Source organism: Olea europaea, unplaced genomic scaffold (assembly GCF_002742605.1).
Source record: "Olea europaea var. sylvestris unplaced genomic scaffold, O_europaea_v1 scaffold2018, whole genome shotgun sequence".
NCBI lineage: Eukaryota > Viridiplantae > Streptophyta > Magnoliopsida > Lamiales > Oleaceae > Olea > Olea europaea.
This window is the reverse complement of record NW_019238071.1, coordinates 27945-100033: the sequence shown is the minus strand read 5'-3', so window position 1 is coordinate 100033 and position 72089 is coordinate 27945. Positions and strand designations below refer to the sequence as shown.

The window sequence follows — 72089 nt, the reverse complement described above, 5'->3', positions numbered from 1 at the left end:
AGCAAATTTAAAAGGTACGAAATGAACCCTAATCCTTCTTACAGGCTATTACGCCTCTTGTGGTGAAGCTGCTAGTTATCAAACACAGGCCACACTTCGATGTGCGAAATGCACTAAGCGCCTAATGCCAACATAAAGTGCGTAAGGCAGAATTCGAGATGGATAGGGTCTATTTGAAATGGAGGCAACAACTTCGAGCCGCATGCGGAAGGTGCAAGCATACTTCGAGCCACAACGCCTAGAAGCCTCAGCAAAAAATACGGATCTTTTGGGTAAGGATATATCCAAAATAAAATCTTATAGATGATGGATTTGGTGTCTTTGCAGCAAACACGTTTTATTAATGATGGATTTGACGTCTCTACAGCAGACACCAATGTATTAACTCCAATTTAGAAAAATTAAATAATACCGGCCCACCTCTGGAGTGACAGATGGACACCTAGCAAAAGACACTTTGGATCAGCAGATGAATCCACATATTCTATATCCAATGGTTCTACTTCCACCCTTCTCTCTATAAGTACCTAATATCTAAAATTTTAAATGGTAACTTTACAATCCAAGTCTTTTTTCTCTTTCCCCTTTTTAGATAAATAAGCCAAACGATCTTTGTTACCTGAACCAGTTGTGCAGATTATCATCAACTAACTTGATCGTTGGAGTGTATGTGGCTGCAACCACCTTCACTGGAAATGGCCACATACTTCTAACTATTTGTGCCAAGTGCGTAGGAAGGAGTATGCGTGGAATTGCTCTCTGTTGGCCACGTGGAAGGTCCATTTCTTGGGTCAACAAATTGGTACCATCGGTGAAAAATTGCGATCACCACATCATCACTCTATTACTATTGATAAAGCTTACCGAAAGGGACCACTTTTCCCTTGAAGAAAGGGTGTGTTCTTGAATAAAGAACAGGTGAAAGTTGGCCAAAATCCAGTTAATCTTTTGGATTGTTGAAAGTAGAAATACAACGGTCTATCAACGTGTTCGACAGAATAGGACAGAGTCCAATGAGTAGGACCAATCCACGCGACAAATGGCTCAGCAGGTATGTAAAGGCAGAACCAGCGAAAAGAGCCTCCCCACGTAGGAATAGGCAGGAGAGATGAAACTTAGGGAATTAGGAAAATCGAGAAGAGACATCCCAATCGCAACCTTAACACGAAGTAGATGTGGACAACTCTAAGGGGCCATGCCAATCATATGAACTTAATGATGAGGATGACATTCCTTTCTCTCGAGAACTCGCAATTTTTCAGTGCCTTCAGAGTGTACTTGGCTTTTACCACCTTCACTGGAAATGGTCACATACTGCTAATTGTTTGAGCCAAGTTTGTATGGAGAAATGTGTAGAATTGCTCTCTGTTGGCCACATGGAAGGTCCATTTCCCGGGGCCAACATAGGCGAAACACCTTCAATCTCAATCGATGGATCAGTTCAAAATTGATCACGACCATTCAACACCTCATCCAGTTCTAGTCATTGAATGCCAAGTGGCATCGAACTGTTTTGATAAAGAAACCAGTTTAAATGTGATTTACACATTCACCAGGAGTCAAATGCCTTATTCGTTCAATCATTATAATTACCTCAAGCTATCATTTCAACTATGGAACCATGCAATATCATGATTATCTATATGCACTCCTTCACTTCATGTCACTTGTTACCTCTTCGGTTTACCACAGACATATTGACCATTGAATCCCACTTCAGTCACTACGTACGCTTGTGCCAAGCCACCTTGAAGTAGGACCATTACACAAGACACCATGTCATGGGGCTTTACTGTAAAGGTAATACATAACCTATCTATTCTATCTTCATTTTCAAAGTTTAATGCCTTGCATAAATATTTACGCTTGGACTTGGAGATCTATTGTGGCATTTTGGCTCCATTGTAGCCTCAACTCAAGTATATATAAAAGAAGTTTCCTCACTTCGTCGACCCGTGCAATAGGCCTCTGCAATAGGGTCTAAACATGCAATTTTGAAATCATATATCTTTGAAGCGCCACACCTCATATGAATAATCAGATCTTGGACTTGGGAGATTATTTCATACCTCCGACTATGTGATAAGCCTCGTGGCTTCCAAGTACGCATAACACCATGCCAGTACCTACTCTTCAAGGTAAGTAGCAACCAAAGTATCTTCGTTTCTGCATTCATGTTCAAAGCGATGGGACCATCTACCATCACATTGACCATATTCATCTTCTAGCTATCAACGCCTCACCGACAACAACATCTGAGATAGCATAACTCCGTGTAGAATTTTTTTCTCTCCTTTCTAAGACAATTAGCGGGGACCGAACCTTAGCCATATTGGATGGACTCCAAAATTCGAGACAATTGCTAATTGTTAATTCTCAATTTACAAATCAAACTCGACTCCCTTTGTTATCTGTCTTTAGTGTTTTTCCCAAATTAAATTATCTTGTCCATTTATTGACTTGAGCATTAGAGTGTGTATGATTGCAACATTCTCCGCTTTTATATCACATTGACCATATTCATCTTCTAGCTATCAACGCCTCACCGACAACAACATCTGAGATAGCATAACTCCGTGTAGAATTTTTCTCTCCTTTCTAAGACAATTAGCGGGGACCGAACCTTAGCCATATTGGATGGACTCCAAAATTCGAGACAATTGCTAATTGTTAATTCTCAATTTACAAATCAAACTCGACTCCCTTTGTTGTCTGTCTTTAGTGTTTTTCCCAAATTAAATTATCTTGTCCATTTATTGACTTGAGCATCAGAGTGTGTATGATTGCAACATTCTCCGCTTTTATTTGGAGAGATCTTTGTTGACACCTCTAACATATTTTTTCAGATGTACAAGTAGCATACACATGGAGCAGAGAGAAGACGAAATTTGTTGGTGTTCAAGGTCCCAACTAGATTCGGAGGTCAAGACTAGATTCAAAGCTTATTTATTTATCATGTCTAAAAGATTTTAGAAAATTTGAGACTTAATGATCTAAATTAAGCTATATTTGTAATTTTTTGATTGGTGAAAATTTTGGATCTTTCCATCTGTTTTCGTTTTTTATTTTATTTTTATTTTATGTCAAAATAAAACATTTTCATGTATATGTTCTTTTCAGTTTAATTTTTTGAGTGAGCTAGTTTTGTAACATAAAAATAAAGTTTTAACCTTTCAAAATTTAAACCATTTAATTTTCTTTTTTTGATTTAATAATTATTTTAAATAAAAATTAAAAGCATCATAATTCATATTATAACTTATACTTTAACGGTCTAATTGTGGGGGGTTGATATTCACGTATAAAAGGTGGTTATATCTTACTAAAAAATAGAACTAGAATACAACAACTTGAAGTATTATTCTTTATATAATTTTATATTATACTATTTTGCCAACTCGATGAGAGGCTCATCCGTTTATCTCTCTATGGTTGTGCCCATAGAAGGTGAACCAGCTGTGAGTAATATAGATTTTATCTTGGAGCCGTATAGTGCTGAAAGTACCTGCATGAAAGGCAGACAATACGATTTTAGGACAACCAAGGCCAGCCTTGAGGCCAAGCCACCTAGGCAACCGCCTAAGGCCTAAAAAAGTGACTTGGGCCCAGGGCCTCACAATTCATAGTAGATACTAGCAGTTCAGCACTGTAGAAGAAGGAAGCCACCGGCATTACTCTCTAATATGTTGCTGCCTACTGTAATATATATATGTGTACATGAGATGAGTGAAGAAATAAAGAGTGTGTGAGTGTGAAAAGAAGTGTGGTGTGGCTGTGAGCAGAAAGTTGAAAGTGGGAAAATAAAGTAGTAAGAAAAGTGAATAGATAAGAGATATACTGGGGCAAAGAGAGAGAGGGTCTTGTGTGAGAGAATGATAGGAGAAAAAATTGGTTGCTGTGAGTTGAGTGGAAAGTCAGAGAAAATAAAATTGAGTATTCCACTTCCATTGCTAAATAATATTATAATTTGTTAGCAATTTTGCTCTGTCCAAAATTTGTAAGTTTATTGCAATCAATAAAAATCATTTTCTTTTGGTATTTAAATTCAACAATTTGATATCAAATCTCAACATTACATCTTTTTGCACTATGAAAACACGTTTTTGGAGAGTTGTCTATGAAATTTGTTAAGTTTATTTCATCTATAAAAATTAATTTCTTTTGATATTTAAATTCAACAACTTGATTTCAGAGTTCAACATTATATCCATTTGTACCATGAAAACACACTTTTGGAGAGTTGTCTTTCATCATCAATGCAGACATAATATGACATAGACTCTCTCTGGCAATGATCATTTTCTATCTCTACATTCCATATCATTTTCGTGTTGTAAGTGATATTTTATTTTGCAATTCTATCTTTTAGACTGTACAAAGTTTTTATATAAATATAGATATATTTTTTGATTTAAATAGTGTTACACGCGTGTAAGGCCTCAAAAAAATTTGTCACCTAAGGCCTCCAAATTCTTAGGGCCGGCCCTGAGGACAACGTCCCCAAGACTTGCATTTATAAATATTCTCTTTTTTATGTTCATATTATTGTTAAATTATGTTTGTATGTTATATAAATTGATTATGTTAATTGTAAATATCTACAGACAAATCATCCATTTTTTCGAACAATCTAAGTCGTGTTGTGTGATTTGTATGAAAATAAACTATTCCTAAATACTATGCAGTTTGTTTATGAAAGATCAAACGTTCTTTAAAACTTCGTTGTTAATGAAATAAAACAAACCTTTAAAAAAATGCCATGAATTGAGAATCTATTCAAAATGATGAAATAGACATTACGCTAAAAGAGGCTGATAATTAGTAAAAAGCAGCTTATTGAGGGTAGTGGATAATGAAGTTCATGAAGGTATAAATTTCATGCCAAAGTGTCATCTCCGTTAATTAAGATGGATCATTTTACGTCAAGTGTCCGTTCATACGGGTGAATGGGTGATGTAATTTTGAAACAGAAACTTAAAAGACATTAGACCATTATTAACATGACATGTGATAGTTACTAAGTAGTAACGACTCAATTGCTTTTGATAGCTCGAATGATCTAGCAAAGAGGAGCGAAGAAATGTTTAATTTTGTTATAGTTATTTTTTCCCCTGGAGATATTAAGGTATTTGGTAGTGTTGGATGAGATTGATTTATTTTAGTTTGTTATCAATAGATATATGATCTCATTTTGTCAATTTTGTTAGCTGAAGTATCTATTGTTGAAGTGCTCTCGTTCTATATTTTTTTTTTCAAAACGAAAACTTTTTGTTCATCTTTTAACAAAGAAATTGATGAGGTCATCAGATTCTGTTGCCATAGTGTTGAACGAGTGTGTAGAAATATTTCTATGACCAAGAAAATGGAAAAGATCCAGCTCAAGGATCCTTTTCGTGGATCTTTTCCGTTCTAATGATCTAGACTTGGTTGGTCGGTATTCTATTTCAATTGATTATTCTAATTAATCAATGATAGAGTTAGAAGTTTAGAGAGAATAAACTTCCTTAGTCAATAATAAATAATAATGTATTTAGTTTTTGGATTCTGAAGATAGGGATTATAATCTGGCTCGCCTGTTCGAGCCACCTGTGGCTCGATTCGAAAAAAGTCTGAGTGGCCTGATGTGAGGCTGGGCCGAGCCCCATTTTGGGGAGTCAGCTCAAGCCGAGCTAGCCCATAAAAAAGGAGTAAAAATCTATTGCCTACTAAACAACAGCTAATCTGCTACCAACAGGCAGCTATTTTAGGGAAAAAAATTCAAGAAAAATGAGCTCGGCTCGGCTCGGGTGCTGAAAGCTTGAGTCGAGCCTTATTTTTTTAGTCAAGCTTTTGCTCAGCTTAGCTCGAGCCAAAAAAAGCCTACCTTAAAAAACGCTCAGCTCATTGATACTCCTATCCGAAGAATATGTGCAATATACTTGCCTAGCCATGAGCTAAAACATATTAAGACAATAATTTGTTACCTGATAAATGCAATAACTAAAAACTTTAATTATTGAGAAACATAAAATTATCATGGGCCCAATTTACCAGAATTTTTGTAGCTGAATTATAAATATTATAATTCAGAAATTTTATTAATATTATCTAATGCAATCAGGTTTATTTTGGAATTTGGTTCTTCTTATTTTGTGGCACACATATGTGCTATGAAGTTACTTTACTCCTATTTATCTATATGCTTAGGCTTCATGTTTCTATATTTCTTAATTTTTAAGGCAACCAAATGACGCGGAAAATTAAAAGGACCAATAGTTTAACTAGTTATAAAATGTGATATAGTTCATGTCAATTATTGGTGATGGGTTTTGTAAATTAATATTATTAAATTTAGTAACATAAAATTATATAATATTATTTTGAAATTTGCAGTTACAAAAATTGTGACGCCTTCTCTTGTACAATTCATTCTCTCTTTATAGTTATTAAATCTTAATGTTAATTAACCGTGTTATCATCCTAATGATAATTTCATAATGGAAAAGAAGATCCAAAAGTCAAGTGTTCCTAAAAATTTTGATATATGTGTGCTAAATATTCATGACCATTAGCATCAACTTGATAACTACGATGATAGTAATTAATAATTTAATATAGCCATTCACATATGTGATGTGTAGTAAAAGTGAATACCTAGCTGGCATGATTTGTAGACTATTGCGTCAGCCCAAAGGTTTACTCAGTGCGCACCCAAAGGGTAACGGCTGCAGGTTCTCTTGAGTTTACATGGATTTTTATGTGGTGTCAAAATTGGTTTTGAATAATTTCAAAACGAAAATGTAGGGAAGGATGTGGCGAATTTTAAAGGAAAAATTCACAATGCGCTAGCAAATAATTACAAAGAATTTTATTCTATTTATTTAGACATATTGGTGATTATATATGTTGTAAGAAAGAAAATGAGGTATATTAACTCATGATAGAACTACATAGCAAATGAATTATTTGAGATATGAGGGTGTTTAAAATTTTAGATATATACAACTTGGAGTATTATTCTCTCTAAAATTTTATACTATACTGTTTTCGCAACACGATATGAGGCTCATTTATTATCTCCTTATGGTCATACCCATAGAAAGAGAACCAGTTGTGAGCAACATGATTTTTATTTCAGAGCCGTACAGCGTCGAAAGAATCTATATGAAGGAAAAGCAATACGACTTTAAGATAGCATCCTTGATGTAACTTCCTTAGGCTTACATTTCTAACTCTTCTCTTTTTGTGTTCATATTATAGTTGAATTATGTTTGTATGTTATATAAATTGATTATATTAATTGATAAATATCTACACACAAATCACCAATTTTTCCCAACAGGTAGGACATAGCCTCTAGTAACACATATGTGTGGTCCATTTTATTTCGCCTTGTTTAATGAAATATGATAAGAACATATTCAGTAGATTTTTTATTAGCTTCATTTTCTTTAATGCACAGAGTCAATCTTTTTCATTTAGTTTTCACAAGTTTTTTAGAGTCAAACTCATTCTTTTTATTGTACTTGCTTGTAACTCTCAACACACATCATTTGTTCAATAGCTAAAAACTTATGCACACATGTATCCCTTGTTTGAACCCCATTTTGGGGGGGAGTAAAATGCATTTTGAAATAGTATTTTATTAGAAAATGTATGGTTAAAAAGTAAGGAAATTTTTTTGAATTTGTGTGTAAAATTATTTTATAGAAGAATGTGTGGTTAAAAATAAGTATTGAAAAATAAGTTTTTTGAAAAAATAGGACCAAACATTGGCGTAATTTTGTAATAGTTATGACCATTCCTTAATCAGTCGTTAGTTTTTGAATTTTAGAACTTCAGCATTTAGATGCCTCTATAGAGTTGAAGACATAAAAAAATAAAATAAAATAAAATAACAATGGATTGGATCGATTTAAATCACTAGCCCAATTAAATTTAAGTCTACTAAAGTCCATAAAACCCAAAAGCCCATATCACATTTTAAAATAAACAAACAAAAAAATAAAATCACGATTACTCATTTATTCATTTTAATTAAATACAATTGAGTAATTACCAAAATTAGCACAAATTCTCTCCTATAAATAGGACCAATAGTCCATGAGACAGGGATAGAAGAGGAGGTGAAAGCTGAAACAAGAAAGAAAGTAGAGAACGCAATCACGAAGTGCTGAAGAAATTTCAAGGTCGGGGGAAGGGAAGAAAGTCTCTCAGACCTAAACTCGGTGAACTCCAAGAAGGTCCAAATCTTCTTCGAATTAAACAGGTTCATGCCAAGTCCAAGAAGATCAAAATTTTCTTCAAATCAAATCAAATTCAAGTTCAAACCTCGAAATTCAAGTACCGAAGAAGTGAAGTCTCAATAAAGCAAATTTTCAACAAATTCTCGAAGATCAGGATTAAGCCACGTGGCCCCTCGACTTCAAATATTTAGATAATTAATCAGAGAATTTTTGCAATTTTATAATTACCGAAAATTGCAATAGAAAAGAAATAAGAGAGGTTTGGCCTCAATGAGAAAAGAAAATGGAGCAAGAAGGTCAACATCACTTGTATTTTATCAAAATACAATTTGTAACGATTTTTGTATTTTAATACATGAAATTTCGTCCTACAAATTTCTTGGCACGCCCAGTGGGACCTTCTTATCCTCTTATCTTTCGGTCTCAAAATCTTCAAGTTTCAACTACTACATCAGCAATGTCAGGCGAAAAGGCGAAACAAACTATGACTCATCTTGAAGAAACACTTGCCGAACTCTTCCACGCAACCAGGGCCCAAACAAAAATTGGGAAAAACTCAACTGGTCACACCACTGAAGAAGTTCTCCAACAAAGGCAAAATGAAAATTGCCTTCAAGAAGCCAAACTCTCATTCGACAGAAAAGACCATGAGTTTAGCGAAAATTTCTCATTCGGACTCCATCACCAGTGGAAGATTTTTGTCTATATCCCCTCATGCCACTTCTCAGCAAAAGTGGGAAGATGATACTTCATCTGAAGAATCACTTGAGCCAGTGATGGTCACAGAAGCAGCATCGGGCTCAGATGATTGAATTCAACAAATGGCTTTAGCCATTGAAAAATTAACAAAGTCGTTGGAAGACAAAGATGCACAGATTGTTGCACTCATACACATGCTAGAGTTGCAAAATCCACCGATTAAAGAAAATCAAGAAAATCCAGGATCTTCTAAGGCCAAAGAGTTAGAAGTCCAAGAGTACCAACAAAAGTAAGATATGCACGATCAGGCAGTTGTTCAAAACATGTTGCATGACACCACTCAACTCTCCGTTCGCTCCCTATCCGTCCAACAACTTCAACAAATGATTGTGGACACCATTCGTGCCCAGTATGGTGGTTCGTTGCAATCTTCATTGGTGTATGCCAAGCTCTATAGTCGTCGAATCGATAAAATAAAGATGCCACTCGATTATCAACCTTCGAAATTTCAGTGTTTTGATGGAAAAGGCAATCCAAAGCAACATGTTACTCATTTTATTGAGACTTGTAACAATGAAGGTACTTGCAATAACACTATGGTGAAGCAGTTCATACGCTCACTCAAAGGTTCTGCATTTGAATGGTACACAGACTTACCGGTAGGGTCAATTGATAATTGGGATCAGCTCGAGCGAGAGTTCCTAACACGTTTCTATAGCACCCGACAAACTGTCAGTCTTCCAAAACTTGCTTGAACAAAGCAGAGTAAAGAAGAGCCTATTGTGGAGTACATTGAACGCTGGAGGAACCTCGTGCTTAATTGCAAAGAACGAATAAGCGAAGCATCTTCCATCGACATGTGTGTACAAGGTATGCATTGGGGATTAGTCTATAATCTCCAAGCAAATATGCCTCACTCATTTGAAAAATTGGCGACACGTGCTCGTGACCTGGAGCTCCACATTGCAAGGCATGGGAGTTACTTACCAAATAATCCACGTAACAAGAAAAATCCTAAGAAGGAGATAAAGAAGGACACCAAGGCAAGTAAATCCAAAGAAGCTATGGCGATTTCTCCTGTTCTTGTAAAGATAGCATTCTAGGGATCGAGCTCGAACCCAGAACCGAAGCCAAAGTTTAGACCTAACAAAAAACAAGTCCAAAGTAGAGTTCATGAGATTCTAAAAGAACTTAAAGGAAAGAAGTACACATTCTCAGATTCTGAAGTTTCTGAAAATCTGGATCAACTCCTTGAACAAAAGATAATCGAACTTTCAGTACCAAAAAGACCCGAGGAAGCTGGTAAGATTGATCATCCTAAATACAGTAAACTTCACAAAATCATTAGCCATCCAGTGGAAAAGTGCTTCGTCTTGAAAGATCTTATTATTTGTCTGGACAAAGAAAATAAGATCAAACTTGAAACCGGAGATGATCCAACAGCTGCTTGCTCGATGGTTTCGTTTGGATCATTTGATCCAATTCCCATTGCAGAGAAGAAACAAACATTTTTGAATGTACACAATGCCTGTAAATCCTTAGTCGAGGAGTTTGAACCTCAACTTTCAAAAGGAGCCATCCCTGTGGAATTTGAGGTAGACGGAGAAGTTACTATCAGTTATGTCTATCCAGGGATGGACTGATCAAATGGACCAAATTGTCCAACTTTTTATGAAATTATGACAGGTGACTTGGATGTTTGGGATTCTGACTCAGAATCTGAAGACGAGATCGATGACGACTGGTCCACTTTCATAAAAAAGAAAGAAAACTACCAAATGCCAAAAAAAGGTAAAATATTACCTTCTACGCCTCTTGTCGGAACAGAGTTGAAGGAATTGGGAACAAAAATTCAATCCAATAAAGAGGAAACACTAGAAGAAGATCAGAGGGCATGGACCTTTGTGAAAAGACGTCATTGAAAGGCTCCACAACTCCCAAGTTCTAGTATTTATGATAAGAAATCAAGAACAAGGAACAACCAAAGAAGAAGGTCTAAAGCCAAATCAAGCGGATTCACTAAATCAATGGGGGTAGAAGCTGCTTCCTGCGTTCCTCCCAGACTGTCAACCTTGGGTGATTATTTTTTCAAGTGTTTTTTTGATAAGGAATGTTTTACCTCCAATGTTATCAATGTGGAGAAGAAAAATGAGATGAAAAATACATCTGAACAGACTTCAAAACAGAAGAAAACTATCTCACGGCTCCATAATATTCCTGCCAATACGAGTCTAACAGAGTCTCTTAATCTTCCTTTCGATGATCGAATGGCTTTGGTCGCAGGGTTTATTGATCCGAAAGAATACGAAGGCAAAGTTTTAGAACACATTGGATCCACAACTTCTCAAGACTATATGGCCACCATAACATTTGACGATGAAGATTTACAGTTGCCACTGTATGTCAGCGATTATATTCGAGGATACAAGATAAATCGCATAATGATCAATTGTAGATCAGTTGTAAATATTATGCCGGTCAAAATAATGAAGGAGGTTGGAATTAATGTTGGTGATCTGTCCAGAAGAAAAATCATGATTCAAGGATTCAATCAGAAAGGTCAGCAAGCCATTGGCATGATTTGCTTGAAGCTACAAATAGGAGAGTTAATTTCCTTAGCTCTCTTCCATGTCATTGTTGCTAAAAAATCATACGAGTTACTCCTTGGACGTGTTTGGCTACATGAAACTGGAGTGGTACCTTCCACTTAGCACCAATGCTTCAAATATAGTCGAGATGGAGAAGTTAAATGTGTGATAGCCTAGTCTAAGTCATTCCTTAAAGAAAAATCCCATTTTGCTGATGCCAATTTTTACATGGATGATGAAGAGTGCAATTACCATGTCTGGATTTAAAATCAAAGAAGATGTAAATGATCACGATACGTCTAGTGCTACTCAATCTCATCAACTGATTAAAGGCAAGTCAAAATTTACATCCTAAGGATTCTCATAAGGCAAAAAACCACAAAGAGAATCAACCGATATTGAGGTATTGAGAAAATGAGTTAACTCTTCCAATATCTAGTATTCCTAAATTGCTTCTGCCCCATCAAGTTATGGCAGTTCGAGAGAAATGTAAACCTACATCAGAGGCTTCGACATCCATTCCAGACATATTAAAGTTTTGTATTTCTAGCTCGTCCAAATAAGAAAAAGCTGCTGAATCAAAATAGACTTTCAAAGGACGTCACAATCCTCAAGTCAAAAAGTTGTTTAAAAATGCAGGGTTTGAAAAAGGAGAGCCTCGAAAATTAGGTGATCTTGATGCTGTCCTTTCAGAAAGGCGTGTCTTTTCTAAATTTGATGGAGCCTTAGTGTCCCGACCCAGGTATGGTTTAGGATATGATCTTAATCCACCGAGGAAGATTAAGGTCAAGAAGGTTTCCTTAAATCCCATCATGGTTTAAATTTATGAAGTTGTAGAAAAGAAATCAGAACAGTCGAGACGTTCAGTGTTCGATCGAATTGAAAATGAGAATACAAGAGTTTCGATGTTTAAAAGGTTGAAAGAAGATCCCTCCCCAATGGTCGACGTAAAAGGTAAAGTCTATGTCTTCCAAAGATTTTTCTATCCATATTGATAGGAATGCACAGGCTCCCTAGATGTCATCACAAAGATAATCTGCATTTTCTCGACTTAAAAGTAAAACTTCTGATCCAAGTCCGAATCCAAAATGGTCAAGAAGAAGACAAAGATATCAAAAAGTTCATCCGTCTCTACAAGGTAATGAAGATAAGGAAGAAGTCTCTGTTAATCACATAGCCTTTGAAGAAGCTCCCGACTCAATCTTCGAATTCGAAAGTTCTGTCGCAACTGATGAACCTGAACCAGCCCCACCTACATTTGAAGTAAAGGGACAAGCTACTGTGGATGACTTGAAACAATTGAACTTGGGAATCGAAGAAGACTCGAAATTAGTATTTGTAAGTGCCCTCCTCAGTAAAAGAGAAGAATTCGAGTACATTAATTTGTTTCAGGAATATAAAGACGTGTTCACGAGGTCTTAGAAAGAAATGCCAGGGTTAGATCCTAAGGTTGTAGTGCATCATCTTGCAGTAAGACATGGAGTTCGACCGATTAAACAACCTCAAAGAAGATTTCAACCAGAACTAGTCCCTCAAATTGAAGTGGAAGTCAATATACTTATCGAAGCTGGATTCATACACGAAGTGAAATACCTAACGTGGATTGCAAAATGAGCAATTAAGAATTTGCGTTGACTTTCAAGATTTGAATTAAGCACGTCCGAAAGATGATTTTCCACTTCCGATAATAAAATTGATGGTGGATGCGACTACCGGGTATGGAGTATTATCATTCATGGACGAATTTTCAGGATACAAACAGATACGGATGAACCCGAAAGATGAAGAGCTCACATCATATCGTACTCTTAAAGACATATATTGTCACAAAGTTATGCCTTTTGGATTGAAAAATGTGGGAGCAACCTACCAGTGAGCAATACAGAGGATTTTCAATGACATGCTGCATAAAAATGTAGAATGCTATGTGGATGATCTTGTTGTCAAAACAAAAAGACGTGACAATCATTTACAAGATTTACGAGATGTTTTCAAAAGATTTCGAAGACATCAATTGAAGATGAATCCGTTGAAATGTGCATTTGGCATCACCTCTGGAAAATTTCTTGACTTCGTTGTTCGACACTGGGCATTGAAATGTACGTGAGTTGAAAAGTCTTCAAGGAAAACTTGCATACATTCGACAATTTATCTCTAACCTTGTCGAACGATGTCATCCATTCAACAAATTGGTGAAAAAAGATGTACCATTTAAATGGGATGACGCTTGTCAAAATGCTTTCCTAAGCATTAAGCAATATTTATCTCGTCCACCGGTACTCACAACTCTAGTCCCAGGGAAGCGACTGACTCTTTATGTTGGAGCACAAGAATATTCTCTAGGAGCACTTCTTGTCCAAGTCAATGATGAAGGAAAAGAGAATGCACTCTCTTACTTAAGCCAGACACTGGTAGGGGCTGAAATAGAGTATTCAAATATTGAAAAAATGTGTCTTGTGTTAGTCTTTGCAGCTAAAAATTTAAAACATTATTTACTATCACACACAACCAATTTTATTTCAAAGATTGATCCATTAAAGCACATAATGTCTAGGCCGATTCTCTCTGGAAGGATTGAAAAATGGGCCCTACTATTGTCTGAGTTCGATATCAAATTCATTCCACAAAAGGTCATTAAAGGACAAGCTTTGGCAAATTTCCTTTCTAACCACCCAATTCCAACGGAATGAGAATTTCAAGAAGACCTTCCCGATGAAGAAATACTATTTACCGAAGTCATACCATCATTAAGGTTATACATTGATGGGCAGCCCGAAGTTATGGTGCCGGAGCAAGAGTAGTCTTTGTCACTCTCCATGATCTCATCATGCCCTACTCTTTTGCCTTCACAGAGAAATGTTCAAATAACGTGGTGGAACATCAAGCCCTTAGCCTTGGCTGAGAAGCAGCGTTAGATATGGATATCCACTAGCTGGAAGTCTTTAGAGATTCTAAATTGATAATCAACCAACATTTAGTTGAGAATGAAGTCCGTAATTTAGATCTGAAGCCATATCATGAATATACATCAATGCTTATGAGATGATTTAATTCGATAAAAATCAAATTTGTCCCGAGAAGTGAAAATAGGGAAACTGATGCCTTAGCTGATTTGGTCGTTGTTTTAGCTACGTCAGATGGAGACTTCTTTCACTCTATATAAATTACTCAAAGATGGGTGCTTCCGTCATTGCTACCCAGTAATTTGGAAGAAAATAATAGTGTCGAAGTAGTCAAAGATAAGGAAAAAGAATATTGGAGACAACCGATGATCAATTTCCTTTAACATCAAAAGCTACTAGATAATCCACGGCGAAAAACTAAAATCATGAAGCGTACCTCTTGCTTTATCTTTTATAAGGGAACACTTTATCGACGATCATTTGATGGAGTTTTCCTTCGATGACTAAGTAATGATGAAGCAACACAGGTCGTGGAAGAAGCTCACTCTGGAAATTGTGGTGCCCATCAGTCTGGACCTAAACTCCATTTTTGAATAAAGAGGATGGGGTATTGCTGGCCAACTATGGTACAAGACTCCATGGATTATGCAAGAAAATGCAAAGCTTGCCAAGTCGATGCGAATTTCATCCATCATCATCCGAAACCATTATATCCAATGATGGCTTCATGGTCGTTTGATGCATGGGGTCTTGATATAATGGGACCTACAACTCCAAAGTCTTTAGCAGGGCAGCATACATCCTTGCTGGGACCAACTACTTCTCTAAGTGGGCTAAAGTCGTACCATTGAAGGAAGTAAAGAAATAAAATGTCGCAAATTTCATTCATATCCAAATCATTTATCGATATGGCATCCCGTGGCGCATCATAACTGATAATGGCAAACCATTCTGCAATAGCCACATAAACAATTTATGTGCAAAGTTTGGATTCAAACAGTACAACTCATCCATCTTCAATGTGGTAGCTAACGGATTGGTAGAGGCGTTCAACAAAATATTATGCGGTTTGCTAAAAAGGGTTGTCCCCAAATCAAAAAGAGATTGGCATGAGAAAATTGGTGAAGTCTTATGGGCTTATCAAACTACTTATCGGACTCCAACGCAAGCCATTCCTTACGCCTTAGTATATGGGTAGAAGTTGTACTTCCTCTGGAGTATCAAATCCCATTATTTAGAATTGCCATTCAAGAAGGTTTGAAAACTGAAAAAAATACCCGTCTTCGATTGGAAAAGTTAGAAACTTTGGATGAGAAGAGGTTAGAAGCACAAATATACCTGGAATGCTGTCAAGCTCAAATGATAAAGTCCTTCAACAAGAAGGTGCAACCAAGATCATTTCAAGTTGGAGATCTGGTGCTTTCCATTCGTAGGCCAATCATAATCACAAGAAAAATAGGGGAAAAGTCCTAGCCTAAATGGGGTGTTCCATTTCTTCTTATTCATGCATTTACTAACGCAGCATTCAAGATCGTCGACAAAGATGGACTGCAAATCGGACCTATCAACTGAAAATTTTTAAAGTATTTTTACGCATGAAATTTTTTCTTTTAAATTTTTCATTGTAAAAAAAAATTGTGTTCTTATAATGAACTACGTTAGACTTGATCCCATTTGGATACGTAGGCAACTTGAATAAATTATAAATTTAAATTCAGTCAAAACTAATAAATTCATTGAATTTGTTTACTATTTGCTGTAGTAAAAAATATATATATAGATATATATGAAAAATAAAAGTTCATCCAAATAAAAATAGCATGTCAAAATTCATACAATATGGTCTTAAAAAAAGGGGATAAAAAATTCTTGACTTCATCAGGATCACTCACCATTGATCACTCGCAGAAAACTATCTTCAATGGTCTTCCTTTTCTGATCAATGGATGCTATACTAGTGACATCTCTTGTCTGTGATTCTTCCAATGCTGCCTTCTTAGTTCCAATCATGCTCTTTTGTTCCCGTTGGGCTTGAAGTTCATTACGGAGTCTATCTAGCTCAAAGAATTTTGCCTTTTAGCGAAGAACGCGTGGAATACATTACTTCCATCTGAATGTTCAAAAGTTTCAGCTGCTTAGCATTTTCTTCAACGGTTAGACTATCCAAATGTTGCTTTCTTTCAGATAAGTAAGAGTCAATTTCTTTCAGAAACACATCCATGCACTTCATTAAAGGCGCTGGGTTTGCATGGAATGAGTTGGTAATCATATTTTAAAAAATTAAATTATTTTCATCCACCAAGATCGAATGTTGGAGAATCCATACATCAAGACGTCTTTAAAACACTTTTGAAGGTAATTAGTCATGACTTCTTGCAGAACAGCCTTTGGATAAGTAGACTCTTGGGCAATTCCAGGCGGAGGACCAGACATGAAAGGACAGATTGGTGTAGCACGATGATTATTTGTCTGTGAAGGCGGGATACCGACTAAAGCCGACAAAGATGGAACGACAGAGACTCCTTGATTGATCTTTGAAATGTTAGCTCTCACAGTCCCTGAATTCACTTAGTCTTCAATATTAAAATTACCCAAGATAAGCACCGAAGTATCTCCATTGATAATGCTAGGATATTTGCAAGGAGGGTCTTAAGAATCATGAATATCATCTATTCTTTAAAGTGCATCGATTCGCCCGTCATTCTTACCAGTCTGATCTTGTAAAAAGTTTGGATTCATGGAGAAATTTAGTTCTTCAGGGATACTCGAAAAACCTATAAAAATGAAGTATGATTTAAAAAAAGGTAATAAAAAAAAAAAAGATTGTAGGAAACGAAAGTAGAGATTATACCAACATTTCGTGTCCTAGGCGACATGTCTAAAAATCCACCATCCGATGGTGTATTTGAGAGGCTGATGTTAATATGAGAAGCTCCAACTTCACCTTTTGAAGGACTCGAAATAGCTTGAAGCGCTTTCGTTTCTATCGATCGTTTGATTTTGTATATTCGAGAAAGAGGAGCCTAAAATCGAAGATTCTAACACGAAATCAAATACAAGCAATATGTTTAAAAAAAGAGAGAAAAAAAGGAACTATACATGATCTCTAAAACTTTCATCTTCGGGAGTCAAAGTCTTCCCGGTGCTTGTGATGCTCGATCTCCAAGACTACTGTGATCTAGAATCAAAATCACATCTGGCACCTTATCAGGAGGCTCAGAGGTGGCAGTAATCTTTGTTGAGGGAATTATAATTTTAATTCTCTTAATATATTTTTTATTTTGCTGGTTTGGATCCTTTTTTCGAGAAGCCTCTTCAAGAGCAATATTTGGAAGGTTTAACCCTCTATCTATGACCTTGTTCGAAGTCGGGCCAAGAACAAAGTCACAGCTCTCACTAGAAAATAAAACTTGTACCTGGACCATGTCAAGAGTGACAACATTTCGCTATTTCATCAAGCCTGGTATTCAACATCAATGTTTTGATGTATATCTATCACATACTATGGAATATGAAATACAGACCCACTTTTCGTCTGAGTCAAAGACAATCAAACTCGATATATGTCGCCTACACTAGGGACAATATTTAACTTTCTTGGTGAATCGAGAAGGTTCTGTCTAAATCCAAATTGTCATGCAAACCTGTAAAGATTATACGTCTAAAAAATGAAAGATGAATTTCCTCAACGATAAGAAACAAATCCAGATCGAATACTCATCATGAATTCTAAAGTATCTGCAGACCTCTGTTGATCATCAACACGTATATCAGGATGAGGCAATGAAGATAATGAATTCCAGCAAAAGTCATTGGTGTCCATCATTCCACGGATAAGTTCTCAACAATCAACAACGTTTTTCTCCCAAGACTAGAAAGCCTTCAAAGTGTCAGCATATCTATGAATTATAGGGTGAGAATAACTCTTATCCACGTGAGCATAAACACCTCAGACAAAATAAGTTGTCGCCCAAGCATAAAGAAAATATCCAGAAAATGAATGTGAAATTGAGCCAAGGTCCGGGTTTATCTGAAAGTTAGATGTTCATGTAAGTCCCCTGTAAATGCTCGCTAATATGGGAAGAACTAGGCTATAAGTGTACCCGAAAATTAATCCATTCTTCGTGAGTAACTCTGTCAGATTCACGCATGGGCAATCAATGCGATAACATTAAAGATGTACAAAAAAGACTTGAGAAGATAATACGTCAACTCTGAAAGACTTGGGACTACTTCGTCATAGTAATGACCCATGATCGAAAGTCCACTTATCTCGTGAATGTCCTAAAGAGAAATGCCAATTTTATCATTGGCAGTCACAAAAGGTGTTGGTCTTTGGACACCAAACCTCACAAAGATGGACGATGGTAATCTTTTGTAGCAGAACCGACTGCAAAACCTTACTCGCGAAGATTCCTCTAGAGTAAAAGTTTTTGGACCCATAAACAACACTCCCAAAATTTTGGAAGAAAAGAAATCTTTCCTCGACTGACCAGTGCGCTTCCCCATCGTATTTCTCTATTATCAATCCTCTCACGAATTACAGCCTTTCAGATGCACTCCATACTCTGGAAATGATGATGCGAAAGACACAAAAAGGGAAGACGACTGCTAGAGCGATTGAATTTGCCAGTATTCAAACTATCGTGACATTCACTAATGGTGGGCATATGCAACTTTGACAATGGCTCTAAAAGATCAGGCAAGGGATCTGTCGTTGGCTTATGGACACTAAATTTAAGTTCACCTCGTACGCCAGTCTGGGCATGATAGTTCACATTAGTATCTTTGAAACGCAGATAATTTTTGCCTTGATTTTTAAATTCAACAATTTCATGTATGTCCGAGTATGTTTTTATCATTAGAACTTGTTCTAGCCATGCCTGAAAAAAAAAGTCAGCCAAAAAAAAGGGGGCAGTAAATCCCTTAAATTGTTTTATCATCGAAAATCACGAGTCTCCCAAATATGTAAGCAGTCTATACAGAAAGTGCCTTGGACAGTCGAATGAGCCAGTCCTTGGTTTTCAATACAAAGTGTCTTGGACAGTTGAAGGAACATGTCCTTGGTCTTCAATGCAAAGTGTCTTGAACAGTTGAAAGAACAGGTACTTAGTCCTTAACACAAAATACCTTGGACAGTCGAAGGAACATGTCTTTGTCCTCAACACAAAGTTTCTTAAACAGTTGAAAGAACATGTCCTTGGTCCTTAACACAAAATGTCTTGGACGATTGAAGGAGCCAGTCCTTGGTCCTCAACACAAAGTGTCTTGGACAGTTGAATGAACATGTCATTGGTCCTTAACACAAAATGCATTGGACAGTCAAAGGAACAGGTCTTTGGTCCCCAACAAAAGTGCATTGCATGGTGAAAAGTGACAGTCATTGGTTCTCAAAGTGTATGAAGGTTTGCAATTTTGAATTTGTTCATAAGCATATATTTCTTGAACTTATAATATAATTGCAACATGAAGATTTAACCTCTATACGAAAAAAAATCTCAAACCTCAAAATCCTTGATTTGCTCAAAAAATTGAATCCCTACATAAAAAAATAAAAAAAAAAATGTTAGTTTTAACTTTGTTAAAACCAAAACACAAATAAAAATAATAACAATAACAATAATCAACAAAAAAGGGGGGTCAAAATATAGGAGCAGTAAAAAAAAATAAATAAATAAAATAAATAAGAAGAAGAAACAAAACAAAACAAAAAGGTTTAAGACGTGGAGAGTAACGTTAGAAAAAAATGGGCACGGCAAAAAAAAAAAAAAACAAAACAAAACAAAAAGAAAAAGAATTGGTTTGGTTTGGTTTCTACAATTGTACCAAAAAATTGGAATTGGTAAAAACCAATTACCGATTCCAAATAGAATTGGGTCTTCATCCGTCAGCAGAAATTCAAAGAATAAAGAAAGAAAAAGATTAAAAAAAAACAAAAATTGACGTTAAAAAAATAATAATAAAAAAATGGGAAAAATGATTTTTGCTGACAGCCAATTCCATGGTTCCAAATCAAAATTGTGGAAAAATCCCGTGAATTGGAATTGGTCTCTTGCTTTGTGAAAATCAATCTTTTTTTTTTTTTTTTTTTTCCAATTTTCGCTGGAAACAGTTAAAATAAACAAATAATAATAAAACAAAAAAGGAAAAAAAAAGATTTGAAAACAAATTTGTTTCCTAGCATTGACAGAAAGAAAAGAAATAAAAACTTATGCATAAAATAATTTCTTTGGTCTCGTTTTTGTCACCAGCAACGGCGGAACCAAAACAAGTAAATAAGCTCATAAATAAACAAACAAAAATAAAATTGCAAAGTTTTGGTTTCTACCAATTGGCAGAAACCGAAAAAGAGAGAGAGGAAGTAAATAAAATAAAATAAAAAAGAAATGAAAAAGAGAATTCTTTACCTTTGTTTGTAAAATCTAATCAACTTTTTCCCAAATCTTATAATTGCTTCATATAAATAGATGGGCATCGAACTTCATTTAAGCCCAACTTACCATAAAACACAACAAGCTTGTTCAAATCAAATTTCTTATGAGTCATATAAATAAATAAATAAATAATCGAAATTCGATCAAAAAAAATTCTTATTCCCAAATTTGAAGGATAAGAATTTTATTTTCAAATTTTTCATCTGTATTAATTGACTAACGGGAAGTTTAAGTTCAAATCAAATCCTAAAATAAAATAATAAAAAAATCAAGAAATTCGAAATCAAAATTTATTAATTTATTTATTTCATAATAAATAAATAAATAAATATTGAGAGGGCATTTGTAGACAATAAAAAAATTAAATAAAATAATAATGGACCAGATTGATTTAAATCATTAGCCCAATTAAATTTTAAGTCCACTAAAGTCCATAAAACCCAAAAACTCATATCACATTTCAAAATAAACATACAAACAAACAAACAAATAAATAAAATCATGATTACTTGATTATTCATTTTAATTAAATATAATTGAGTAATTACCAAAATTAGGACGAATTCTCCCCTATAAATAGGACCAATGGTCCATGAGACGGGTAGAAGATGAAGTGAAAGCTGAAACGAGAAAGAAAGCAGAGAACGCAATCACGAAGTGCTGAAAAAAATCCAAGGCCGGAAGGAGGAAAGATATCCTCTCAAATCTATACTCGGTGAACACCAAAAAAATTAAAATCTTCTTCGAATCAAACAGGTTCACGCCAAATCCAAGAAGATCAAAGTCTTCTTCAAATCAAATCAAATTCAAGTTCAAATTCAAACCTCAAAATTCAAGTACCGAACAAGTCAAGTCTCAACAAATTCTCGGAAATCATGATTCAAGCTAAGTGGCCACTCGTCTTCAAATATTCAGATAATTAATTAGAGAATTTTTTCAATTTTACAATTACAAGGTCATCATCACTTATATTTTATTAAAATACAATTTGTAACGATTTCTGTATTTTAATACATGAAATTTCGTCGTACAAGAGTTTTAAATTGGGTAAGCTTGTTCTTCTTTCGAAGTTTGCATTTTTCTATTTTCTCAACATATGAAATAGGTGGAGTTAAATATGTAAGTATAATTAATAAGGCGAAAAGTCAATAGTAAAATAGTTTGACAATAGGTAGATATTTTTTGTGTGGATATTTATGAAATTTAAACTTTACAATATTTACATAATTGTCAAGATCTCAACATCAAATCACAAAGAAAATTTATTAATGCGGAATGTACATTGATCCATAGATTTGTATCTCGAATGATGAATTTTAAATTATAATCATTAAATCTTATCTTCGGGATTCTTGATTCTTGGTTATGGATTCTTGAATTCTTCTTTTTGATTTTTGAATGTAAATTGTTTGTTCATGATTGTGGGTTTTTTGAATCTTTCTCTTCAATGTTTGATCTCTAAATTCTTGTATTAATAGGATGACACAAAAAATGAGAAGTTACATATGAATTGAGGGCCATAACCCTATATATAGTTTTCACGTGTATTTCGCCCTTATGAGATACAATTCTAAAGGAACCGATCTCTACACATATGATTCGACTCGAACTCTATTTAGATACCCTAAACCCAATTACTTAAGTCTTCATTAGATCGCTTTAGTTTTGAGCTTAACTTTAAAATAATATTTATGCACAATTAATTACATATGTCGGCCCATATGATAAATTAATAATTTTCCAACAATCTCCCACTTGGACCACATATATTACCTTATAAATGTGTATAATTTTATGAGCTCAATATTTTTGCTATCATAACCAAAAGGCATCTCGTCCATTAAATATGTTAATATAGGATCAAAGCGGTATTCATTACAAATACCATAACTAAACCCATCAATGGTCACATATGTCAACACAATCAAATAATATAGATCAAGTATGGATGTATAACACGGAAATTACATGCAATGTGATCTAAACATGTATAGTTCCAACTGCTCCTACTTTATTCTTTAATGAGATCAACCATAAACTTTAATCACAGTGAAAACTGAACTGAATATTTTATTACTGAAATAAACTTTATTGTGCACAACCAAAATGCTTTTGATCTCCGGAAAGATCTAGCAAAGAGTTGCGAAGAATAGTCAATTGCAATAGAAGAAAAAAATCAAAATTCTTTATTGCAATATAGTCATACAAAGTCATGTAAACCTTCTGAATTGATTAAAAAAAAAAGGAAAAAAAATCAAACTTACTTTTATTTGGAATAAGAAATTTGAAAAATTATTCGAGCCAATTGAATTTACAATTCTTTTAAGACAAATTTTCTTCTTCTACTGCTCAAGGTTACGAGCAATTATATTTTAAGATAGAATGATTTTTTGTTCCTACATAAGAAATACCCCAATCATATAGGAACCCAAGAACAGCAATTCTGCCTTTATGAACTTTGATACAAATATTATGCCACAATTTTTACATAAAAGAGAAACTTATTTTTTAATAAAATCGAGGGACTAAAATAAAAATATTTAATTGTCTATGAAATGTCATATATGAATAGCCATATGTACATCGGCTGTGGCCAACACCTAAGAGCCATAACCATTCGTAAATATAGCAACTTTTGAAAAGTTGATTAAATTGTGTTGACCCCAAATAATGTACTTACATGTGGCCAATAGAAAGTAGTACCACGTATGTTCCACCCTGTACAATTGGAACACACCGTTAGTCACTTGTCTCGCTTGAGTGTCAGCTGAACGGTAGGTTAGGCAAAATGCATCATACTCTTTATCAACTTCTTCAGGTCCAAATCTTGATCTCATTCTTGAATTTCTTTGACTTCTCTTGGACTCTATCAACCCCAAACTATACATACTGTAACTTGATTACAATATAATTAAATCCTAATACAACTCTAATAAATTATAATTTTTGTCTTAGAAAATTCCAATTACAAAATGGTCTTTACAAAAACTCATTCAAAGAAACATTTGTATATAATATTTGATTATAGAGAGAACCTTTTTAGCTAATTTTATGGAGGGAAAAAAATTAGATATTTAGAAGAGTGACGTAAATGAAATTATGCTATCCATCAATAGTTATCGGTGTTTAATGTGACGATAACGTTTTTCAATGAATTAAAGTACATTCAAATTTAAAGGAGACTGTTACAATTGAGATCCCAAACCTTTCAAAAAGTTGCAGACGTTTTTCTAACATTTCATTTGTTACAATCGTTACCCAAAACATTTCGAAACATTGTAGATAAAGCCCCAATGGATGAATTATATCCATATTTCTGTTAATTAACTAAAAAGTTGGACTTTGACCACATTTTAATCAATTATAAAAGGACAAAATGATAATTTTATATTTTCCACATTAAAAAAACTTAAATAAAAAACAGCAAAAAAGAAAAAAAGAAAAAAAGAAAAAGAAAAAGAAAAAGAAAAAGAAGAAGAAGAAAATAAAATGGAAAAAAAGAAAAGAAAAGAAAAAAAGATATCTTCTTCTTCCTTAACCCCAACCCCTCAACCCAAACATATATGTATGTATATGTTATGTGTGTCTATATTCAAAACTGCACACAAATAGTCATAATCTCTCTATGTATTTATTGCGTATGGAGGTTTTAGTGCTCAACCATTAAAAAATTTAAATATCTCCATTCTTGAATGTCTGGAAATTTATCAATTTCTGAAATGGCCCTAAATTTCAGGAGTTACAATAATCTCTTCATTTGGTAAATTTTTTTTTTATCATTTTTCATGTAGTTTTTGTATTTATTTTTGCTGAAAATTGAATCACAAGAGGCCAATCGGTAAGAGATGGAGAAGAAATTATATCGAAAGAAGAGAGATTTGTATTGGGATTCTTTAGTCCAGTGGGTTCTGATCTTAGGTATGATATAAACTAGGTTCATAGTGGTGGTGGCAATGGAAGTCGTTGTGGGGGGTGGTGGTCAGTTTTGGGCCAAATGATGGTGACGACAGATTTTTGGTTTTTGATTGAGGGGTTGGGGTTGGAGGTGACGAAGAAGAAGATATTCTTTTCCTTTTTATTTTATTTTCTTCTTCGCTTTTTGTTGCTTTTTATTTAAGTTTTTTAACGTGAAAAATATGAAGTTACCATTTTATCCTTTTATAAGTGATTAAAATATGGCCAAAGTCCAATTTTATAGTCAACTAATAGAAATATAGATAAAATCCTCTCATTGGGATTTCATCCGCAACGTTTTGAAAGATTTGATGTGACGATTACAACAAATAGAAGGTTAAAAAAAAAATCTGCAACTTTTTGAAAAATTTGGAACCTTTAACTATAATTGTCCCAAAAATTAGTCTTCGCTTAAAAAATCTCTCCCCTACAACATATTTGCTCTAGTTTTGTCTGCACCTCCCCGAAGGTAACTTCAGGTCTACACGGGCTTTAGTCAATGGATTACGATAGCTGTACAGGGCCCATACCTGCGGCGTCAAGTGGGGGGCCTGTCGAGCAAAAGTCAAGATAGAATAGAAGAGAGATTTTTCTTGTTAATTAAATTCAGCACACAATATAGTCCCGTTGGATATGAAATTACATTTCATCTTTTTATCTTTTATTTTCAATTATACAATTTTTTATAAAATAATATTACTCGTAAATAAAAAATTTTCCCTTTTTCTAACCATTAATTTTTTAAAAAAATACTATTTTATCTATTTTCATTTCAAAAAAATGGATAGCAAACGGCATAATATAATACTAAACAAGTGTCCCACAAACCTTTATGCAAAATTCCTTTGTTTTGTTTATTCCCATCTGGCCAAGTACAACCGCCTTCTAGTTTCTTCAAGAAACTCCTCCGATCTTTCAACACAACCCCATTAGAAATTTATAAATATCAGACCTCCACTTTCCATTCCAACACAGAAAATTTATTGAAATGATGAAGGCACGTACTGTTGGTATTGGAATGGACTATTCACCCACTAGCAAATCAGCACTGAATTGGGCAATCAATAATCTGATTGATGAGGGTGATCAAATCGTCGTCGTCCATGTTGTTTCTCCTAAAGCTGATCCAACCAATAAGCAACTGTTTGAAGACACGGGATCCCGTAAGTATCACTATATAGATATATATCTTCAACAAGTTCGTCGTTATATTTTGAAAACACACATACCCATATGTATATGTTTGATGTAGTTTATTATGTTGAATTTTAGCACTGATCCCTTTGGAAGAATTCAGAGAGATTAATGTTTCCAAGCACTATGGGCTCACACCTGATCCTGAGGTTCTTGATATGCTTGATACGGTGTCCAGGACCAAAAGGGTAATATACCTCTCTCTCTCTCTCTCTCACACACACACACAAGAAATATTTCAATGGACGGTTACATATATGTCCGTTTACTGAAGATTTTTTGGGAATATGTAAAATGTTTTCCTCTTAATTTTGGGGTGAGATGCGTATACAGGTTAAGGTGGTGGCCAAGGTGTATTGGGGAGATCCAAGGGAGAAGTTGATTGATGCAGTGGAGCAACTCAAGCTTGATTCACTTGTTGTCGGAAGTAGAGGTTTAGGAGTGCTCAAGAGGTAATTATATTAATCATTCATCAATTAACTATTCTTCCTAAGTGTTCTGTTAAAAAACTGAAATCAAGCATATCAAGAACAAAGAGAATTGAAAAAAATAAAAATAAAAATAAAAATGCAGGGTGTTGCTTGGAAGTGTAAGCAACTACGTGGTCGATAACGCGCCGTGTCCAGTGACGGTTGTGAAGGGGGCATCGCCTTCAAAGCCTTAAGGTTTTTGTCCAAGTTATTGCAGTCAATTATAGTGTGCGAATTTGATCTGAAGTATTATGTGGTGGCTATGTCGTTATCTTTTTATACGTAACTTGTCATTTCGGTGTTTGAGAGAGAGATGCATCATTATCTTGGATTGTTTGGAGTTATTCAATAGTTCTTGGTGCTTGGGCTGTTTTTACGTGGCCATGCCAAGCGGTCTGTGTATGTTCTACTTTTTTCTTTGAACCAACTTGAATAATTCGGTTTGAATTATTTTCAGCCTATGTCAAACCAACTTGATTTTGTGTGTAAAAATCAAACCAATACGAACTAATCAATCTTGGGTTGTTCGGTTTGGGTTTGGACTTCATTCGAGTTCAATTATTTAAATTTTTATATTTAAAAAAGGGAAAGGCTGGGAAAACAGGGGGCTAACCGCCCCCTGACAGAAACCCCACAATAGGGGGGTGGGGTCCCATTTTTTCACGCGGGACCCCCTCCCCCCCCTTCCCATTTTGGGGGGTTTTTGTTTGCCCCTCTGTTTTCTAGCATTTCCCTTAAAAAAAATAGTGGTGATGACTAATGACGTGGTGGTATGAGTTTGTGATAAAATTACGAGTTGACTAAAAATGGAAATTTGATAATCAAACTATGGATACAGTTTTCTAGGAAACTTTTTGTATGAAAAAGTATCTAAAAATATCAAATTTAGATATTTGTACAAAGTTGTCGATGTAAGGAACCATGGGTATAGCTTTCTGACAAATGAAAAAATAAATATATTAATATGAAGTCTCTATATGATACTTGTATTGATAATTTCTAAGCATAAATATTATATATTAATATATTTCGTCTAAATACAAGTTTAAACTAAAGAATTATTACAAGATTCAACAATAAAATTTAAATGCGCAAATTCATTTTTCTTAAATAGGTAAGAAAGTGATAATAAATTTTTATCTCGTAAAGATTCAATTTCAACTAGAAAGTAAATTTGTTGGAGTGTGAGTTGAACAAATAAATAATTTATTTTAGGCAAAATTTGAAAAGTAATAGATTCAGTAAGTTGAGAGTAACGTCCTGAATGGAATAACTTCAGTTTCAATTTATTAGTTATATATGAAATTTGAATTATGTGATCAAAAGAAAATTTGATTTCGTAATTATTCTAAATTAATTTAAGGAAGCGGTAAAATTAGGAATTTTGTCCAATATGGATAATTGTATTGGATTTAGGATCCTTTTATTGTTATCTATATCAATTCTTGATTCGAAATCTAGTTTCGTTCACGTGTTCATGACAATTGATAAAGTTGATGTATTTAACTTCTTTTTCAAGACAAATTAATTCTATCTTAACCACAATCCGAATCTATTCCGAGCCCAAGTTCGTATGGTTAGAACGCATTAAATTTTAGATTATTTATATTATTATACACGTGAAATGTTATTCCTAACATTTATTGAACATATGTTAATTTTGTTGCGTAATAAGCTTATTGCAAGTCTCCTACCATTACAACAAGCAACTAATCATCTAATTAGTGGTCAATCAACTAAATAATGCAATGAGAACAAAAATTAATCAAGAAATACAAAAAATAGTAAACTACTATTCATGGATTAGAAATAAATAACAAATAGGGTTCATGTACAAAAGTGGATTTATGTCAACATATTAACATATAAATTACAAGAATATATGACTTAGATCATGAAAGAATACAAAAGATGGTGATGTAAGTCTTAGGTTGAAATCTTTAAAATCTTTATGTAATTGAGCTTCAATTCCTTCCTAGGGTTTTATCTAATCTCCAAAAAGTAATAAGTTGATCCCTATTTATTTATTATTATTATTATTATTATTATTATTATTATTATTATTTTATAAATTTGATGATACTATTTTGTATGAAGAAGTTAATGTGTAACCCTTGTTCTTTACTTATAAGAGCTAGAAAATATATCAAAATCGCGTCCAATTTGGGTCTTAAAGTGTTTGAATTGCAAAAAGAAACTGGTAATTCGTATGTGGAAAAAGTTGTGCACACTCACAATATAACCTCAGCGTGTATGCCGTTGATCCATATTGCTCTTATGTCATGAATTTGTGTCTCGCGCGTGCCCAATGAATGGCCCACGCGCGTTATTTTGTGCTCTATTGTTCTTGAGCAACTTTTGATATTTTGGTCATAATTTTCTATTTCAATATTTGATTAAGATGATTCATAGTACGTTGGAAAGCTAACTTAAAGAGCTGAATTCAATGTTTCCATTTCGAACATTTGCTGTTACATCTCTAACTAAACCACTTTGGAACACCACTCCCCGGAGTGCCACTTGTCCATCCGAAGTGGTTCTAAAGTGATGCCAACTCCTGACGACCTCATCATGAAGCGTTGTGAGATGAAGAGTAGATCCACTGAGGTGATCGAAGTGCCCCTTTGACTTCGAAAGCTTGAGCACTCCGAGGCGCTCCCTTAACAGATCCATCCGTTGCCAATATCAGAAAGATATTTGTCAAGATCCCCTCTGACTCCAAGGATCGATTGATGTGACATCTTCATAGGTCTAGTTGATGTGACGTATCAACTTTATGTCAACTTAACTCAGAAGAACTAATTGCCCGTCCACTCTAGACGCGGCTGATTGACGCCTATCAGTAGATGCCACACATTGTGAGATGCATACACGTGTTTCACATCCGACGGTGCTCTACGTCTATAAATACCCAAGGTTTGGCAAAAGACAAAGGTAAAGAAACACAACTTAGCTCTCTATACTAAGAAATATATATTTTCTTTCCCACTCTCTTGCACAACTTGAGTACTCTTCAGATCACCCAATGCTGATTTGATCGTCGGAGTGTATGTGATCGCCACTACCACCGTTGATTCTGATCGTGAGCTTCTGACCATGCGTTATTGTGCACAGGGAGGATTACGTAGAGTAGCTATTCGTTGGCCACGTGGAGGGTCCGATTCTTGAGGTCCACAGATTAGCGCCTTCTGTGAGAAATCTTTCCGTCCAAAAGTTTCACATTGTCCACTAGAAAAGTTGCTGGCAAACCATTGACTTACCCTGAAAAGGGCACGTTCTTGAAAATGAACAAAGTCACCTTACAATTAAAGTCCTTAACACCCTCGAAAAGTTAGACAAGATAAGTCATAGTAATGAAGAAGCAAATTTTGAAGGGCACGGGGATGCCTTTAAAGAAGAGGTAATCAGGACCAATGTCATTCACTGGAGACTCCGTCACCAACGTCATCGAGGAGGCAACAGGACAGTAGCGCTCACTGAAGGAATTACTCAAATAGCTGTCAAAATGAGGGACATTGTAGCTCAGAATGTGGCGATGCACGAATTTTTCATGTAGACTCGAGGTTATCAGGGCTTCCAGATGCCTCAAGGATCTTACCCAGCTCAAAAAATTCCTGTGTCTCATGGCCGAGGCCATTCGAGCCAGCACCGGAAACATCCCCTTGAAAAGAGAAGTGGGTTTGGATGTCACATCCTACGCACAAGGGAGCCAACCAGCAGAACCATCGCTAGGAGGGAACTTCTCACAAAAATACGAATTGCAAAGGTCAGTCAATGTCTTCGATAGAATAGGGCAGAACCCTAGCAATAGGATCCGCTCTGTGCGAAGATCAGTTCGACAAGAGTAGAAACAAGTACCTCTTCTGCCTAGAAATAGGCTGGAGAGGAGAAACTTAGTGGATTGGGGTAGTCGAAAAGAGGCACCTCCATCTCCCCCTCCCCAAAATGCATCAGAGAAGGAAAGCTCTGAAGGGCCATGTCACTCCTACCAAATTGATGACGATGATGACAACCTCCCATTTTTCAGAGAAATTCAAGCTTCTCGATGCCTGCAAACTTCATACCCCCTAAAATCCCAAAGTATGTAGAAAAGGGAGACCCACAGAAATACCTAACTAAGTACATGACGCAGATGAGCCTCAAAGGAGCCTCACCGACACTAAAATGTAGGGCCTTCCATCTAAACCTCATTGGAGCTACTGAAGTGTGGTACAGCAGGTTACCACCCCTGAGCATCAGAAGCTAGTTAGACTTGAAGAAGGCATTTTTGAACCAATACTTTTTAAGAAGGGAAGGAGAGGCCCCAGTACAATGTCTGCAAGACATGAGGCAAGCTCCTTGCGAGACGTTGAAAAGCTATCTCGCCAGATTCACTATACTGCGAGCAAGTCACTGACAGAGAGGCCCTTTCAGCCTTGAAAAGTGGCCTCAACATGAACACACTATTCTGGAGGGATGTATGCAGCAAGAATCTCACCACCTATGACGAGTTGGTTGAAATGATGAGGGTGGAAATCGTCAATGAGAAGATGATTGACCACCGGAACAGTGTAGCTCAAAGACTTCCCCCGCCTCAGAGGCAGATGGGTCAAGGACCAATTGCACACCTCGTCACCCAACAATGGACCCAGGCCGGTCACATAGTAGCCCCCACATCTGAGTAGGCATTGGCTTCGGCCACTCGAAATGCAGTGCCAGTGCTAGCATATGAAAATGATAAACAACAATTGAAAGAAGAATAAGAAGCGATCAAACAGGCCTCTGGAAGGGACAAGGTTCTGCACCTTTCACCAACTTTATGGACACGACACCAGCGAATGTAGGGATGCTCCTCGATCCTCGAATCGGAGTAACCTGTGCTCCTTAAAAAGGAATGAATACCCCTACAGGCCTATCTCCCCGAATAGGAGAGAGAGGCGATATAGAGACCAATCGCCCCAGATGAGAGAATCTAGGGATAGAGGAGAATCCAGGTATAGGGATTAGACCCCATCTAGAGGCCAAGTTATCAAGGAAATTGATACAATCATTTGAGGACCTCACATCGGGGGTAACACCAGAAACACCCAGAGGAACTACGCAAGGAAAGCAAAGGATCCACCAATGATTATTTACATTGTCAATTAGACCCAAGAGGCCAATAGGATGACCCCGATCACTTTCTCTCAAGAAAATGCACAAGGAGTTCACCACCCCATTGTGATGTGTTAGTGATGAGAGCCGCAGTAGCTCAAAACAGGCTTAAATGCATGCTCGTTGACAATGGAAGCTCGGTGAATATATTGTTTGGATCCACCTTTGATAAAATGCAGATTGAACATGAGTTGATCCTCATGACTAACCCGCTATTTGGATTTATTGGCGACAGCATCATCTCACGAGGGTGAATTACTCTACCTGTCGAGATGGGTTAGCCCTCCTAGTGGCCCACCACTTTATGGAGTTCCTGGTGGTAGATCACAGATCGGCTTACCATGGAGTATTGGGCTGACCTGCCTTGAAAGATCTTTGTGCAGTTACATCCATCCATTACTTGTGTATGACGTTCCCAACTGAGCATGGGATTGCTACAGTTTGAGACGACCACATGGGCTCAAGGGCGTGTTACCTCAACTCTCTGCGAAAATCCAAACTCCGCACTATTAATGTCATGATAGTAGAGGCTGCAAACGAAGCCAATGTGGACATAGAAATGTTCGACACCCCTGAACAAGGGCATACTTCCGAACAGGAGGAAGACGTCGACATGGTAGAGGCCCCTGAAGAAGTGCACATTCTTAATGAGTTAGATCCTCGAATCATCAAGTCCTAACCAAAGGCGACTCCAATGGAAGAATTGGAAACTTTCCCCACCAACCCTGAAGACCCTATTCAAGTCTTGTGGATTGGGAAAGCGCTACTCCCCGAAGTGAAAGAAGAAATGATAAACTTTCTGAAAAGGAACCTGGATGTTTTCGCTTGGAAGCACAAAGACATGGTGGGAATAGACCCAAGGGTCAGCTGCCACCACCTTATCATTAACCAATCCTGCGCCACGCATCGGCAGAAAAGATGAGCCCTCAACTCGGAACGGTATGAAACGCTCAAAAAAGAAGCCGACAAATTAAGCCACAGTGGCTTCATTAGAGAGGTCATCTATCTGAAGTGGATATCCAACACAGTCCTCGTGCAGAAACCTAGTGAGAAATGGAGGGTGTGTGTGGATTTCACAAATCTGAACAAGGCGTGTCCTGAGGACAGATTCCCCCTCCCAAGGATAGACCAACTGGTGGACTCCACTACTGGACATGAGCTCTTGAACTTCATGGATGCATACTCAGGATACAACCAGATACCCATGTTCCGATCTGATGAGGAATTCACATCGTTCATCACAGACAGAGGATTGTATTGCTATAAGGTGATGTCCTTCAGATTGAAAAATGCCGGAGCTACATATCAAAGGCTGGTCAATATGATATTTGCCAGACTCATTGACAAAACTATGGAAGTCTACATGCTGGTTAAAAGCCTCCAGGCGAAAGAACACGTAAGTTACCTCGACCAGAGCTTTCAGATTCTTAGAAAGTATAAAATGAAGTTGAACCCTCTCAAGTGCAATTTCGGGGTAGCTTCGGGCCAATTTCTAAGGTATATTGTGAACCAAAGAGGAATCGAGGCGAATCCAAAAAAGATAAGGGCCTTACTGGAAATGAGGTCACCTTAGAAGCCAGAGGAGGTCCAAAGCTTTAATGGTCGGATAGCCGCACTCAGCCACTTCATCTCTAAGGCTACTGACAAGAGTCTACCCTTCTTCAAAGTCATGAAGCAAGGAAAGAAGTTCCAATGGACGGATGAGTGTGAGGAAGCCTTCCAAGCGCAGAAGAAGCACTTAGGAGAGGCACGCCTACTATCCAAACCTGAACTACGAGAACCCCTGCTGCTGTACTTAGCGGTCTCAGACGAGGCGTTAGCGTGGTCCTTGTCAGAGAGGAAAACACGCATCAACTGTCGGTGTACTATGTTAGCAAGGCACTACTCCTAACAGAGGCACGCTACCCAGATATGGAAAAACTTGCACTCTCCCTTGTTACGACATCAAAGAAAATGAAGCCATACTTTCAGGCCCATTCAATGGAAGTGCTCACCAACTTCCCCTTGAAATAAGTACGCTTCGGGCCGTTTGCTAAAATGGACAATCGAGCTCAGCAAGTTCGACCTATTGTTCCGACCTCAAAAAGCCATCAAGGGCCAAGCTCTGGCAAATTTTGTGGCTGAGCTTGCCAAAGGCCCATAAAGAGAAGTGACGATGGAACTAACCAAGCCCCCAACATGGAACCTATTTGTGGATGGATCGTTAAGAGAAACTGGCTCCGGAGTAGGAGTCATTTTGGAAAGCTCAGAGGGCTATAAGCTAAATTGTGCAGTCAGGATCGATTTCAAAGCCTCAAACAACGTGCGAAATATGAGGCCCTCCTAGCAAGCCTTAGACTAGCGAAAGAAATACAAGTCAAAAGGCTCTTAGTAAATAGCGACTCGCAGGTTGTGGTAACTCAGGTCAAGAGAAAATTTGCAGCAAAAGACAGTGGCATGGCTGCGTATCTGAAATTGATTCTGAACCTAGTTCCTCACTTTGAGAGATTCGAACTGGTTCAAGTCCCCATGCCTCGAAAATACACATGCTGATGCCCTGTCCAAATTGGCTAGCAGCAGGGATTAAAAATTGTCCCAATTGAGCGCCTACCGAAGCCCTCTATCTCTGGAGGCGAAGAGGTACTGTGGATTGAAGGCACCCCATTTTGGATGCAACCCATCGTAGCTTACCTCAAAGATCAATCACCGCCAGCCTCAAAAAGCAATACGAAGAAATTGAGGAGAAAGGCTGCTCACTTTGTTCCCCAGGATGATGTGCTCTACAAAAGGGGCTTTGCATCGCCACTTCTCTGATGCGTTGGAAGGGAAAAGCCATGTATATACTCAGGGAGATCCATGAAGAAGTCTGTGGTAATCATTCTGGAGGAACAGCTCTGGCGCACAAAGTATTTCAACAAGACTACTTCTGGCTGACCCTGAAAAGGGACTTGACAGTTTGTTAAAAAATGTGACAAGTGTCAGTGCTTCTCAAACATTCAAAGGCAGCCTTCTCAGAGCCTCTTCGTTGTGACCAGCCCATGGCTGTTCGTCAAATGGGGCATCGACTTTATTGGCCCACTCCCAAAAGGGAGATGAAGCACTATTTTTGCCATCATTGCCACTGACTACTTCACTAAGTGGGTCGAAGCTGAACCTCTAGCAAGAATAATTGAAGTGAACACCACAAAGTTCGTTTGGAAGAACATCATTTGCAGGTTCGTCATTCCCCACTCTTTAGTATCTGACAACGGAAGGCAATTCGATAACTAAAAGATGGGAAACTTGTGTGACGAAATCAGCATAAGGAAGGACTTCTCAACACCTTATCACCCCAAGGAACCAGGCTATCAAGCATACCTTGAAAAGGAAGTTTGACGCCTCGAAAGGGGCATGGGTCGATGAGCTTTCCCATGTCCTCTGGGCCATTTGAACAACTTGTCGAACTGCAACAGGCGAAACACCCTTCTCCATGACTTACGGATCCTAAGCCATGAGTCCTGTCGAGGTGGGAATCCCCTCTAAACGTCAGATACATTTCAATGAGATCGGCAACAATGAAACTTGAGTGTACGAACTCCACCTTCTTGAAGAAAGGAGAGATTCGTACCAAATGAAATTGGCCAAGTATCAAAGAAAGATGACTCGCTATTACAATTTCAAAGTCAGAAATCGAACTCTTCATCTGGGGGACCTCGTCCTCAAAAGGGTCTTCCAATCATCGAAGCCAACCGGTTCCGAATGTTTGGACCGAACTGGGAAGGTCTTTGTCGCATCCGCAAGGAGTCACGGCCCGACACTTTTGAAATTGAAGACATGGCAAGGAAGGTGCTGTCTCATCAGTGGAACATTGAACACTTGAGAAAGTTCTATTAGTGATGTGTATGTTCTGATCCGATCAGTATTGTAACATTCCTAAGTGTTGAAACTACCTTAGTAATAATGTAAGTTGCCCGAGTTATATTACTTCAGTTTTCCACTATGTTATATGAATTAATCAATTGGTGCCTTAGTTTTTCATTATTTTGTATGGATAAGTTCTGTCATCGACTAGTTATTGTTGGTAAGCGGTGCTTAATATTAACTTATCCGTTACTCATCAAGATACAAATAGTTCAGCATAAATGAAGTATTAATACTAGAGCAAAAAATTACATTTCATTAATATCAAAAGATTACAAGAGTTGGGCCGAAGCCGTTACAATGTAGCCCTAATCTATTGGCACTATGGCCTTATCCCCCACTTCCACCACCTCTTGGGAAGCCTCTGTAGCTTCCTCGGTAGATGCAATGTCTGGGTGACCCCCAGTAGGTCCATCGAACTCCGCCTGAAGAACAGAAGTGTCCAGTGTTGGATGGATCTCCTTCAGCTGCTCCAGCATTGCCTGGGCATTCCAGGAGGCCCAATAGTTGGCGAAGGTGTCATATAAAGGATGCTCATCAAAATGATCAATGAAGTGCTGCACAACTGACTTACCGACCACCTTCACCTCAGCCTTCAAAGACTCAATCTCCTCCACTTAGGCCTCCACCCTCTGCCTCAGCTCAGCCTTCTCTTTGTTCGAGGCCTCTAGAGCCTCTATAACCAAACAGTGGTGCTCGCTGACGTGATCAAGTCACCTCGTCAAAGCAGCCACCTGGCTCTTCGTCTCGTGGAGTTCCTTCCTTAGCCTCTCGACATCAGAGTTAGCTTTCCCCAGCTGGCTCTCCGCCTCAGCCCTCTTCTTCTCCGCCTCAGCAGTCTTGGCCTCCACCCCCTACACTGCATCCCCATATTGTAAGCTCGTCTGCAACTGCTTGGCTAGGTCAACATTTTTTGCCCTGAGGTCCTTCACCAAGGCCTCAAGTTGAACACTCGTGCTCAGGGCTCTGGTGAGGCACACGGTGCTAGCAGAAGCTAGATCCTCCTCGGTACAGGAAGCAATGTGGTCTCTCCAAGCTTCAGTCCAGTATTTGTTGTGAACCACAACCACGGCTGCTATCTCAGGGGGAGGAGCATCTAGTACCTCCCCCACCAGCTTCTCCTCATTTCGTCCCAAGAAATCTGACTCTTTGTCAGGGTGAGCCCTCTTCCTCTTCTACTGTTCGGGCTGTTGAGCCGAGGTGCTGCAAAAATGGGGGCCGGAGTGGAAGCAGCCGGGCTAGCCTCTGGCGGAGCAACAACCCTTTCTCTGATCACAACCCCGGTGGGGATCGTGGTCTGGTGAGTGGCAGTCCTCACCACAGTAGGGCCCTTGGATTGTTTGCCCTTCTTCAACAAGGGGGCTTCGGCCTCTTCTTCTTCCTCCTCGGCTACGGCAGGCTGAAGTTTCTTGCTCGTCATGACCAGATTCTCTGTCTGCTTCTTATACGTAGAGGAGGTCGTCTTCAGCACCCGAGCTTCAACCATCATTTTCTGGATGGTTTTGAAGCCGAGCTTCAGAGGCCTCTTCTTGTTAAAGTTATCTGCAACAAACAGGACAAAATCAGATCATAGATTGTAATGAACGCTTTAACCATAGATTGTAATTATGTAACCTCTAGACTCACCCTGGGAGGCCATCAAATCGTGCTTCACAAAATGGATATTCTTCCTTATCAGGTCGTTATAAGACCTCCTCTATGGGGAAAGCTGATACACAATGCAGATAGTGTTGAAGTCTTCTGTAGACAACTCACACTGAGGAAGTATACCTACATGAAATAGAGAAATTAAATTTCGAACTAGAAGGGGTAGGTATGCAAGTAAATTTGAAGTTTCAGTACTCACTAAAAGTTGAGTATTTTGTTGGTGCTGTCAGGGACGCCAAGGGGTCCCCTCCATTGTATCCCACCTCCCTGAAACCTAGCACCATGAACTCTTTCAATCTTTTATGGAGCTCGACAGGTCGAGAACGAACAGAGTGTGGGCTCTCTAGGAGGTCAAGTAATACCACTCCTTCGTTTTATCCCTTCCCCCGACTGTGACCTTTGGTATATACCTAGTTTGGAAGACAGAGAAGAACATCTCTTCCCCGTAAGACACCTCCTTCCACAACATCCACGAACCCACCATTTGTCTCCAGGAGTTTGGACTTAACTGAGTAGGGGCTAACCCATAAGACCTCAACACATACCTAAAGAAGGGGTGGATTGGTAGCCTGAGCCCCGCCCTAAGGATGGCTTCGCTAATCACCACACACCCCGTCCTGGGATAGCAGGCTCACTCATCTAGCCCCAGTAATATAAAGCCCACACCATTCGGAATCCTATACTCAGTACTAAGTCTAACCAGGTCGGTTGACTTCAATTTGGAAGGATAGTCACACGTCCCTCCATGGACCGAAGTGTCTATAGGGCTATCTGGTCGTCTCCAGATGTTCCCCCCCTATAATCGCCTCGAAAATTTCAGCCGAAGTGGCCAAAATGGGCTCATCTACCCTGACAACCTCTAGGTCCCCTCCAGAACGCCCTACCCTCACAGGCCATATTTTTCAGAAAAAGTTGTGAAAAACTTGAGTACTTATAGAACTTGACCAGAATGGATGTCCTAACGCCGGAAAATGGAAATGTCGTCGGGAAACGCTTGAAACTCGTCGGAAATTGCCAATAAATTAGATAGCAATAGGGATTCCAGTTTGCGAAGGTAAAAACGTTCGAATGGCACTAAGTCCTCATTTTATAGGAGAACTCAGATGATCCGCATCGTCGAATTCAAATGATGTCAATCTAGGCCGTTCATTTCATCTCATCACAAATCTGGATCGTTGAAATGAAACGCCAAATTTGATTAACACCCAAGATCTGACTGTGCCCCTCACGCATGCATAAAGCGCGTCACCTCAAACAACAACAGTCGTCAACAATAAGTGGCCGCAACAGCCCTTTTTCTAGGAACAGCAAGCACATCCAACTGTCGCCTTGGAAATATGCGACAACCATCACATTGATTAATGTCATAATAAGACGCTTCAAATTAAAGACAGTCTATCCCAATACACCTCGAATGAAGCACTCAGCTTTACAAAGCTTTGATGCACCTGACGTCGAGTCCCCTGTGGGTCATCGCCTCGGTTGCTGCGTTCCCTCACCTTTTCCAAACCTTAGCCATCTCCCAACGCATCACCCCCTGTGGGTCAGTGCATCGATGTAGATGAGCTCTGCCTCATCTTTACAAAGCTTTGAAGCACCTGGCGCGAAGTCCCCTGTGGGTCATCGCCTCGGTCACTGCGTTCCCTCAGCTTTTTCAGGCATTAGCCATCTCCCAACGCATCGTTCCCTATGAGTCAGCGCATTGGTGCAGATGAGCTCTACACTCATCTTACAAAGTTTCGACGCACCTGACATGGAGTGCCCTGTGGGTTATCGCCTCGATTGCTGCGTTCCCTCAACTTTTCCAAGCTTTAGCCATCTCCAACTTGTCGTCCCTTGTGGGTCAGCGTCTCGATGAAAAGATAAGCTCTGCCCTCAGCTTTACAAAGCTCAAATGCACTTGACACGAAGTCCCCTATGGATTATCGTCTCGGTTCCGCATCCTCTCATAAGCTTTACAAAGTTCTAGCCATCTCCCAACGTGTCGTCCCATTTGGGTCCATGTGTCAGTGGTAGATGGGCTCCTTCCCTAGCGGAATCACAACTCATACGACTCGGTGGAACACTGAAGGCTCGTTACGAAACAACTATCAACCGAGTTGGACGCCTTACCCACATCACCTTGGTTATCACTTCGCCTCAGCCAACAGGTGTTCGGCACATTTGCTCACTTTACCCTTTCATATCAGTACTTCATCAAAATCCGCAAAACTTACTCGAAGGTCGGCATACACAAGTGGAAAAATTAGTCCACCTATGATATGAATATTCATACTTAAACTTGGGGGGGACCATTGTTACACCCCTAACTAAACCAGTTCGGAACACCACTCCCCGGAGTGCCACGTGTCCATCCGAAGTGGTTCCGGAGTTATGCCAACTCCTGATGACCTCATCATGACGAGCTGTGAGGTGAAGAGTAGATCCACTGAGGTGACCAAAGTGCCTCTTCGACTTCGAAACCTTGAGCACTTCGAGGTACTCTCTTAACAGATCCCTCTGCCTCCAATGTCAGAAAGATATCTGTCAAGATCCCCTCTGCTTCTAAGGATCAATTGATGTGATGTCTCCATAAGTCTAGTTGATGTGACGCATCAACTTTATGTCAACTCAACTTAGAAGAACTAATTGCCCGCCCACTCTAAACGTGGCTGATTGACGCCTATGAGCAGACGTCTCACACCGTCAGATGTATACACGTTTCCCACATCCAATGGTGCTCTACGTCTATAAACACCCAGGGTTTGGCAAAATACAAAGGTAATGAAACACAACTTAGCTCTTCATACTAAGAAATATATATTCTCCTCCCCACTCTCTTGCACAACTTGAGCACTGTTCCGATCAGCCAACGCTGACTTGACCATCGAAGTGTATGCGGCCGCCACCACCATCGCTAGTTCCTACCGTGTGCTTCTGATCATGTGTTGTTGTACGCTAGGAGGATTAAGTGGAATAACTATCTGTTGGCCACATAGAGGGTCCAATTCTCGAGGTCAACATTTGCTATCCAAAAAATGGGTTTCAAGTTGATGCTATAAATTTAGAGCATAACTTTTTATGCTAGAAATTGATTTGCGAAAATATGTCAACTCTATTTCACTCATTTGATCTTTAAATTGCATCTAATTGATCATATGTCATCTTCAATCATCATTTTATTGTCAGAATCAACCGTTGAATGTTTACACTTTGGTTTTCAAATTTTGGATTTCTTTCATTTTTGCCTTTCGTTTCTTCCAGTTCCACCATTTTGTATTGAGTTCAACCTAACAAACAAATTTAACTCATAATTAAATTATAACTCATTCAAATCCCTAACAAATATTTCGATCTACCGACTTGGATAAGTGTACGAAATACACTTATCAAATGTTTCCAAACTTGAATTTATTTGTCCTCAAACAAAACTGTATCGTAACTTAACCAAAAATTTTAAAAACTCATGATTAGATAATTTGCTTTTGATCTCAACATAGGAATTCTTGTATTAAAGATATGAACTGCTTCAAAATCACATTGTTCAGATTAATTTTTACTTATCCAATATATAACCAACATGTATGTGTGTGTGTGTGTGAGAGAAAATTCATGCCAGACATCATAAATTTATAAAGTGATTCAAATTTTTGATTCTCAATGGTCAAATATAACATTTCTTCTCTTATAAGATTCACACCTAAACTTATTTTTTAACACTTTTGCCGATATGTGATCTAAAATTAAATTTATATACTAGTCCTCACCTCTTTAGTTTGGTACGATCTTACTAATTGCAGCTCAATATATCAATAAATGAAGATTCTCCATATTTTTTTTATTTCTTCAACCCCCAAGAATCAATTAAGTTAATAACCTATTATCAAATGTCTAATTTTCTAAAATAAGTGTTTGGGGCTCAATTGTGTGTGTGTGTGTGTGTGTGTATTCTAACATCTTATGTGTGGACTTTTCTCCATTAAACTTTTTAAATAACTCATGTAGCGAGCTTTTGGTCGATGACTTTCAAATCAGATGACTTTAGAATACCATATTTTAAATACTTTAGCAGGCTTAATCACTCAAGTCATAAAGGCTATTAATAGACATTTCACAAAGAGAAACCTTTTTCACTGTCTTTCTTTTTAAAAATAAAATAAAAATATGAAATAATTAGTGCAAATATCAAACACTCATTTTCAAAAAACTGACCCCCTAACTTAAGATTTTTACCTAATTTACATCATATTGGCCTTGGACAATCTACACAAAATTTAGCATATATGAAATTCATATTTATCTCAATATCTCCTTACAACATGTCAATCACTCCCAAACTATTTTAAATTTGGATTAAGAATGTATAGTTTAGTGGTTGTACGAATTTAGCATTTAAGGTCCATATATATATATATTAACCAATTCAAATTTTAAAATCAAATTATTCTTTCACGATGCAAAACATAAATTTTGTGCTAAAATTATCAAGTTATACATGAATAAGCATAAATCAATCCTAACTTGCAACTTTTTCACAATTTATAGCCTAACACATGGATTCAAATATATTCATCATAGTAGGCAAATTTATCTAATCCACACAAGACATAAAAGCAAAAAATAAGCTAAAAATCATTTTTTTTTTCAAAATTTCAGATTTTTTTTCCCACTAGAACAAGCACACAAACTAATAAAAATTCAATGCCTTTTCCTCCAAATTTATAACAGATATTACCTTCAATGCCTAAAAATATAACAAGCAATATATAAAAATTAAGGACAGAAAAAGGAAACTAAATACTCCTCTGCTATAAATCTGCAGATAATGGATGGACTGGTATGAAAGTGATGGATCACTTGCTATGTATCTTCCCTTGTCCAATGTGATCAGGTGTCATGTTTCTTCAAAATAATTAGAAAAATCAATGATAATGTGGAACACTTATAATAAGCTCAGACACACCCAAAATGAAAATATATGGATGAAGATATCCTATACTATTAAAAACAATAAAAATTACTAATCCTATATCTAAAAAGCAAAATAAATATAAAAGAAGAAAATTGGGTTGCTTCTCAATAAACACTTATTTATAATCATTAGCTTGACGTTGATGTTTTGTATCATAGAATTCTAAAGAAAGCTTTTGATGACTTGCTTAGTTTACTTCTTTTGACTTTGATCCACTTTTTGTTGATTCTCCAAATCTTGACACTACCTCCTTTAATGTGATATGACTTGTCTATTCCATCCAATTCAAAATAAACTATATAGCCTTTTTCCTCGAATTCAATTATTGGACAATCGACGATGTCGAAAGAATTTGTATTAATTTCATCATTATTAATTGCCACTTCTTTGTTTGATTCCTTTGTAAGTAGTTTGTCATATTCTTTATGTTCTTTTTCAATAATTGATATCTTATCGAGTTGAATGGTCAGTTTACAGTCAAAATTCGTCGATAATGGTAATTCTTTTATTTCAACCTTTTCAAGTGGGTTATATCCCCCACCTTTTAAATTCATCACAGAAATATCCTGTACATATTTTTCTTTCATCCAACATAGCAAGTTAATTATAATATTTTACAAATGTCTCCTCGTTCAACATGGGAGGACCAATTCGCATAAGAATGATGTCACCGTCTGGATATGAAGGTACATATTCACCCTCAGGCATGTAACATTCATCAGATTTGTCAGTTGCTTATTTTTGGCTTTTTAAATATTGTTTAAAACACATATATTTGGACATAAAGGGATTAGTGCATGTATACAAGCATTGTCCAGCATAATGCATTCCATTACAAAACTCACAAATTATGTTTTTTACAAGTACATCCTCATCACCCACGACAAGATTACTTGTTTAAAAAAAAATTTACTCCTTTGCCATCACCAAAATTTTGCATATATTCTTGAATAACAATAGAAAGCACACCAATCACAAGAATGATTAGGACAGGTAGTCAAAATTATCATAAAATAACAAAATAAAAAATTCGAGTCCTACATAAAATGATAAACTCAAATTAAGTACTTGATTCCCAGCAACAGTGTGAAAAACTTGTTCAGTAAAAACTCAAAAACATACGAAATCATTGACAAATAATAGATTTAGTGAAACGAGAGTGTCGTCCTACAAAAAATAACTTCAATTCAAGTTTACTAATTAGGTATGGAACTAGAATTATGTAAACAAAAGAGAAGTTCATTTTGTAACTATTTTAAATTAATCTAAGAAAGCGGTAAAACTAGGGTTTTTATCAAATATGGATGATTATATTGGATCTAGAATCCACCTATTGCTATCTATTTCAATTCTTGATTCGTCATTTAATTCCGTTTATATGTTCTTGAAAATCGATAAAGTTAATGTATTTAACTTTCTTTTTCCAGAAAAATTAATTCTATCCTAACCACGACTCGAATATATTCCTAACCTGAATTTGAATGGTTCAAACACATTAAATTTTAGATTATCCATATGATTGCACATGTGGTAAATGTTATTTCTAACATCTGTTGTACATATGCTAATTTTACCGTGTTCTAAACTTATTGTGAATCTCTCAACTACAAAAAGCAACAAATTATTTAATTTGTGACCAATCAATTAAATAATACAATGTGTATGTATTATCAATCAAGAAACGCAAAAAATACTAAACTACTACTCATGAATTAGAAATAAATAACAAATGGGGTTCATATTTATCCAATACAAAAGTAAATCTAGCTTAACATATTAATATATAAATTACATAAAGAATAATGAAAGAATATTATCTGGATCATGAAAGAATAAAAAAGATGTCGATCTTCAAGTCCAAGGTTGAAATCTTCAAAATCTTTATGTAATTGAGTTTCAATTCCTTGCTAGGGCTTGATTTCGTGTCCCAAAAGTAATGAATTGGCACCTTGTTCTTGATAAATTTGGTGATAATATTGTGTATGAAGAGACAAGAGAGATTTTTTTTCTATTTTATTTTATTTTATGTGCAACCTTTGTTCCCTATTTTGTGAGAGCTAGGAAATAAGTCAAAATCAAAGCACGGCACATACCGGAATTCTTTGTCTTCTATCTGATGGGTCACTGCGATTGATATCAACTCATTGTATCATTTATTTGATTATTCCACCTTATCCCCTTTTGGAGACTCAAATTATTAGGCATAAGGGAATTTCAAACCTCTTTAAGATCCTCACTTGTAAATTGGAGAAAAAATATCACCCTTTTTGTTCAATAAGATCCCAAAGTGGATGATTGACTCATTCCATACTAGAAATAATCGTAAAAAATCCTTGTCCAAATTAGATTCCAAAAGAGTTTGAGTTGCAAAAGAAAACTATTGATTCGTCTGCAAAAAAAGCCCCCATGTGTCACAAGCATAAACACCGTGTGCACGCCATTTATCCATATTGCTCTCGGGTCAAGAATTTGTGTGTTGAGTGCACGCCATTGAATGGCCCGCGCGCGCCGTTTTGTGCACTATTATCCCCGAGTAGCTTTCGTAATTTGGTCATAATTTTCTCTTTTGATATCCGATTAAGGTGATTTAAAGTGCATTGGAAAGTTAAATCAAAAGATTACAATATGTCCAAATACAATTTTCCAATCGAATGTTTCCTACCTAAAAAATGGGTCTGAATTTGAGGTTAAAAATTCAGAGCATAATTTCTTCGACCGGAAATTGATTTGGAAAAATACTTCAACTCTATTTCACTCATTTGACCTTCAAATTGCATCCAATTGATCATACGTGATCTTCAATTATCATCTTATGGTCCGAAAAAATTGTTGAATGTTTACACTTTGGTCCCCCAAACTTTAAATTTCTTTCGTTTTTGCCCTTTTTTCGTTCATTTCTTTTAATTCCACCAATTTGTAATGAGTTCAATCTAACAAACATATTTAACACATAATTGAACTATAACTTATTCATATCACTAACAAATACTCCAATTTACTTACACTTATCAGATTCCTCTTCAGCTCTTCCCCGCACAAAATATTCCTTCATTTTTCCACATTCTTGGAATTCTAAGGATTCCCACTTTCGTGAAAACATTTTTCCTCCCATGAAGAGTAACAGACAAACAACTTTCTTGATCAATTTCAAGAATTTCTGCCCCTTTTTCTCGCTCCAGTTTGCAGCTTTCCTTCGAAGAAATCATCCAAAAATCTGAAGAAAAAGCACATGACAAAATCCAAGAAATCAAGGAGACAAGATGATGGCGTATTCAACCTTGAAACCGATTAGATATGCCAACTCGATTTTCTTCCTACCTATTAAACGTAGTTATTCATATTTTATATGTCGACTGAAAATATAATTTTTATTGAGTTTAATATATCAATTTGCCCAAATTTACATTAGAGATCGACTTACTTGATCCTGACCAAACTTAACCCGTTGGCTAAATGATACATTCTGGTTTTTCCAAAAGAACTCCACAAATCTGTAAGTTGAAAGACAGAAGTTCAATACCAACAGTCTTATGTTCAAGAACCAAAGAGAAAACCTTTTCCTTTTTTCCCATTTTTTTCAAACTCTGAAATTGCAAGAAACAGAGTTTGCACCACATCATCAACATTACGAGAATTAAATACGCGGGGTACTCTTCAATCTAATAACACTCAACTCAAAATAGTACGGTTATAAATAGCAAAATCCGAATAGACTACATAGTCGTAGTCATTTTTTTAAGATACGAGGAATAATATTTGTAATTCCGCAGACCAATCGAAGCCTTAACACACCCCGTTAGTCTTCTTCTTGTCAGCAACAAATTTCATCCATGCTGTAGTGATCTCCCTTTGTACCTCAATGTCACTTTTCTTCACCACGCCACCATTCTGGGCTTGCTCTTCAGTGGCAGCCACTTTCTCGGTAACTCTAGCCGGAAGCGTATCAAGATCACGTAAAACTTTGTCGATGTCGATGACGAGGCGCTCGGCTAAAGTCCTTGAAAAATCTTCGCGTATAACAACTCGAAGAACTGTCACATGTTGTGCGTCTGGTGGCATGGTATAGGCCGGGACGATCCACCCAAATCGACGTAGCATGTCAGACACCTCGAACTCAGTGTGACGGCTACTGTCCTTGAGAGAGAATGCCACCAATGGGACTCCATTGTCCTTTGATACAATGTTAAAGCGTCCCGTTTTCTCCAGGCCGGCCTTGAGTACCATTGCATTTTCTTGACAATTTTCCATGATGTTCTTGTACCCCTGATCAATCAAAACCTTGATCAATAATCGAACTGAGATAATTGAGTTGGATCAAGAATAGATTGATTTTCTTTCACTTAATTACCTCGTAACCCAAGCGAATGAGTTGATAGTATTGAGCAATTACTTGACTAGAACCTGCAATATAAAAAACGGTATATAGTTTAGTATCCCACAATCCATTTTGACCTAAAGTATTAGACCATGTTTGGTAAACAGTATTGAACAACAGTATTCAATCCCCCTTCCAAGCCAATGTAACATAATTTTTTTGGTCGGTCTTAATATTATGAGTGAAAACTATAACCTTTAGAAAAGTTGAGTGTGAAAGTGGGTTGATCAGCTCCAAGGTAGTTAATGTGGAATATGAGTTCTTCAGGCAGGTCCTCCTTGTTCCTCCAGATTACCCAACCAATCCCAGCATACACAAGTCCATACTTGTGCCCACTCACATTAATACTCTTCACCAATGGCAGCCTAAAATCCCATTCAAGTTCTGGGTATAGAAATGGTGCAATGAACCCACCACTTGCTGCATCCACATGAATTGGAGTGTCCCACCTGCACACAATTAATTAAACCCCGGCTCGTCAAAGACTTGACACATGAAATTTTCATAAATAAGTGACGATGTAGCTTGAAGCCTAAATTGAGAAAGACGCATACCCAGTTTCTTGATTCTTTTTCACCAAAAGGTCGTTCAAGGTCTTAACATCTTCAAATTCTCCATTAAGAGTAGAACCCAAGATTGCAGCAACACAAATTGTGTTCTCATCTACCATTTCCACAGCTTTCTTAGGGTCCATTACATAGTAGCCATCTCTCAGCTTAACCTCCTTCAGTTCCACTTCAAAATACCTAGCAAATTTTTCCCAACAAACCTGTGCAAAGGCCAATTTAAATAAATGCATGACCAATTAATATTCCAGCTTAATTCGTCACATAACGTTTTTATATATATTTGTACATACCTGAACATTGGCACCAGTGACAATGTTAGGCTTGTCACAGGGTTTACCGAGGGCTTTCATCTTGTTTTGCCATTTTCTTTTGAATGCTAAGCCTGCAAGCATAATGGCTTCCGATGATCCTACTGTTCCAACTCCAATTGCCGCCTCCCCATCTCCCAATGGCGCGTTAAAAAGATGTGCGATCATGTTAACGCATCGATTCTGCAAGTGATACGAGTTTTATTTGATGGTCAATTAATAACATGTTTGGTAAATTGCAATGAAAATATTTGATGCAATTAAAAGAAATGAAGTTGAAATTGTATTTGATCTTTTTTTTTTCTTTTTTTTAAATGGTCATGGCTTATGAATTTAATTACTAAATGGCATTTCTCTTTCTTGAGAAAGAACACAATTAACCCTTGTTTGGCATTGCTAAAAAATCGGATTGAAGTCTAAAGTTAAAGTCAACAATTGATTTTAACCACACATTTCATAAGCTCCACAACTTTCAACCACATATTTCATTAACTTTTATCAAAATATACTAAAAATCTGATTTTAATTTTTACCAAATTATTAATACGAAGTCCAATGCGGTCCAAACTATTACTTGTACATATATGGTCATGTTCAAAACATTTGACGTTGACATCAAACGATCGAATTGTTTCTGTTTTCTACGTCGAATTGTTAAAAAAAAGGTGACCAAGTCCTCATTCAATTTTCTTAATTAATTTTTATAATAGTTAATGAAATGTGTAGTTAAAAAGTCGATAAAAGTTACGAATCTCATTAAATATATGTAGTTAAAATTAATTATTTATTTAGATTTATATTTATTATCATTTTTTTAGTTAAATCAAACAGGCTGAAATTTCTATTTCATTAAATTGAAATAAGCAAATAAATAATGTTTGTTTATTTTTTCTTTTATTTCTTGGCATAAAGTTAAAATACTAAAATATTTGGGATGCTTTTTGACGGTCGGTCTTGGGTCACTTGGCACATGATTCATCGCCGCAAACAACGGCTTAAAGTTAGGTATACATTAAATCATTTTTTCATATTATAATCAATAAATTTTTATGGCCATTCCCCCTTTAACATAGCGAAGGTCACATTAGTAATGAATGATACATTTAGGCATGTGGGCCTAACCTAAGCTTAACTTATTTTTAACTAATTTTTTATTTAGTACTTTTTTTTTGTTAATAATAATTAGAACAATCAATTATTTTAAGGTTAAATCATGAATTTAGAAGCAAACATCACGCCTAAGTAGGGTTGAGTATCGGCCAATTACAATGAAAACATCTACTAGTAATTTTGGTCGATTTCTTTTCAAGCGTTCGAAAAAAATGTATAAAGTCAAATTCTTATGTAAATTTTGGGATCCGTTTTCATTTTTTTGTTACATACAACAAAAAAGGTGTTGGTTATTCAAAATACATATTAGTTCACATAACTTATGGTTTATTTATTTGAGAGATTATTACAAAATGTAATTAGAAAATTAATTAAATTTAAGATCTTTAACTGGAGAATCAAATTTGAACCAAATTGATACGATTCAATCCCCATCTCTTAAAAGGTGAGCGAAGGGACAATTACCAACTATAGGATATATTCAACCTGGGCCCCACCAAAAAATAAAGAAACAAAAATTAAAGTAATTATATTGATCGTGGGGTTGTTAGAACTTTGACAAAGTTTTTCTAAAAGTATTAGTTTATATAGATAAAAGGTAGAAAAAAATTTTAAATCTCATGAAGTGTATAGTTAAAATAAATTATTAAGTTTGACATCAACTTATTAAACTATTCCGAACGATCGCAGAGCATTTATCACAAAAGGAAATTTAGAAAAATTTTCATCTGAGTAATACTTTTTATAAACACAGACCGCTATAGACGGTTTATGTGGCACTCCACATAACTTTAAAAAGGCAAAACATCCTACTTGACATAACTTCTTTTCGATATAAACCAAAAAAAAAAAATTAATTTGATATTTGAAGCTGTATAAAACGCCACATAAGCTGATTACGACAAATAGTTGCTATGAAAAGCATTATTCCTTTCTTCCAATCTATTTTAGAATAATATTTGTGGGGGGTATTAACAATTATGCACGATCATCTCTCGCAGCGAAAGAAACTACTTTACATAAGTATATATTCCCACCATCTACAAGGGAAAAAATAATCCTAGATACTATACCACTTCGTAAATCTGTGGGACAGATTCTAAGAAACTAATGCAAAAGAAATGAATTCAAATAATCCTATCTTGTTCATTGAATTTGCAGATCACTAATTTGCAAATGTCAATCTCAGTTGATCGATCTGTCTATAAGGAAAGTGTATCGAATGTATTTCCAAGCTTATCCGAGAAATATGAAACTCAATCAATATATATATATATATATTAAACTATGAAACTTGCCCAGAAATTTCAGTTAAATATATGTAAATGACTTGCCTGAAGCTCAGTGGTGACGGGGTACTCATCCATATCGACATAATTCTTGTTAATGGAATCCATGATGAGCTTGTCACACTCAGGTTCCATCCATGTTGTGACAAAAGAAGCCAGATTCAATCTTGGATTCCCATCCAACATAAGTTCATCGTTGATGATTTGGTATGCGGCTTCCTTAGGAATCGAATTCTCGGGAACCTTAAATCTATACATCACATTTTTAATTGCATCATCTATATCGATATATATTATGTTCTTTTATGGGGTTCAGCGATCCGAATAAGCATAAGAAACAAATATAGATATATACAAAGAGCTTAAAATTACCTTGGAAGAGAATTCCGAACGTATCGAGAAGCGAACGTCGAGTGAATCGAGACGTCGGATTGGGAGGATGCCTTGGATAGAACCATGATAATATTGTTGTGAAAGACCAAGTTAAGAAGAAGATACAGAAAAAGGAAGAAATGTTAGAGATTTTTTGTTGGGCAAACGTTTAGACAAAGTAATGTGATTATATAGAGTGAGAAAGTACACAAAAGTCTTAGAAATAAATAATTGATATTAAATTAATCAAGAAAGTGTAGCGTTAGAATCCCACCTTCCTCAAATTCAAACTAAGTGCTTGTCCAATACAATGGAAAACGCGTGAAAAAAAGGAAAAAAAAAAAGAACTTTCCACAGATTAAAAAAACCAAAAGAATATATATAATGAGATGTCTTGTATCTCATATATGATTTGACCAAATTGTATGGAATTTTTATAATTTTTTTTGAAAAATCAGAAACAAGTGATCGATGACTTTTGTTTCTCATATTCCATAGACTTTTGGTCAAAATAGAAAACCGAAGTCTTGTATCTTCTGCATTTTTCGTAGGTCTTTTTCTTTAAATTCAAAAGTGACTAAGTCAATACTTCTCAGAAGCTCTTTAAAATCTTTTTTTTTTTCACATCGTTGTTTTCAATTACACATTGCACCAATAAAAATATATTATTTATTGATATTTTTATGGGGCAAAAATGAAATGACTCAATCAAATGAAAATTTAGACCATTTGTATACTTTATCAAAATGTCTTTTGAGTTCCATGTGCACCGGTAAAGGTTGCTTTCAATTAGTCGTCGCAAATTGAGACTCAAGGGAAACGAGTCCTCCTTTTGACAAATTTGACAAATCAGTACAAGATTATTAAAAGTGGCAACAATGGAAAATGTATTTTACTAGGTCGGCTGACAATGTCACAAATAGGTTGGCGATAAGAACCGTCAATTCGGTGCAATTCATATTTCAATCTAATTAACCTCTACTCTATTGTAAAAAATCAATATACTCTACGATATGAGCTTAAATTTGTTATTAAAAAGGCAAAACAAAAAGAGATGATAAAAATCAATGGACGATGTCCATAACGATGTCCACCCAAGTCAGGCATTTTCTCTCCCCGTTATCGTTTGGGGCGGGGCCGATTGAGATGATTGTATTGTTTACGTATTTGTTTAATTTTTTAACTCATTTTAATGCTCCATTCAATCAAATGAGACAATAATATAGTTATTAAAATTTTTAATTAATTAATTTATTTTTAAAAGTTAAATTATTCAAATATATTTGGTAAACTAAGATTTTTATTGTCTATTATATTCCTTAAATAATCTTAGTTACCATTTTCTATTAGAATTAATGAGATTTCGTGGAGCTTTTCTATTTAGCGCTTGTTTGAATTCTATTATTTCATAATAATGCATTTTAGAATATGAGATTTATGATGAATGTGTGGTTAAAAAATAAGAAGTTTTTTTGAATTTACGTGTAGTATCATTTTATTAAAAAATGTGTGGTTAAAAAGAATAGAGGAAAATATATTTTAAAAATTTTAGAAATCAAACAAGGGCTTAAAGTATTGAATTCTTAAAAAATAATTAAATTAAATTAAATCAAACGGGGGCAAGGCCTGTACCCATACTGTACTCGACCTGATTACCAAATTAAGCGGGTAATCCTCGCCTCATTCGGGGCGGGTCCCCACGGTATTGAGTTTGATGGGTATTTTTGCCATTCCTAGATGTGAATCCCCTTCATATGAGGGGGTGGATACCGCGCTATGTACAAATAATATATTTTAAAATCAATAGATTTGTGTGTATTTCATTAAGAATCAAAGCTCTATATTTATGTAGAATAATTAGGGATACAATGGTAATAATTTATAAGATTGTAGGAGTACAATTATCATTCACTAATAAACTTACTATTTACAACACTTCTCATTAAATGACACATTATAAAATATTCGTTTCGTTAAAACCTTGTTTGACTAAATTCAATGGGAAAAAAAATCAAACGAATGAAAAAGAGTACAATTATTTTAGAATATTAAAAATAAATGCTACCTCATTAAAACTTTATTAGAAACATTTAGTTGAATAAAATTTAATCGAAGAAAAAAAAAGCATAGCTACTACACCTGATGTTGATCACTAAAAATATTTGAGTTGACGTATTCCAATCTCATGAAACAATTTATTGAATGTTGATGTCGGCAATATTTTTGTGAATAAAACGATCACATTATCATTTAAGTGAATTTGTTGGAATCAATGTCGTCATTCGTTTAAAGCTTATGTTTATTAAAGAATTTTAGAGAAACATGTTCGATTGATATAGCTTTCTTCGAGTTGTGGAATATTAGTTGCATTGTCTTCATATAAGATTATTAGACTATTTTTGGTTAAAGTTAAAGTCGCATGATGCTTGGATATGAAGGATCATGTTCTTCAGCCATACACATTCTTCCACTGCTTCATGGATTTCAATAATTTCTGAATGATTTTGAGGATATTGCTATCAAAAATTGCTTCACAAATCTAAATGATATATCTATTCCACTATGTCGAAACACATACCCTGCTTGTGAATTAGCTTTATAAGGGTCAGAACGAAAACCTGCATCTACATATCTTATTAAAGCATATTTTAACAATAAAATAATCTCAAATTAATAGTACATTTTGTTGATCTTGTGAATTGAACCTCCACGTGGCCAACCGAGAGTCACTCCACGTGTTCCTCCCTATGCATAATAACACAAGGTCAGAAGTACACGGTCGAAACCAGCGGGGGTGGCGGCGGCCGCATACACTCCGACGATCAAGTCAGTAGTTGGTGATCGGAATGGTGCCAGAATTGTGCAAGAGTGGGGAGGAGAAAACTATACTCGTATGTGGGTAGCTTAGTTTAGCGTGAGTTTCATTACCTTTGCCTCTTGCCAAACCTTAGAGACACATGTATGCATCTAACAGTCTGAGGTATCCGCTCGTAGGCGTCAATCAACCACATCTAGAGCGTGCGAGTAATTAGTTCTTCTGCGTTAAATTGATATAAAGTTGATACGTCACATCAATCAATCCGTGGAGATGTCACGTCAATTAATCCATTGAGGTAAAGGGGATCCTGACAAAGATCTCTCTCTGAAACTGGCGGCGGAGAGCTGTTTGAAGAAGCGCCTCAACGTACCCCACGCTTCGGCATGGGACACTTCAGATGCCTTGGCAGATTTACTTAGCGATTAGCATGTGGACTTAAAGTTAGATCAAGGCTTGTATCACTTTGGAGGGCTGAGGGGTGGGCACGATGTGTCGAAGTGGTTTGGTTAGGGAGCGTAATAGTGGTCTCCCCAAGTTCAGGGATGAATATTTATATTATTCGTGGACTCGTTAGAACGATTATGTTGGCCTTTGAGAGATCAGGTTCTATTGGAGTGTTGACCCTATAGTGGAAGTGAGTAGATGGATAGAAGCCTTTGGGGGTTAAAGTGCGTTGTTAGCTGAGACTGATGTGTCAGAGCTTGTAAAGCTGATAGGGGAGTTCATCTTAGACCGATGCGTTGACCTACAGGGGACGACGCTTGGAAGATGGCTTGAGACTTCGTAAAGCTTTTATAGCTCTGCGATTGAGACGATGACCCACAGGGGTCTCCTTCTGGGGAGAGTTGAAGCTTTGTAAAGCTGGCAAGAGAGCTCATATGTGACCGATGAGCTGACCTATAAGGGACGACGTTTGGGAAATGGCTTGAGGCTTTATAACGCTTTTGTAGCTCTGCTACCGAGGGGATGACCCATAGGGGTCTTCATCTGGGGAGAGTTTAAGCTTTGTGAAGCTGATAAGAGAGTTCATCTACGACCGATACGCTGACCCATAGGGGACGATGCTTGGGAGATGGCTTGAGGCTTTGTAAAGCTTTTGTAACTTTACGACCGAGACGATGACCCACAGGGGTCTCTGTCTGGGGAGAGTTGAATTTGTGAAGCTGATACGCATGATCCGACGTGCCTTAAGAAAGCCGAGGAATTTGATCTGAAGTGGCGTATTCTGACGTTAATCGATGTGATAGCTATCGCGTATTTCCAAAGCGACAATTGGGTGCGATGCCCATTCCCAGAAAAAGCTGCTTTGGCTACTTATTGTAGAAGGCTGTTGTAATTCGAGGCAACGCGTTTGGGGCTTGCGTGGGATTCACAACTAGATCTCAGGCGTTCATCAAATCTGACGTTTCGTTTCGATGCTTTGGATTTAGCGATGCAATCAATGGCCTATATTAATAGCATTTGAATTGGGCGGTCGAAATCATGAGAGGCTCCTTATAAAAGGCTTTAGTGTTGGCATTCGAAAGCTTTCACGCTTGCAAACTCAGAAAAGCTCATTGCTCTCAAAACTTTTGCGACTTCTGGCGATTTTCGACGATGGTACAAGTTTTTCTACTACTTTCGGCGGTCTTGAGACGTCGATTTGAGTTTTCCAATGGTAAAACGCAGATTTCAGTTGACTTGTAAGTATTTTTCTAAGTTTCTTGCCCTCTCATTCTGAAAAATGTCTTCTGAGGGTGGTGGATCTTCTAAGAGGGATCTAAAGATAATGAGGGTAGATGACCCTATTCTGGTAACCTCTCTCGAACTCTCCGAGGTGGTATTAGGGAGGAGAACCTATGGAGGCGTCCTGACAGGCCCGTGGATATTTCAATCCACTGGGGCGTTTGACGACCCTTTGAAACTTAAGTTTGCCGACTTCGATAGACTTAGGAAATAGTATAAGATACCAGATAATGTGGGTCTGATTTTTCCGGAGCCTGATGAGTGGGCCTGCTACCCTAGGCCGGGATGTATGGCTATTAGTGAGGCCGTCCTCAAGGCGGGGCTTATTTTACCCATTCACCCTTATGCTCTGAGGTCCTATAGCTTAGCTCAGACCCAGTCAGACCCAAACTCTTAGAGCCAAATGGTTGGGTCATGGATACTGTGGAAGGAGGCATTTTATGGGGTGGAGATGCCCTTCCCTGTCTTTCAAGCCCTGTACATTCCTAAGGTTGCAGCGGCGGTGATAAGACCAGGGGGTGGTATTATCTGACCTCATTAGGTTCCCAAACTCCATTCGTGCTCGATTTGCCAAGCTCCATCAAGGATTGGAAGAGCTTGTGGTGCTGGGCTTCCGGGAGATGGGATATAATGGAGGGGGAACCCTTGGCGCTTCTTACGGTCCCCGCCAAGTAGTCGACACTTAGTGAGTACTGGAGATTTCTAATTAATATTAACCACTTCGGTTTGATTGCTAACTCTGTTGTTCTTGTAGGCGTCCTTTCTCGGTGTGAGTTATCCACTAACGAATTTGTTACGATCTGCATCGTCTACCAGCTCCCACCAAAGAGAAGGTCGCACAATGAGCTGATCAGGAAGAACATCCACTTTGTCGAACACGAACTACTGATGGCTTCTCAAGGTAGGTTATCTGAAGTAATCTTATTATAAAGTTTTTTGAGCTCGTAACACTTGCTAATTTTCACGCGTATTGATACAGACGACTTCAACAAGAAGAGGTCGGTGGGGCCCAATTTCAAAACAATCCAAAAGATGATGGCCGAAGCACTGGCCTTAAAGACTTCCTCCTTAGCATACAAGACGCAAACTGAGGACTTGGTGGCTGCGAGAAAGAATTTCTAGCCTGCGGCTAAGGAGGAGGAGGATCCCAAGGCAGCCCTACTAAGGAAGGAAAAAAGGGCTACAATTCTTCGGGAGGCCCACAGTGGCAAGGCCTGCTCCAGTTCTCTGGCAAACCACAATCCCCACTAGGGTGGCTATAAGGGAGAGGGTAGCTCTTCTCCCTGAAGCTTCTATTGCTGCCTCAGTCGACACTCCATTTTTTGCTATTCTACTTATGCAAGTGCTGGGGCAGTAGAGGAAGAAGAGGGCTACCCTAGAGAAGGAGGTGGACTTCTTGGGCACTAGCACTGAGGAGCCCGTGAAGAAAGTGTTCGAGGCTCTGCCTCTTGAGACAGGGTCTATGGCAGTGGTCCATAGCAAGTATTGGACGGAGGCGTGGAGGGGCCATACAGCCTCATGCACTGTCGAAGACCTCATAGCAACGAACAACACCTGTATTGCTCGAGCCCTCAGCACTAGCGTCCAGCTGAAGGGTCTAGTGAAGGATCTCCGAGCTAAGAAGGACGATCTGGTGAAGCAGTTAGAAGAGGCAGTACATTATGGGGATGTAGTGCAGGCTGTCGAGGCTAAGGTTACGGAGGCAGAGAAGAAGAAGCTGGAGGTGGAGGGCTAATACTGAAGTGGAAAGGATGAAAAAGGAGTTGTATGAGATGGAGATTCAGGTGGCAGCTCTGACGAGGCAAGTTGATCACGCTAACAAGCACCACCGTTTGGCTACTAAAGCTCAAGCTGAGCCAATGGTCAGAGGCACAGGGGAAAAGCCAATAATCATGCCTACTAGGGACGTTTTTGATGCCTTAGAGAACCAAAAATTCATTCTTTGTCTCCAACCCAAAGATGGTATGTGAGAGATGCCTATCGCCGTCGATATTTGATTTCATAGAAATTTCGCCAGGTCGCTGCCATCCAACGAATGGTCGAGAGATTTACAATGAAGTGTAGCACAATATACACATTTTGATGCTAAGGAGATCCCCACCATTTGTATTCTTTCATCCACAGTAAGCGCCTTATGTATAGCTTTCCAAGTAACGAAAGAGATTTTTTTTGGAATTATTGGATGCCATACCCATTTATCCCAATCTACACGCTCCCGTTTGGCTCAAATAAGCTCCCAAGTGCTCCCAGTGCAAAACATGCCATCTGGAGATGGTTTCCAAACAACTTTATCCACTCCTTCACGTAACTTTGGAACGTATTCTATTGCAGCTTTAGCTAAATCATTCCATATTAGATATGATAAGACATCTTCATTGCACCCCCTTGAGGTCACCACAGCATTTAACCTCAACTCAGGCTCCACTACCTCCACCAGGTTTGATAGCGGTGTTAGACCAAACCAATTATCTTGCCACAAATTAACATCTCCGCCTTTTATGTGTCATACCGAATTTTCAATTACTATAGGTATCAAACTTGCTATGCTCTTCCAAAAAGGTGAGTTTAAGACTAATATCTGGATCTCATTGTATGAGGAAAATATTTTGCTTTTAGGAAAAGTTGTAGTAGAGAAACAGAAAAACAAATTTTCCAAGCAAATCTTGTTTTTAGGGCCATTTGTACTTTTGCTAAGTCTCGAATGCTTAGACCTCCTTCCAATACTAGTTTGGTTATTTTTCCAAAAGTCACCCAATGTTCGATTAGCTTTACCATCTGCCTTTCCCTAAATAAATTTTGAGATCAAAGAATGAATTTGATTAATAACCCCTTGAGGTACACAGATGACTGCTAAGATATGTATAGGCATATTTGAAAGAACATGCTTTACAAGAGTTAATCTTCCTCCAAATGATAAGAGTAAAGATTTCCAGCCAGATATTTTCTTTCTCACCTTTATAATCAGGGCCTCAAAATGTCTGATACATAAATGACCTAGAGATATTGGAGCACCCAGATATGTGATTGGAAAAGATCCTTGTGTGAAGTTACTTAAAGGAAGTGATTCATTTTTCCTCGACAAGTATATGTGTTTCAAGAAAAATATTACTGATTTCCTGTGATTCACTTTCTGCCTCGACATATTTTCATAAATGCCTAAAATCTCCACCACTGCTTTAATGGATGCTTTGAAGACGGAAAAACCCTTCTGAGTACGAGGTCACCCAAATGAAGAGTTCGGTTCTTGACCTTTGAGTTTTAACAGCGAGTCATCTTTCTCTGGTGCATAGCCAATTTGACTTGGGAGGAATCCCTCCTTTCTTCTAGGAGGTGGAGTTCGCACATCCGGGCTTCGTCGTTGCTAATTTCATTGAAATGTATTCGACGATGCAAGGGGACTCCCACTTCCACCAGACTTATAGCCTCAGCTCCGTAGGTCATGGAGAATGGTGTTTTCTCGTGTTGCAATTCTGCAAGTTGTGCATATGGCCCAGAGGATATGGGAAAGCTCATCGACCTAAGCTCCCTTCGAGGCATCAAGCTTCCTTTTCAAGGTGTGCTTGATCATTTTATTTACTACCTTAACTTGACCATTTGCTTGGGGTTGATGAGGCGTTGAGAATTCCTTCCTTATACCCAATTCGTTACACAAATTCCGCATCTTTTTATTATCAAACTGCCTTCCATTGTCGGACACTAGAGAGTGGGGAATGTCAAACCTGCAAATGATGCTCGTCGAGAAGAATTTATTAGTATTCTCCTCGGTGATTTTGGCTACAGGTTTAGCCTTAACCCACGTAGTGAAGTAGTTAATGGCGACAATAGCGAATGTTGAGCTTTCTCTTCCTTTTGGGAGGGGACTGATGAAGTCAATGCCCCACTTGGTGAATGGCCAGGGGCTGGTGACCACGGAGAGATTATAAGAAGGTTATCACTGAACATTGGAAAACCATTGACACTCGTCACATTTTTTAACAAACTAGTAAGAATCCCTTTTCAGGGTTGGCCAAAAGTAGCCTTGTCGAAGTACCTTATATACCAGAGCCGTTCCTTCGGAGTGGTTACCACAGACTCCCTCGTGGATTTCTCTTAATATGTACATGGCTTTATCTTCTCCCACACATCAGAGAAGCGGTGAAGCAAAGCCTCTTTTGTAAAGCACGCCATCCTGGAGAATGAAGTGAGCAACCCTTCTTCTCAATTTCTTTGCCTCGTTCTTTGAGACTAGCACTAACTGATCTTTGAGATAAGCTATGATGGGTTGCATCCAAAGTGGGGTACTTTCAATCCACAATACCTTTTTGCCTCCGTAGATGGAGAGCTTTGGTAAGCGTTCAATTGGAACAATTTTTACCAGCTCAAAGTTCTTGCTGCTGGCCAACTTGGACAAGGCATATGTATTCTCGAGGCGTGGGACTTGAATCAAGTCGAACCTTTCAAAGTGGGAGGACGAGGCTCAGTGATAATTTTAGATAAGTGGCCATGTCACTATCTTTGGCTGCGAACTTTCTGTTGACCTGACTCACCACAAGCTGTGAATCACTGCTTGCCAGAAGTCTTTTGACTTGCATTTCTTTGGCTAGTTTGAGGCCTGCTAAGAGGGCCTCATACTCGATGACATTGTTTGAGGTGTTGAAGCCGAACCTGATTGCATAGTTTAGTTTATGGCCCACTGGGCTTTTCAAAACGACTCCTGCTCCGGAGCCAGTCTCTCCTGACGATCCATCCACAAGTAAATTCCATGTTGGGGGCTCCGTTGGTTCCATTGTCGCCTCAATTTCTAGAGCTTTAGCAAACTCAGCAACAAAATCCACGAGGGTCTAGCCCTTGATGGTACTTCGGGGTTTAAATAGTAAGTCGAACTCACTAAGCTCAATTGCCAATTTTAGCAATCGACCCAAAGCGTCTGTCTTCTGTAACACTTGTTTAAGTGAGAAATTGGTGAGAACTTCAATTGAATAGGTTGGAAGTATGGCCTCAGTTTCCTTGATGTTGTGATAAAGGAGAGTGCAAGTTTTTCCATATTTGGGTAGCGAGTCCTCGTTGGGAGCAATGCTTTGCTAGTGTAATACACTGGCAGTTGACGTATGTCTTTCTCCTTGACGAGAACCACACCGACTGCTTCATCTGAGACCATTAAATATAACAGAAGTGGCTCGCCTGATTTGGGCTTCGATAATAGATGTAACTCTCCCAAGTGCTTCTTTGGCTCTTGGAAGGCTATCTCACACTCATCCGTCCATTGAAACTTCTTTCCTTACTTCAAAACCTTGAAGAATGATAGGCTTTTATCAGTGGCCCTAGAGATGAAGCGACTGAGTACGGCAATCTGTCCATTGAGGCTTTGCACATCCTTTGGCTTCTGGGGCAATCTCATCTCTAACAAGGCCTTTATATTCTCTGGGTTTGCCTTAATTCCCTTTTAGTTTACAATATATCCCAAAAATTGTCCCGATGCTACTTGAAGGTGCACTTCAGGGGGTTTAGTTTCATTTTGTATTTCCTTAAAATTTTGAAGGTGTTGTCAAGGTAACCTAGGTTATCTCTCGCGTGGAGCCTTTTAACCAGCATGTCATCAACATAGACTTCCATTGTTTTGCCAATGAGGTCGGGAAATATCATGTTGACCAAACTCTGATATGTGGTGCTGGCATTTTTCAATCTGAAGGACATCACCTTATAGCAATATAATCCTCTATCTGTGATAAGTATTTGGTTATGTCCCGAGTAAGCATCCATGAAAATTAGGAGTTCATGTCCAGCAGTGGAGTCCACAAATTGATCTATCCTTGGGAAAGGGAAATTGTCCTTTGAACATGCTTTATTTAAATTGGTAAAGTAAACACATACCCTCCATTTCCCACAGGGTTTCTTCATAAGGACCGGATTGGATACCCACTTTGAGTAGATGACTTCTCTTATGAAGCCATTGCGGCTCAATTTGTCGACCTTTTCTTTGTGTGCCTCATATTACTCTGGATTAAGGGCTCGTCTCTTCTGCTGTTGTGGGGGCATAGGTGGAGTTGATGTTAAGATGGTGGTAACTGACCCTTGGGTCTATTCCAACCATGTCGTCATGCCTCCAAGCAAAGACATCCAAATTCCTTTCTAGGAAATTCATCAGTCCCTCTTTCATTTCAAGGGACAACACTTTTCCTATTTGCAAGACCTGAGTGGGGTCTTGGGAGTTGGTGGAAAAAGTTTCAAGTTCTTCCATTGGGGTTGCATTTGGTTTAGACTCGATAATTCGAGCGTCCAACTCATCAAGAGAGTGCCCTTCTTCAGGGGCCTCGATCATAACGACGTCTTTCTCCTGTTTGGAGGTATGCCCTTGTTCAGGGGCATCAAGCATCTCTATATCTATATCGACTTCATCAACGACTTTAGTTATAATCATGTTAACAGTGCGAAGCTCGAATTTCGCAGAGAGTTGAGATAACATACTCTTAAGCCCATTAGGTCGCCTCAAATTGTGGAAATCCCATGCTCAGTTGGGAACTTTATATAAAAGTAATGAATGAAGGTGATAGCCCAGAGATCCTTTAGGAAAGGTTGACCCAGTACCCCGTGGTAGGTTGATCTGTAGCCTACCACCAAGAAATTCATGAAGTGGTGAGCCACCAAGGGGGTTAATCCCATCTCAACAGGTAAGGTGATTTGCCCTCGTGGAACGATGCTATTGCCAGTAAATCCAAATAGTGGGTCGGTCATGAGGATCAAACCATGTTTAATTTGCATTTAATCCAAATTTGATCTGAACATAATGTTCACTGAGCTTGCATTATCAACAAGCATGTTTTTTAGTCCGTTGCGAGTCACTACGGCTCTTACTACCAAAGCATCGCAATGGGGGTGATGAACGCCTTGTGCGTCTTCTTGGGAGAAAGTGATTGAGGCCATCCTGCTAGCATCTTAGGTCTAGTTGACAATGTGAGTAATCATTGGTGGATCATTTGCTTCTCTTGTGTAGCTCCTTTGGATGTTCCTAGTGTTGTCCCCGATGTGAGGTCCTACAATGGTTGTGTCTATTTCCTGGATAGTCTCGCCTCCGGTGGCTGGAGCCTGATTTCTTTTCCTAGATTATCCTCGAGACCTATCTCTCGTCTCTCTTCTTCGAGGTGATTGATCCCTTTGTCGCCTAGTATCCCTGCTGGGAGAGGTGGACCTACGAGAGCGTTTTCGATTATGATCTGTCCTCGAGCCTGAGTTACTTCGATGTAAAGATTGAGGGGTGTCTCTACATTAGTGGATGTCGTGGCCATAAGCTAATGGAATGTGCAGTACTTCACCCCTTTTAGGGGCTTGTTTGCCCACTTCTTCTTTCTTCGGTTCGTGTTGGTGGTTCCTCCTGATGTTCCTGCCTCAACAGTTGCGTCTTCATTGCTAAAATTGGCACTACATTCAGTGTAACGAGGCCAATGCTTGTTTGGAGGTGGGCACTACTATATGCCCTACTTGGGTCTATTGCTGCGTGATGAGGTGCACTGCTGATCCTCAACCTACCTGCCTCTAAGGTTGAGGGAGTCCCCGAGCTACGCAATTTTGGTGGTCAATCATTTCTTTGTTGAAGATCTCCATCCTTATCATTTTCACCAGTTCGTCATATGTAGTTGGATTCTCATTTCGCACGTTTCTCTAGAACAGAGTGTTCATGTTAAGGGCTCCCTTCAAGGTTAGAAGGGCTTCTCTGTCGGTGATTTGTTAACAGTAAGTGATTTCATCAGTAAATCTGGCGAGATAGCTTTTCAACGTCTCTCCAGTGGCTTGCCTCATGTCTTGTAGGTGTTGTACTGGGGCTTCTCATTTCCTTCGTGAGAGGTACTGGTTGATAAAAGCCTTTTTCAAATCTAGTTAACTTCTAATGCTTAGGGGTAGTAGTCTGTTGTACCACACCTCGACAGCTCCAGTGAGTGTCAGATGAAAGGCCCTACATTTTAGTGCTGATGAGGCTCATCTGCATCATGTACTTAGTGAGGTGCTGGGTCCTCCTTTCCCTCATACTTTGGGATTTTAAGGGGCATGAAGTTTGTGGGCATTAGGAAGCTTCAGGTTTCTCTCGAGAAGGAAAGATTATCATCGTCATCGTAGATTTCATAGGAGCGACATAGCCCATCAGAACCTTTCCCTTCTGGTGCATTCTGGGAGACGGAGATGCCCTTCCTCGACTGCCCCAATCCACTAGGTTTCTCCTCTCTCATCTATTTCTAGGTGGAGGAAGTACTTCCAATTCTTGTTCCTACTCCTGCTCCTGCTGATGCTGGGCTGACCTTTGTATGGGCGGACCCTATTGCTAGGATTTTGCCCTATCCGATCAAAGACACTAACCGACCTCTGAGGCTTGTATTCTGGTAGGAAGTTTTCTCCCAACTGTGGTTCTGCCATGTGAGTAAGGCGGCTATATGAAGTGACATCCACTCCCACTTTTCTCTCAATGGGGTGTTCTTTGTGGTAGCTTAAATGACATTGGGCATGAGATGTCGGGTTTTGTCCTTGAGCTGGATGCAACCCTACTGACCCTGGGCTTGCATGAAGAACTCACACATTGCTATATTCTGGGCTGCAATGTCCCTCATGTCTATGGCTATCTGAGTCATTCCTTCAGTGAGTACTGGTGTTCTATCACCTTAGCGGCACTGGTGATGGGGTCTCTGGTGTGTGATGGGAGAACTAAGATATTGGTATGATGGGTAATAAAATTCCCTAAACAAAAATGGGAAGTACTTTGTTTTCAATTAAATTAGTTGGAGGCATTTAACAAACAATATTGTTAAATTATTTATCTACATACCAACTAACACTTATTAAATTGTGGATTTTTATGCCCATTAGCATTAATAAGACACAGTTTTAATTATATAATCTGAAAATTATGCTCATAATTTAAAATTTGAAAAATAATTTCACAAACTTTAAGTTGCGAACTTCATCCTATCATCTAGTATATGTATCAAATTTATTAGATACAAATAATATTTAGATGATCAACGTGAAGGATTATGAAACCCCATTTATCACTTTATTTAATTTTTAGATATGTAGGGAACTCAATTTTTATTTTAACTAATGATGGTTAATGAAAAATTTTCATGAAAGTGAACAAATATGATATAGGATTGAATTGAAGAATTTTCTGGTTTTTCATTGAATATTTATTAGAATTTTTAATTTCGCATCATTATTAATCCAGCGATGATCCAATTGGTCATGCCAAACAATAAAGTCAGATTGAACTTTTGGTTCATTATAAGATATAATTCGATGATTTGATTTCGAAGAATATGATTAAAACTTATATAATCATATATTATTCAAATAATCAAACTAATCAATATTCTCATGACATTAATTATATGTTTTCCTTCAGGAAAAACATGAATTCAAAATGATATATTTTTCAAAAATTTGCTATTTTGAAAGCACTTTAATTATTGTTTCTTTAAGAGCAATATGTTAATATTCTTCTAAAACATTGAAAATTATAATTCATACTCTTCAATACTCATAAATTAATATTCTTCTTGAATATTAATATAGAAAATTAGTTTTCTTTAAAAATTACAACCAAGTATCAAGTTGTTTAATTTGGGTTTCTTCAGGATTATATGTGTGTGTATATATATATACACACTTTACATTTTATTATTACTTCTTCAAGAGCAATAAATCAATATCTTCTAGAATATTGAAAATAATATTATGTTCGTTAGGAGCAATAAACATAATACTCTTTTGGAATATTAATTATAATGTTGTGCTACTCCAAGAGCAATATGATAAACTATTAATTTAAAGTTTATAGAAAAACATCTAAAAATATTTAATTACTATATAGATTTTATATGAATTTATATAGAAAAATTAATTACCAAAAATGTATAAGTCAAAAAATCTTCCAAAGATGCGCATATCGAGGATTGAATTATTGAATTCATTGATTGCACCGAGTATATCATTGGACGATAATGTCATATTGTGTGAGGCTCCATCTCACAAGGAAGTTAAATCTGCAATGGAAAGCATTCCACAGGATAATAGCCCTAGACCTGATGGTTTCTCATTGAGTTTTCATATGAGTTGTTGGGATATCGTTGGAGAAGATGTTTGGGAGGTTGCGGCCGATTTCTTTAGTGGGTCTATGCTACCCAATTTTTACACATCAACTTATATAGTCCTTATCTGAAAGTCAATGCTCCTGGTGGCTTTGGAGACTTCAGACCCATTAGCTTGTGTTTAGTGATCTACAAATGCTTTGCCAAGGTAATTGTGAACAGATTGAAACCTTTACTTCCTAAATTTATATCGAAGGAGCAAGGTGCCTTCATCAGGGGCCGAAGTATATTCAATAATATTGCCTTGGTACAAGAATTACTTCGGAACTTTAACAGGAAGATACAAGGGGAAAATGCAATGCTCAAAGTAGACACGATGAAGGCATATGATAGGCTTGAATGGAATTTCTTGATGGCAGTCATAAAGGCTTTCGGTTTCTCAACACGATTTTGCCAATTAATACAAAATTGTATTGATGCACCTTCATTCTCGGTGATGATGCATGGCACTTATCGGGGTTTTTTAAATCTTCCAGGAGAATCCATCAAGGAGATTTCCTCTCTCCATACTTATTTATTATTGCTGAGGGGACTCTTACATGCATGCTACGATAGGCTAGTTTGGAACAACGCATTGGAAATTACTCTCTTCCCTGTTGGGGCACTTCGTATCTCTCATCTGCTATATGCTGATGATCTAATTATTTTTTTATAATGGCAGTAAAGCATCCATTAAAGCATTGGTGGAGATTTTAGGCATTTATGAAAATATGTCGGGGCAGAAAGTGAATCACAGGAAATCAGTAATATTTTTCTCGAAACACATATACTTGTCGAGGAAAAATAAATCACTTCGTTTGAGTAACTTCACACAAGGATCTTTTCCAATCACATATCTGGGTGCTCCAATATCTCCAGGTCGTTTATGTATCAGACATTTCGAGGCCCTGATTATGAAGGTGAGAAAGAAAATATCTGGCTAGAAATCTTTACTCTTATTGTTTGGAGGAAGATTAACTCTTGTAAAGCATATTCTTTCAAATATGCCTATACATATCTTAGCGGTCATCTGCGTACCTCAAGGGGTTATTAATCAAATTCATTCTTTGATCTCAAAATTTATTTAGGGAGAGGCAGATGGTAAAGCTAAGCGAACATTGGGTGAGTTTTGGAAAAATAACCAAGCCAGTATCAGAAGGAGGTCTAAGCATTCGAGACTTAGCAAAAGTACAAGTGGCCCTAAAAACAAGACTTGCTTGGAAAATGTGTTTCTCTGTTTCTCTACTACAACTTTTCCTAAAAGCAAAACATTTTCCTCATACAATGAGATCCAGATATCAGCCTTAAACTCGCCTTTTTGGAAGAGCATAGCAAGTTTGATACCTATAGTAATTGAAAATTCGGTATGGCACATAAAAAGCGGAGATGTTAATTTGTGGCAAGATAATTGGTTTGGTCTAACACCGCTATCAAACCTAGTGGAGGTAGTGGAGCCTGAATTGAGGTTAAATGTTGTGGTGACCTCAAGGGGTTGGAATGAAGATGTCTTATCATATCTAATATGGAATGATTTAGCTAAAGCTGCAATAGAATACGTTCCAAAAGTACGTCAAGGAGTGGATAAAGTTGTTTGGAAACCATCTCCAGATGGCATGTTTAGTACTAGGAGCACTTGGGAGCTTATTCGAGCCAAACAGGAGGGTGTAGATTGGGATAAATGGGTATGGCATCCAATAATTCCAAAAAAAAATCTCTTTCATTACTTGGAAAGCTATACATAAGGCGCTTGCTGTGGATGAAAGAATACAAATGGTGGGGATCTCCTTAGCATTAAAATGTGTATGTTGTGCAACACTTCATTGTAAATCTCTCGACCATTTGTTGGATGGTAGCGACCTGGCGAAATTTCTCTGGAATCAAATATCGACAGCGATAGGCATCTCTCACATACCATCTTTAGGTTGGAGATAAAGAATGAATTTTTGGTTCACTAAGGCATCAAAAACGTCCCAAGGAGGCATGATTATTGGCTTTTTCCATGTTCTAATTTTCTAGGCGATTTGGACAGCAAGGTGCCAAAAAAAGATGGAAGGTACGACTATTAACTATGATCAGATTTGGGCTTCAGCGAAGCAGTGGATGGGTGAACTATGTGCTAATGTGGCTAAGGTGTCTAGGCTATCCTTGTCTAATTGTATTGCGTTACGAGTTTTGGGGATTCAAAAAAGAAAACCGCATAATAAAATCTCTAAGTTTGTTCGGTGGATACCTCCCCTCCCTACCTGGGTTAAATTAAACATTGATGGATGTTGCATAGGAAATCCTGGTAATTGTGGTGGAGGCAGAGTGATTAGGGAGGAAAATGGAGAGCTCATCTATGCTTTCTACACGTTTTATGGTCACAGTAATAACACATGGGCGGAGCTAAAAGCATTTTTGGAAGGTATTCACATATGTGTAGAACGAAATTTCCTAAATATTGTAATTGAAAGTGATCCTCAAGTCGTTGTGAACTGATTCCTCAATAAATGATGTACAAGATGGAAATTTTGGAAAGAATGGGAGGAGATAAATGATCATATAATGGGAAGGGAAGTGGTGTTCGGACATGTTTATCGGGAAGCAAACCAAGTTGCAGACGCATTATCTAAAATAGGTGGAAGTGGAAATACGGCTATCTTCCATGATATGGCAAATCTTCCCGAGGCAGTTACTAACTTGATTATATCAAATAGAAATCATTTTCCATATGTACGAATTTATTAATAGTTTGTCTTTAAAGTCTATTTGTGATGTGGAGTTGTATCCATGATATTCCTCCATCATATGTGAGGGCTAATCTATAAAATCTGGAGCTTTTGAAAAAAAATAATTATAAATAAATAAATATTTATGCTTATAAAAAATTATTACTTTTACTAAATTTTTAAAAATTAAGCTATCATGCTAATAATGTTTATGAAAAGAGAGAAAAGGAAAAGAGATAATAAAAGTCAATAGACTTGTGTTTATTATATTAATAACCAAAGCACTACATTTATAAAGAAGAATTATGGATACAATGGTAATTTCTAGGATTGCAGGGATACAGTTAACATTCACAAATAACTTATCATTTACAACAAAATTGTATTACTTATTCAGCATTTTATGAATGAAGAAAAAAGGTCAATTTAGATATGTAAATTTTTTACAAGTGAATATGAACTAAATCTTTCACTACTTAGTAAAATTATCAATTATAAGTAAAAATAATCAGCTTCTAAATTAATTTTTAAGTAATATTTTACTTATTAATTTTAAAAAAATCTTATAAGATTAAAAAAATAACTTTTAAGTAAAAAAAAAATAAATCAATAAATCACGAGTTAAAAAAATAGCTTATAAAAAAGTTATTCAAATTCATAACTAAAAATTTTTGAAAAAAAATAAGGCTTGTAAGTAATAAATAAATAATAAAAATTATAATTGAAAATTACTTATGACTAAGGAATTCACTTTTTAAGTGGTAAATAATGAAATTACTTATGAGAAACAATATGTTATAATTAAAAAATATTGTTATAAAGAAAAATTATATTACAAATAAAAATGCTGTAATAAAATTTTTATTTTGCAATACTTGTACGTTTTCTAGTAACAATAAACATAGTGTTTTAACAAGAATAAAACTATTTGAATAGATTAATTGTACAAACAGTTTTACAGATGATGACATAGCAACATTTTAAATTTTTAATGGTTGGATTAATTGTGTATTTTTGTTAAAAATAGTATAAGATCTTGCCACCTGTAAATTCTGTAAACCAAGTTGTAAACCAGGTGGTACATTTAGCATTTTTGGTTTTAACAATCCATAATGATTCTTCTTATTCAATTTTCCATAATTTTATACTCGTTAATTTTTTCCCTCCAAATACTACGTCGCAAATCCTATTCAAGAACATGCCATAAAATTATATCTACTTCCTATTTGAGCCCCATTTTTGGGGAAAATGTATTTTGAAATAGTGATTTTTTAGAGAATGTGTGACTAAAATATTTTTAAAAAAATTAAATTTACATTTAAAATTTTATATGGAAGAATATGTGACTAAAAATCATGATTTAAAAAAAAAAGAAGAAATATTTCTGAAAAAATGGAAGACAAACATTGACTTGATATTAAATAGGACATGCCATGGAACAATAAGTAGTGCTTTTTATCAGCTAATAGACTAGTAATAAATTTTCAAAGTTGACATTTATGCTATTGTTACAAAATATTTATTGCAGAATTTACAGTAGAGGTTTCAAACATTTAAAAAAATGTGCAACTAGTCCAAGCCCTTCAAATATTAACACATACCCCCAAACCTCTTAACAAACGTACTCCAAAAGAAGCCCCTAGGGCACATTTCAACTGGCAAAAATGATAGAGCTTCAAAACTAGCAGATCAAAGGTCGTGAGTTCGATTTTTGGAAGGCTCTTGGAAGACAGATATTCTCCTGAAAGACAGGAGTTCTAGTAGAAGGCAAGGTGCAAAGATGAGAAAAGACTTGATTGGCACTTTGACATATCAGTTGGGGGCCTCTTGAGCACTAGTCAGTTTGGAGCACAACCTGCTGTTCAACTTGTCTGCAACTTGAGGAGCCAATGTGTAAACTTTAGGATTTAGTCACTGTAAGGTGGATATCTGGATATAAAAAAATAATAATAATAAAATAAAATAAAAAATAAAGAAAACGTACCCCAAAAGGAACTCGAACGATTTCCATATAAAAATCAGTCGGTTCACCAAAAATCAAATGTCTTACCTATAGTGACTAATTTAACATAGGATAAAGTGTTCTTTTAACATTTTTCCACTTCAAATAAATAAAATAAGAAAAGATAAACAAATATTTTAAGAAAATATATAGATATTCTTCTCCATTCCTCCATCCCCACCACTGCTACCACTACCACTATCACCGCGACTCTCTCCACCCACCTTCATCCCTACCATTACACCACGCACTCCCCATCCCACCACAATCGGATATAGTTTCAAGTTTAAAACTAGTAGATCTGAACCGGAATTTTGAATATGATTTTATGAGGAAATTAGAGATCTCGAAACTCTCTACAATTAATGTAGCATTTATGGGGAAAACACATCTGTGAACAAAATAATAGAAAATGAATAAGACAGGAAAGTAGAATAAGAAAAACTAATTTCTCTTCCACTTTGTGTGGATCATCCTAGAGGTCCGTTTTAAGAAATAATAGAAAGAAAGAAATTTTTGATATATAGTATTTTGGATTATCAATTTCTTTTTTCTGATTATCGATTTAAAAAAAAAATGAAAAAAAAGGGGGGGAAAGATTGATATATTTAGATTAGCCGGAGACATGACCCAATTGGCCAGCGTCTTTGTTTTGCTCCTCAAGACCCATACCATCATTTTTACGTAATCACGAAGTTGAGATCCATATATGCTTTTTCTTTTTTTATGTAAATTTTTATGTTTATCTTTTTTCATTTTAATTGTTTTAAATAAAAATATGAAAAAGATTACTTTACCTTACATTAAACTGATCAAATGAATCTAAGATATTTGACTTTTTGGTCAATTAACAAATTTTTGGGTCAAACTATTTAGAGATCCTTTCGATGGACATTTATTAAAGATTTGAGATGAGGTGCTAAGATTAAAAAGTTTAGGATTTTATTGTATATTCTAGATAGATTTAGGACCTCTACCATAAATATGCCACATTTAAAATAATATTGAACATGTTATGAAAAGAGAGAAAAAGAGAAGGGATAATATAAGTCAATCAATTTGTATGTGTTTTATTAAGAACAAAACCTTATATATATAGGGAATAATTATGGATACAATGGTAATAATTTCTAGGATTTTAGAGGTACAATTGTCATTCACTAATAAACTTACAATTTAGAATACCTCCCCTTGAATGACACATTATAGAATATATGTCTCATTAAAATTTTGTTTGATAAAAGTCCAATGGGACAAAAAAATCAAACGAAGAAGAAAGAGTACAATTATTTTGAAGTATTAAAAATAAATACTGTCTCATTAAAACATTGTTAGGAAAATCAAGTGAGATAAAATCTAAGCATAGGAAAAAAAGTACAGCTATTCCCCTAATGTTGATCACTGAAAATCTTTGAATCGACGCATTCCAATCTCATTAACCAATTTCTTAAATATAGTTGTCGACAATACTTTTATTAAAAAATTGGCCACATTGTTACTTGAGCGAATTTGTTGGTCATCGATGTCTCCATTCTTTTGAAACTCTTCTTATGAAAGAATTTTGAAAAAATATATTTCGTCAGTCACCTTGATATAGTCTCTTTGAGTTGTATAATACTAGCTATATTGCCTTCATACAAGATTGTTGTACTATATTTTGTTAAAGTTAACTCGCATGGTGCTTGTATATGATGGATCATGTTACCCAACCATACATATTCTCAACCCCGCTTCATGGATTGCAATAATTTTAGAATAATTTGAGGATGTTATCAAGAATTATTTCACAGATCTCCATGATATAGATATTATTCCACATATAAATACTTATCTAGTTTGTGATTTAGCTTTATGTGGATCAGAGATATAACTTGCATCTACATATTCTACTAAAGTGAATTTCGACTTTTGAGAATATAATAATCCGAAATCAACAGTTCCCTTTAGGTAACGAATAATATGTTTAACACAATTTCAATGTCTTTGAGTTGGTGTAGAGTTATATCTTACAAATAGATTTACAGAAAAAGTTATGTCGGGTCGAGTGCAATTTACGAGATAAGTTAATGCTTTAATTGCTCTAAGGATGGTACTTCAAGACCAAGAATCTCTTTTCCATCTTCAAGTGAATAAAATGGATCATTGTTCACATCAAGTGATCGAACAACTATAGGTGATGGAAATGGATGTGCATTATCCATATAAAAATGTTTTAGAACTTTTTTTGTACATGTAGATTAATGAACAAATAATTCTTTTGGGAAGTGTTCAATTTGCAAGCCGAGACAAAATTTATTTTTTCCCAAATCTTTTATCTCAAATTCATTTTTTTTTAAAAATAATTTACAGTTTTGTTGAGCTCTTTAGGAGATTCAATTAAATTTAAATCATTATCATAAACCGTTACAAATTACAAATCCCATATTTGTTTTCTCTATATGAAAACACATGGGGTAGATATTATCATTTTTGTAATATTCATTCAACAAATATATTGCTAAGGCGATTATACTCTTGCGTCCGAATTGTTTCAATCCATATAATGATATTTGCAATTTAATTGAGAACATGGTTCTCAAGCATATATCATTTGTTCATGATATTTGAAGTCCTTCGAGAACTTTCATATATCACTATCAAGCGTACCA

The 72089-nt window shown here is 36.8% G+C and overlaps 3 protein-coding genes across 3 annotated transcripts; 2 read left to right on the top strand and 1 right to left on the bottom strand.

Annotated features, from left to right (window-relative positions):
* Positions 1–25617: 25617 nt before the first annotated feature.
* LOC111379671 (universal stress protein PHOS34) lies at positions 25618–26923 on the top strand. The gene is made up of 4 exons (XM_023003094.1): positions 25618–25966; positions 26076–26185; positions 26331–26449; positions 26571–26923. The coding sequence occupies exons 1-4, from the start codon at positions 25792–25794 to the stop codon at positions 26659–26661; spliced, it is 495 nt and encodes a 164-aa protein (XP_022858862.1). The 5' UTR covers positions 25618–25791; the 3' UTR covers positions 26662–26923.
* Positions 26924–45431: 18508 nt separating this feature from the next.
* Positions 45432–50282, bottom strand: LOC111379668 (glutamate decarboxylase). Its single transcript, XM_023003091.1, has 7 exons — positions 50101–50282; positions 49774–49978; positions 47312–47512; positions 47007–47221; positions 46648–46901; positions 46426–46478; positions 45432–46340 (listed from the first exon to the last, which is right to left on the bottom strand). Exons 1-7 carry the CDS (start codon positions 50184–50186, stop codon positions 45861–45863), a joined length of 1494 nt encoding a protein of 497 aa, XP_022858859.1. The 5' UTR covers positions 50187–50282; the 3' UTR covers positions 45432–45860.
* Positions 50283–64541: 14259 nt separating this feature from the next.
* Positions 64542–67209, top strand: LOC111379670. The gene is made up of 5 exons (XM_023003093.1): positions 64542–64770; positions 64827–65307; positions 65414–65651; positions 65820–66413; positions 66748–67209. Exons 1-5 carry the CDS (start codon positions 64542–64544, stop codon positions 67207–67209), a joined length of 2004 nt encoding a protein of 667 aa, XP_022858861.1.
* Positions 67210–72089: the final 4880 nt, after the last annotated feature.

What these genes read in the sequence shown, in the direction of transcription:
- LOC111379668 (XM_023003091.1), bottom strand. Translation starts at nt 50,186, where the DNA reads ATGGTTCTATCCAAGGCATCCTCCCAATCCGACGTCTCGATTCACTCG. An exon ending in AAAAAGAATCAAGAAACTGG is followed by an intron (nt 46,902 to 47,006) that starts GTATGCGTCTTT and finishes AATTGTGTGCAG; the next exon opens with GTGGGACACTCCAATTCATG. An exon ending in TCATTCGCTTGGGTTACGAG is followed by an intron (nt 46,341 to 46,425) that starts GTAATTAAGTGA and finishes TTGATTGATCAG; the next exon opens with GGGTACAAGAACATCATGGA.
- LOC111379670 (XM_023003093.1), top strand. Translation starts at nt 64,542, where the DNA reads ATGCGCATATCGAGGATTGAATTATTGAATTCATTGATTGCACCGAGT. An exon ending in TTACATGCATGCTACGATAG is followed by an intron (nt 65,308 to 65,413) that starts GCTAGTTTGGAA and finishes TTATAATGGCAG; the next exon opens with TAAAGCATCCATTAAAGCAT. An exon ending in GTGTAGATTGGGATAAATGG is followed by an intron (nt 66,414 to 66,747) that starts GTATGGCATCCA and finishes CTAATTTTCTAG; the next exon opens with GCGATTTGGACAGCAAGGTG.
- LOC111379671 (XM_023003094.1), top strand. Translation starts at nt 25,792, where the DNA reads ATGATGAAGGCACGTACTGTTGGTATTGGAATGGACTATTCACCCACT. An exon ending in CGGTGTCCAGGACCAAAAGG is followed by an intron (nt 26,186 to 26,330) that starts GTAATATACCTC and finishes ATGCGTATACAG; the next exon opens with GTTAAGGTGGTGGCCAAGGT. An exon ending in GGTTTAGGAGTGCTCAAGAG is followed by an intron (nt 26,450 to 26,570) that starts GTAATTATATTA and finishes ATAAAAATGCAG; the next exon opens with GGTGTTGCTTGGAAGTGTAA.